The following is a 72,089-nucleotide window of genomic DNA, read 5'->3' as shown; positions in this document are numbered from 1 at the left end:
CGGGAGAGTTTCGGGGTCACCGGTATTGTACCGGGACCACCGGAAGGGTCCCGGGGGTCCACCGGGTGGGGCCACCCATCCCGGAGGGCCCCATGGGCCAAAGTGGGGAGGGGAACCAACCCATAGTGGGCTGGTGCGCCCCCCTAAGCCCACCCCATGCGCCTAGGGTTGGAACCCTAGGGGTGGGGGGGGCGCCCCACCTTGCCTTGGGGGCTACTCCACCCTTGTCCGCCGCCCCCCCAGGAGATCCCATCTCCTAGGGCCGGCGCCCCCCTAGGGGAGCCTATATAAAGGGGGGGAGGGAGGGGGCAGCCACACCTTGAGTCTTGGCACCTCCCTCTCCCCTGCTACACCTCTCTCTCTCGCAGTATACGGCGAAGCCCTCCTGCGGTGACGCCCTGCATCCACCACCACGCCGTCGTGCTGCTGGATCTTCATCAACCTCTCCTTCCCGCTTGCTGGATCAAGAAGGAGGAGACGTCACGCTAACCGTACGTGTGTTGAACACGGAGGTGCCGTTCGTTCGGCGCTAGGATCTCCGGTGATTTGGATCACGTCGAGTACGACTTCCTCATCCCCGTTCTTTGAACGCTTCCGCGCGTGATCTACAAAGGTATGTAGATGCAATCCAATCACTCATTGCTAGATGAACTCATAGATGGATCTTGGTGAAACCATAGGAAATTTTTTGTTTTCTGCAATGTTCCCCAACACGGGAGTCATGCAGACATGGCCGAGACAACTCTCCGGTCAATAACCAACAGCGGGATCTGGATACCCATGTTGGTTCCCACATGCTCCACGATGATCTCATTGGATGAACCACGATGCCAAGAATTCAATCAATCCCGTATACAATTCCCTTTGTCTAGCACTACGATACTTGCCCGAGATTCGATCGTCGGTATCCCCATACCTTGTTCAATCTCGTTACCGGCAAGTCTCTTTACTCGTTCCGTAACACATCATCCCGTGATCAACTCCTTGGTCACATTGTGCACATTATGATGATGTCCTACCGAGTGGGCCCAGAGATACCTCTCCGTTTACACGGAGTGACAAATCCTAGTCTCGATTCGTGCCAACCCAACAGACACTTTCGGAGATACCCGTAGTGCACCTTTATAGCCACCCAGTTACGTTGTGACGTTTGGTACACCCAAAGCACTCCTACGGTATCCGGAAGTTGCACAATCTCATGGTCTAAGGAAATGATACTTGACATTAGAAAAGGTTTAGCATACGAACTACACGATCTTGTGCTAGGCTTAGGATTGGGTCTTGTCCATCACATCATTCTCCTAATGATGTGATCCCGTTATCAACGACATCCAATGTCCATGGTCAGGAAACTGTAACCATCTATTGATCAACGAGCTAGTCAACTAGAGGCTTACTAGGGACATGGTGTTGTCTATGTATCCACACATGTATCTGAGTTTCCTATCAATATAATTCTAGCATGGATAATAAACGATTATCATGAACAATGAAATATAATAATAATAATAACTAATTTATTATTGCCTCTAGGGCATATTTCCAACACTCCGTACATCCACACGATCGAGCAGATGAAGGACGACCTCGATTGGTTGACCAAACACTCAAGAAGGCATGGATGTGCAATATGCCCCTATTATCTCGAGTGCTTTCAAAAGAAAAGAGAATTGAGCTTGACAAGGTTATAAGGATGAAAGGGAGGGCATGCAAATATACATTTGTGCTTTGTTAAATAATTTAATTTAACCTGTTAATACACATTTTTTTACTATCCTCAAGTGAACTCTAGGTTTAGCACAACATGTACTAGAAAAAATGGTTTGTGTGGTAGATCATGGCGGTGAAAGATAAGGAACCCTAGGACAGGGGCTGGTTCTCACATATCGTTGACCAATGACCTAGAAGCAAGATGGAACCTTAATCATACAATAGTACTTGAACAAATATCTGGTGTAAATTCCATTCTAGACCACCATTTGTCACCCCATTGCAATCTTCATCTTCATGCTAGAGCTCGTAGTGCCGGTATAGTAGTATTCATGCAGGTCATCCATGTCTTAATAGATAGATTGCTATAGATACCAATTGAGGCCCAAAAGGACAACTTAAGTTTTTTTTAAAAAGTGTAAGTTGCACTATTTTGCACTCTATTACACCCTACTAGGTATTGGAGCAAACTCTTGCTGCAAGTCACTGTTAGTGAATTCATTAGGAATGTTCATTATGTACAAATTTGTAAATATTCTAAAGCAAATCTGTGGGCCAACCAAAATATGTTTGCCATTTGTCAACATACGAATGAAGCCAAGGATAGCGTCCTTGCATATTATCTCATTTGAAAAATGAGTAAAATCATATCGTTTTGATTAGCCATTTGAATGAGATACCAATTTACAAGAAGGAATTGTGCCATATATATGGTTGGGAAACACAAGGTAAGAGGCAAAACATTTTCTTATGCCCATTAAATTCATAATATGTAGTCTAAAGAGTTATTTACGAAAAGATACATCTTTACTACAAACCCATTCCCCCCTATAATCCTTCTGCATGACTACTTTGGGTCCTACTTACAAGAAAGGAATAAAAACAAGAAAATGATTGCAAGTCATATGCAATACACAAAACTCCAATTTATAGGAAAACCAAAATGTTGATATTTGGATTCATGGTACAAAAATATAGTAGCAATATAGTTGATATCCACTATACCTTTTTCTATGAAGTGTCGTTATTTATCATTTGCACTATCTGCTACATAGCAAAAACAAAGCAAAGTCAACTGTCCACCTACATAGCCCATCTTTAGTTAAGGTCGCATGCACCAACATTCATCAATGAACTCTTATATAGCATTACCCTCAATGTTTGCTCCTATTTTCTCCTTTGTTACTCAACAAGCCGACCGGTGGTCAAAGTAATGTTGCCAGTGGCCTCGATTGTTTGACCAAGGACTCAGGAAGAAAAGTCTGTGTGCAAGAAGCTTCTATTATCTCAAAGTATCCTCCAAAAGAAAAGTAGTTTGAGCTTGAAAATTCTGAAAGGATGAAATGTAAGGCATGCAAATATTCATTTGTGCTCCGCATTACATAATTAAATGTAACATAGTAATATACTTTATTTTTACTATCCTCAAATGTACCTTAGGTTTTGCACAATGTGTATACTAAAAAATGCCTTTTACGGCAGCGCCCATGCCATGCACACAAATACAATGGATCAACCTTAAATACATAACTTCAATCATGGGAGATATTGCGCTACAGAGGGCAGGAGGGGGAGAACGCGGGGACAAATGAGAGGTAGAGAGGGAGAGTAGAGTTGGACAAAGGGGGGTAAACACACACATGAGCTAGGTGAAGGGATAATAATAGCAGAAGGGGGAGGAACCCTATGACCAGGATCATGGTTATTTCTTATATACCAGGGCCCGAGCCGCAACACTAAGATGCGCCCTTATTCATGCAATTGTGATTGAACTAATATCTAGTGTAAATGTCATTTTTAGACCACTTATTTCTCAGCCCATTGCACGTTGATCTTCATGCTATAACTCATAATTGACGGATTGTTTGATACCAATTGATTTAGAAAAGGGCAACTTTAGTTTATAGAAAATGTAAGTTGCACTTTTTCCACTTAACTAGAAATGTGCAAGTAGTGCAAACTTTTATTGCAAATAAATTTTTTCAATTCTAGGCAACCCAAATCAGTGACCAATTTTGAACACGCCGCACATAACCCTAGCTATCCTCTATACCTGTTCTCCGCCTCTGCCACTGGCCCCGACCCCACCTTCCATCTCCGCCTCCCATTCGCCGCCCTGCCAGCCATCTGCCCCTCATTCCCCCCAGCCTGCCTCCTCTCCCATCTCCTCCTCACTTCGCCCCATCTGAGTTCCGTTGCCGACACTTTCCAAGATCCTCTTATCTTCTCCGACATGACCTCCATGTCGCCGAGCTCCACCTCCATTTGTCATCCACCCTCTTTCCCAGCTACTCCAGCCACTCCCACTATCGTTACCGCCCCAAGGTAGGCTGCCACTTTTCATTTCTAGTTTTAATGCCTTTTGTGATGGTGATGAATGGTTGTATGATTGTGACGAACATCAAATATATGAAGTGGTTGTAATTTTTTGCTACTGGTTGCAAATTTACATGTTCGTATGAAATGTGATGTTATAAATGAGAAGAGAGATGAGGGAAAACATAAGAGATAAAGGGAAGAGAAAAGAGATAAAAACAAATATGAGATTGAGAATATTGCAAATTTTCTATGTAAATTTTGTATATTTGAAAACATCATATGCCATTGCTAATTTTGCTATGTCAAGAAACAATGTATGGCATTGCAATTTATTCCTATTGCTATTGTTTATATGTAAAGAGACATGGTATGACATTGCAAAATTTTCTTTATTTCTTTTAGATTGTGTGTTTGTTCTTAGGTAAATAGTGGATAAATACCATCAACGAGGAACCATCAGAAAAATGATTATTTTTTGGGTGCACGTAGGATGTGCACTAAAGCACTAATAAGCTCATAGTTTACCCTTCTTTGTAAAGAAAATTTCACTATGTAAGTCTTTCAATGTGTATGTGTGAATTAAAAAATGACTTGTTTGGCTAAAAACCATTGTGTGTGTGTGTAGCAATGTAAAACCTTTGTGGTGCAGCATGATGACCCACAAGTATAGGGGATTAATCGTAATCCTCTCGATAATCAAATTTGGTCTTCAAATTATGTATCGTGGCTAATGAACCATGTCTCAAGGTTGTCTTTTTTACATACAAAATTTCAAATTTCTTTTAGATTGTGCATTTGTTCTTAGGTAAATAGTGGAGAATCAAGGAGGAACCATCAGAAAAAATAATGATTTTTTGGGTGCACGTAGGAGGTGCACTAAAGCACTAATAAGCTCATAGTTCACCCTTCTTTGTAAAGAAAATTTCACTATGTAAGTCTTTCAATGCGTATGTGTGAATTAGAAAATGAGTTGTTTGGCTAAAAACCATTGTGTGTGTGTGTGTGTGTGTGTTGGAATGTAAAACCTTTGTGCTGCAGCATTGATGACCCACAAGTATAGGGGATTAATCTAGTCCTTTTGATAATCAAATTTGGTCTTAAAATTATGTATCGTGGCTAATGAACCATGTCTCAAGGTTGTATTTTTTACATACAAAAATTTCTTTTAGATTGTGCGTTTGTTCTTAGGTAAATAGTGAAGAAATACCGTCAAGGAGGAACAATCAGAAAAAATAATGATTTTTTGGGTGCACCTAGGAGGTTCACTAAAGCACTAATAAGCTCATAGTTCACCCTTCTTTTGAAAAAATTGCCTCCATTCCATTATTCTTTCCCCTCCTTCTTTGTGGGGGATTTCATTATTATTTCCATCCTACCTATTTGACTTTTTTACAGTTACAGTTGCAGATGAAGAAGACTTAGACAGTCAACATGAGCCGAAAGAAAAGAAGCCTAAGACTACAAGCACCGAAGCCGACGAGGCAATGACCTGCTCATAGGCTAGGCTGCTAGGAATCAACCAAGGCCAAGAGAAAAATTCAAGAAAATCAGTGAGGAAAACCAGAGTGATCAATGGCAGCATTTTCCCCGCTTAAACAATAAAAGAAACACTGCCATTGCAAAGCTATTTCCACCTTGTGTTGTGAACTTAATTATATGGTGGGTTTGCGTGAAACTTGCCACCAAAGGGGACGGTGGTAGCCTGGTAGGAGGTTTTCATCTCATTGTCCGACTCGGAGTATGGGATTGGACCTCTTCGATGTGTTGAGCCTGTTTCCTTTTCCTATTTTCGCTTTTGTGTTTTACTTCGTGAGAACTTAGCCTTGCCGTGGAACAAAATGCTTTTTTGAATTGTTTAATTGGTGCCGAAATATGTTTGAATTTTCTCTTATTTTACTCGTTTCATGAACTATAATCGTCTATACGGCATTACATGGCCCTGGTTCTGACAGATAGGTAGGTTGCAACAACGAAACATCATAAACATTAAGGACCTCAAGCTATCGATCAAAAGCACTCCGCTTGCGCTGGCCATGGCTAATGTGGACCGACCCTGAACGTCAGTGGGTGGGTTTTGCCCTACCCTGCGATGAGTCGGATATGGCGCTATTCAGAGCTTCCACCTCCATCGTGTTGGGTAACGGCCACAAAGCTCTATTCTGGCATGATGACTGGACCGGAAAGGGCCCCCTAAGAATGCTGGCTCCCGGATTATACAAAATTGCCACAAGAAAGCAGAGAATAGTGTCCAAGGAACTGCACGAGGTTAATTGGATCAGATCGGTCGCCCGCCTTCAGTCCCCCATACACCTGCAAGAATTCATCTCGATCGCATCACTGATCTAACAGGTTACACTGTCTACGGACAGGGAGGACTCCATCTCCTGGCGTTGGACTACAAATGGAATCTACTCCCCAGGTTCTCGCCGACGAAGATTTGGGAGGCACATGCAGAACCCAAATGCAAGCTCTTTTCCTGGCTGGTGCTCCATGGCAAGATCCTCACGGCCGACATGCTCGCTATTCGCGGATGGCCGCATGATACTACATGCCCGCTATGTCTGGGAGCACCGGAGACGGCAACTCACCTCTGCAAAGACTGTCCATTTGCGATTGCGGTTTGGTCGCACGTTCAGGCATGAACCGGGGAGGCGTCGACGAACACAATGACACTTCCGCCTCCCATGGGAGTCTCCGACTGGTGGGATCTGCTCATCTCTCCCCTGTCCAGGGACGAAAGACGCCGGCGTAGCGGTCACTTCCTGTACATCATTTGGAATATCTGAAAGGAGCGCAACCGCTGGATATTCATCGGAACCCGCCTCACTCACCTGGAGGTGGCGGCCATCGCGCTCGACGACATAAGAATGTGGGCTTGCGCCATTGGCAGGGCACAAGTGGCGACGGTATTGGGTGATTTGGTTCACTTAGCGTAACACAACAGTCCTTATAGGGGTTTTGTCAGGTTTCTCCGGAAAAACCTGTCATCTTTGTACATGAACCCTATTTTTTGTCTGAAATGAAAAGGCAGTGCTCCTGCCGGTTCCTCGAAAAAAAGCAACTATGTGTGCATTTATAAGGATAAGTATATGTATGTGCATATGAGTCTCTATGTTTGTACTGTGTTTAAGAAAAAAGTAATTCTCTATTTTGTTGGGAACAATATGTGATTATGACATACAACACGCCAGCGCCATCTTGACTGTGGACGCACACTAGCTTTTCTTTCAGGAAGACAAAAGCTCTCTTCTTGGTTTTCCTGGCGACTCAAAAGCGCTGTCTTGATCTTGATTTTCCTTACGACCTGGTGCACGCACGGCGGCAGGCTTCACTCCTGTAGCAGCCTCTCCAGAGGGATGCGGAGGGAAATGTCCAGTGCATTACACTCATCCCTGTCGTCAGAAAACACTGAAATAAATCCAGAATAAATACGAGCATCAGGATTTGAACTCTGATGGATTAGGAATATCACTGTTCATCTAACCATCTTAATGATAGGTTGGTTTGCTGCATTTTGTTCTGAGAGTACAGGTGTGTGTGTGTCTGGTACTTGCCAGGCGGCAGTGAAGAGGCACTGTCAATTCCATTGGGCAGGTTAGCTACTGAAGAAATCGGAGTCGTTAAGCGATGCGGCGATAGAGCGCTCGTCCTCGCCTGCTCCTGGTAGTGCTGGCGAACTGGACATCGACGCGTGCATGCGACAATTGCCTCCAGTGGCAGTGCAGGCTGTACCACCGTAGAAGACAACAATGATATACAGAAACAGCCCCGTCTTCGGGCCGGTAACTCCGACGGTGACTTTCGCATGTTCCATTGGTACATAACCGGCATCAACACGGTACTTAGCCAGTAAAGATGTAACATCATCTAATTTGCATCTGACAGAAAATGCGATGCGTTGAATCTACGTGCGTGCATGGCTGATGTGCGCCTTTTTGTCCCTTTGTTTCCACCTTGATCTTGTCGCTGCAGGTGTTCTTCGCCGAATGGATGGATTTTCTAGACAGCAACCTCACCGACAATGTGTGGCCTTGCCTGTCTGCATACACCGACGACATCCTGAAAAACTTATTCGCTTTGGCACAAGATGGCACACTCAAATTCAAGGTAATTACCTCTGCGACCTCGCCCCTCATCATCAAACAAAAACTGGTGCACCGGCGCTTGTGCTGCTACCGGTGCACCGATCAAAAAATAATAATAATAAGCTACTAGAAATAAAAATAGCACAACAACAGAAAAAGAACCATTCCTTTTGTGCACAAATATTTCATACATTATCCTGCTTTTCAGTTAGTCGGACGACTGATCCTACATAAACTATTTTCTTTGCTTGCATGTGAAAAAAAAAAGACAAAGCCAGAAGGGTCAATTGGCACATCCAACTGGTGCATCCACCCAACACTGCTCGAGGGCTCCATCTACTCAGGGGCTGCTGTCGAAAATGTTGCTCGTCAGTTCATTGCCGCAGAGGTCTGCTCAAAGATTCACGAAGGCATGCTCAACTTTGCTACAGATCACATACCACCAGCAACCACTTTGGCCAGCAAAACGGAAGCTCGGCACAATGAACCGCTGCTACATATGTTCACGCAACTCGAAAGCAAAGCTGAAGCTATGTACACTCATTTCATGTCACGTCTTTCAGCCACAAACAAAAGCTATCTGCCTACATATGAATGGCCAACCCGGCGACTCGCATCACCATCAGCTCCCCTCCGAGGTTGGTCTCCTTAAGTTACTTCATAATCCGTCAGCTCACACCCAACTACTGATGAAACTCCGCTTTTCTCCTGAATTTGTTTCTACAAGTTGGGTATCGGCACCGCATAGAGGACACACAGCAACCAAATCATGCAGCAGCGGTTGCGCAGGCAAAGCGGGATAAACGCCCACGTACCTTAACGTTGCCGCTATCCTCTAACGACCGTCGCTCCGCTAGATACAAACGTCATCCCTCTCCCATCTCCCCTCGCATTAAAATATCCGTAGACCACTGTGGCAGAATACCACACGCGCTAATTCTCTCGACCCCGATGGACGCCAACCGATTCCGTGAGCAGGCGCGGACGAGCGCTCTTGCGAATTATCGAGTCGTTAAGGCCCTTTGCGGAGACAAGCAGGACCTCTAGCTTCATGCATTGAATGAATGGAACCTGGGGTAGGTGCACCCTTTAAAAAAATAAAAAGAAGTAATTGCAAATGTTGTTGAAATCAAGATTTTTTTTTAACAACAAACTTGGTCAAGTGTTACACTCGCATGTTTCTTTACGAAGAAATGACTTACATGGTATTGTTGGCGGAAAAAACAAAATCAACACCACATTAGAGTTAATATTCACTCTATATTGCCCTTGAAAATTGGTTTTCTCGCTCGGATTTTTCACGGGAGTTATTCTTGGTCGAAAGTTTTGTATGAGTGTACCAGTAGGACAAGTTTGTTTGAAAATGTTTCAAATATTTATTTACTTTTTCCTAAATTGCTAACTTTTTTTCTTGAAAACTCTTTTATCAAGTTCATCTACAATCAGGTGTATCAGGGTATTTTCAAATGTTTTACAACATTGTGCAAAGGACACCCAAAAAAGAGAACAATACATCCAAGTCCAGCCATCTTGTAAAGAGGACCCCAACCATATGAGTTAATTACATGGAAGTACCATAATTGGGGCATTACACACATATTGATACCAAGTTTCCTTTTTTTACATGTCAGTACCATATTTGAGGCGGTATGTTACAAAATAGTCTAAGCCGCGTATAACAACATATTGACGGTGTATCCGACCATTAGGGCCCGCCCGTCAGGTGCTGATGTGGCATGTTCTTATGCAGATAAGACCCTCACTTTTTATTTAATCGCGCATCTATCCCCTGTTTGGCCAAAAAGGGTCCTGCAAAAAAAAAAACTCAATAATTATACGCGTTCGCGCGCTCCAAAGGATTCGAACCCGCACATTGCGTTCAAGGCGTATGCGGGCTAATCACTGAGCCACTGCGGCCCTTGCTTTAATTTGCAGGCACATTGTTCTTGTTTTTTTTGAGAATCGGCACATTGTTCTTATACTCGCCAGAAAAAAAATGATAAGATTAAAAGCGCGTGGGCACACGCGACCACGGCGAGTAGCAACCCAAGACGTGGAATTCACAGCGCAACGCCGCTGCCAACATGCTACCATATCGTTTGATTTACATAGCACGTGTATAAAATTTTATACTTTCGGTATTGTCGGTTTTTTGTATATATTTTTTTATGTATCTATTTCATATTTTCTCAGATCTTGGGTATTCTTCGGACCTTACATAGTGTGCATATCGTATATAGAAAAATTACACACACACACACACACACGAAAAAAGTTATAATACGAAAAAGTTCCTCATATATTTAATAAATGTAATGCCGCAGTTGTGGTACTTCTATGCAATTAATTGAAACCATATGCATGCAACAAGAATGCAATTGGATCCTAACGCTAGAGACCTTGCCGGAGATGCGATGGCAACCGGGTGCGGCTATGTCTCGCTACAAACGAGACAGTGTCTGCTCTCGCTTGTCTCGCTACAAACGAGACAGAGTTTGCTCTCGCTTAAGCCACCGGCAATAAATGGGCCGGCCCAGCTCGTGCGAGAAAATGGACTTTTTTTTACCTTTTGTATTCTTTTTATAATTTCTTTTTGTAAACACTTCCAAAAATTCTATACATATATATTACAAAATATACTTTTCATAATGTTTTGAAAAATGTTAATCATGCATTTGAATTATTTTTAATGTGTATATAAAAAATGTTGATCATGTAAACGAAAAATGTATACAAAAAATATACAATGGGCGTGAAAAATGTTGATCATACATTTAAAATATATTAAATAAAAGTATTTGGAAAATGTTGAATGTGTACAGAAAAAATGTTTACCATGTATTAGAAAATGATGAAATCTTTTGATCATGTACATGAAAATATTAATAAATATTTTTAAAATGTTGAAAATTATTTCAAGAATGCTATTCAATCATTTAAAAGTGTTGTGTATTGATAAAATGTTGGCCATGCATTAAAAAAAAGTAAATCTTCTATTTGAAAAATGTTGATAAAGCATTTGAAAAATGTGAAATGTTCATAGAAAAAATGTTGACCGTGTCTTAGAAAAATGTTAATCTTCTAGTTAATTTTTTTTTGGAAATAGTTTAAAGTGTTTATAGAAAAAATGTTGATCATGTGTTCAAAAATATTAATCTTGTATTTCAAAAATGTTACTAAAGTATTTGAAAAATGTTAAAAGATGTGTATACAAAATGTTGACTATTCATTAAAACAATGTTAAATTTGTATTGGAAAAATGTTAAACGTGTATTAGAAAAATGTTGTTGACATATTAAAAAATGTAGAATAAAAAACGAAATAATGAAAGAACACTGAAAAAATAAAACCTGAAAAAGAAACAAAATAAACGAGAAGAAAAAATAAAATCAGTGATGCAAATGTAAAAAGAATTAAAAAAGGAGAAGAAAAAAGAAAAGAAACATCCTGGTGGAAAAAAAACCTGAGTTCATTTCGCCTCAACTACATCCCGCCCTATTACATGATCAGAATCCAGACCCTATCTTGGTGGCTAGCACCATTGAAATCTATGTAAGCTCGCAGCGAGAGTTCCTGCGGGATCACTTAATGCGAGAAATAGCATTCGTTGTTGGAAATATGAGCAAATTACTACGAGATTAAATCCGAATAAATAGGAAATAGATCATGACAGCAATAGCAGAGATTAAACTAATCATGCGAACTAGCATAGTAGATGAACAGATCACATGTAGGGCACATACTAGAAACATGAATTCTACCACGATCTCGAACAGGAAGGATAGAATCACATACGGTGCAGCGGGAGCAGCACCGCCGGCGTTGACGTTGTCGCCCATGTCGTCGAGGATGAGGTTGCCGAGGTCGGGGAAGAAGTCATCGTTCGCGAAGTCGTCGCTGCCAGCAGTCGCGCGAGTGCGCTCCCCAAAAACCTGATCGCCCCTCTCCCGTACAGGATCACGAGAGGCGGGGTTCCGGAGGCCTGCTATCCCTTCTCCCGGTGCACGCCGAAAGGAGGGATGGAGAAGACTTGCTTGGCGGCGCAATGATCTGGAACAGTGGTGAGAAACCATACGAAGCGGCAACGGCTAGAGTAGACGTCTACCTGACTATATAGTGCGGGATGGGTAGGTCGTGGGAGTAAACCCCACGTCCGAGTCATCACGATCCAAAAGAATCGGAAACGGTTCAGTAATTAACCGGTCCGTTAATTATTAATTAATGACTCATTATTTTTTCCCGAGCAGCAAAAATATAGACAACGTGTATAGCTCTGTCCTCGGCTCGGCTCGGCTCAGTCACGCAACCCGCGGCGCGTCGTGACGAGGCGTGGCGAGGCGAGTGATACGTCTCCAACGTATCTATAATTTTTGATTGCTCCATGCTATATTATCTACTGTTTTGGATGTTTATGGGTTTTATTATACACTTTTATATCATTTTTGGGACTAACCTATTAACCCAGAGCCCAGTGCCAGTTTCTGTTTTTACCTTGTTTTAGGGTTTCGAAGAACAGGAAAATCAAACGGAGTCCAAATGACCTGAAACTTCACGGAACCTATTTTTGGATCAGAAGAAGCCCAGAAGACTTGGAGTCTATGTAAGGGAAGCTTCGAGGAGGCCACGAGGTAGGGGGGCGCACCCACCGCCCTGGGCGCGCCCTCCACCCCCGTGAGCCCCTCGTGGCCCCCCTGACGTACTTCTTCCGCCTATATATCTCCATATACCCTAAAAACATCCGTGAGCACAATAGATCGGGAGTTCCGCCGCCACAAGCCTCCGTAGCCACCGAAAACCAATCTAGACCCGTTCCGGCACCCTACTGGAGGGGGCAATCCCTCTCCGGTGGCCATCTTCATCATCCCGGTGCTCTCCATGACGAGGAGGGAGTAGTTCTCCCTCAGGGCTGAGGGTATGTACCAGTAGCTATGTGTTTGATCTCTCTCTCTCTCTCTCGTGTTCTTGATTTGGCACGATCTTGATGTATCGCGAGCTTTGCTATTATAGTTGGATCTTATGTTTCTCCTCCCCCTCTTCTCTCTTGTAATGAATCGAGTTTCCCCTTTGAAGTTCTCTTATCGGATTGAGTCTTTAAAGATTTGAGAACACTTGATGTATGTCTTGCCGTGGATATCTGTGGTGACAATGGGATATCACGTGATTCACTTGATGTATGTTTTGGTGACCAACTTGAGGGTTCCGCCCATGAACCTATGCATAGGGGTTGGCACACGTTTTCGTCGTGATTCTCCGGTAGAACTTTGGGACACTCTTTGAGGTCCTTTGTGTTGGTTGAATAGATGAATCTGAGATTGTGTGATGCATATCGTATAATCATGCCCACGGATACTTGAGGTGACATTGGAGTATCTAGGTGACATTAGGGTTTTGGTTGATTTGTATCTTAAGGTGTTATTCTAGTACGAACTCTAGGGCTGTTTGTGACACTTATAGGAATAGCCCAACGGATTGATTGGAAAGAATAACTTTGAGGTGGTTTCGTACCCTAACATAATCTCTTCGTTCGTTCTCCGCTATTAGTGACTTTGGAGTGACTCTTTGTTGCATGTTGAGGGATAGTTATGTGATCCAATTATGTTATTATTGTTGAGAGGACTTACACTAGTGAAAGTATGAACCCTAGGCCTTATTTCCTATCATTGCAATACTGTTTACGCTCACTTTTATCACTTGCTACCTTGCTGTTTTTATTATTTCAGATTACAAATACCTTTATCTACTATCCATATACCACTTGTATCACCATCTCTTCGCCGAACTAGTGCACCTATACAATTTACCATTGTATTGGGTGTGTTGGGGACACAAGAGACTCTTTGTTATTTGGTTGCAAGGTTGCTTGAGAGAGACCATCTTCATCCTACGCCTCCTACGGATTGATAAACCTTAGGTCATCCACTTGAGGGAAATTTGCTACTGTCCTACAAACCTCTGCACTTGAAGGCCCAACAACGTCTACAAGAAGAAGATTGTGTAGTAGACATCAAGCTCTTTTCTGGCGCCGTTGCTGGGGAGGTGAGTGCTTGAAGGTATATCTTTAGATCTTGCAATCAAGTCTTTTAGTTTCTTGTTTTATCACTAGTTAGTCTATAAAAGAAAACTATCAAAAATGGAATTGAGTTTGTCTCATACGCTTCACCTTTTTAATATATTTCCTGAGTATGATGGAAAGGATAATTGTGCTCAAGTGCTAGAAGAAGAAATCTATAAAATGTTTGGCACTAAATATTTGAATGATGAGCATGATTGCAATGTTGTTAGTATGAATTCCTTGAATATCCATGATGCTAATGATATGCAAAGCCACAAGCTTGGGGAAGCTATGTTTGATGAAGATGATTTTTTTGTCCCCCAAGTTTTGATGAGCAAATTTGTTATGATGAAAGCATGCCTCCTATCTATGATGATTATTGTGATGACACGTATGCTTTAAAGAATAATAATAACAATGAACCTTGTCATCTTGATCTTAATTTTCAATAACATGATAGTTATTTTGTTGAGTTTGCTCCCACTATTATTCATGAGAAGAATTTTGCTTATGTGGAGAGTAGTAAATTTTCTATGCTTGTAGATCATGAAAAGAATGCTTTAGGTGCTGGTTATATTTTTGAATTCATTCATGATGCTACTGAAAATTATTATGAGGGAGAGAATATATGCTTGTAGGAATTGCAATAATATCAAGTTTCCTCTCTATGTGCTTAAAATTTTGAAGTTATGCTTGTTTTACCTTCCTATGCAAGTTGATTCTTGTTCCCATAAGTTGTTTGCTCACAAAATCCCTATGCATAGGAAGTGGGTTAGACTTAAATGTGCTAGTCATATTCTTCATGATGCTCTCTTTATGTTTCAATTCTTATCCTTTATGTGAGCATCGTTGAAATCATCATGCCTAGCTAGGGACGTTAAACGATAGCGCTTGTTGGGAGGCAACCCAATTTTATTTTTATTCCTTGCTTTTTGCTCCTGTTTAGTCTTGTTGATCATGCTGTCAAAAACAGAAACTTTAGCGCTCACGAGAATTGCTGCCATTTTTATTTTGAAAGTGCTATTTAGTTAATTCTTTTTGCACATGATTAATAGATAAATTCCTCAGGTCCAGCAATTTATTTTAGAATTTTTGGGGTTCCAGAAGTATACGTTTGATCCAGATTACTACAGACTGTTCTGTTTTTGACAGATTCTATTTTCGATGTGTTGTTTGCTTATTTTGATGAATCTATGAGTAGTATCGGAGGGTATGAACCATAGATAAGTCGGAATACAGTAGGTTTAACACCAATATAAATTAAGAATTAGTTCATTACAGTAGCTTGAAGTGGTGATTTATTTTCTTATACTAACGGAGCTCACAAGTTTTCTACTTTAAGTTTTGTGTTGTGAAGTTTTCAAGTTTTGGGTAAAGATTCGATGGACTATGGAATAAGGAGTAGCAAGAGCCTAAGCTTGGGGATGCCCAAGGCACCCCAAGGTAATATTCAAGGACAACCAAGAGCCTAAGCTTGGGGATGCCCCGGAAGGCATCCCCTCTTTCGTCTTCGTTCATCGGTAACTTTACTTGGAGCTATATTTTTATTCGCCACATGATATGTGTTTTGCTTGAAGCGTCAATTTATTTTGTTAGGATTTGCTTGCTGTTATTTAGAACAATTTTTTGCATCTTTTATTTCAATAAAATTGGCATTCATAGCCTTTACTAAGCCTATGTTACAAGTATACATGTTGCTGTTTGAAAACAGAAAGTTTACCGTTGTTGCAATAATTCCCTAGAAATTCAGAATGTGATAAAATGTTGAAACCTTTTGCATATTAAGCTCTGATAAATTTACTACAGTGGGAATTTTCTTTCATAATTTTTGGAGCTAGGGAAGTATGGATGTTGCTGCATTCTTTACAGACTGTCCTGTTTAGGCAGATTGCTGTTATGTTTGCATTGTTTGCATATGTTTGCTTCTTTAATGATTCTATTTGAGGATAGGACTATTAAATATGAAGAGGCATTTAGTATGCAATGTTGAATAATAATTTTAGGGATTTGCTACAGTAGAGTATGATAAGGTTTTGGCAATGGTTTATACTAACTTATCTCACGAGTCCTTGTTGAGTTTTGTGTGGATGAAGCTTTTGAGATTTAGGGAGACCGTGATATGAGAGGAATTAAGGAGACACAAAAGCTCAAGCTTGGGGATGCCCAAGGCACCACAAGATAATATTTCAAGAAGTCTCAAGCATCTAAGCTTGGGGATGCCCCGGTTGGCATCTCACCTTTCTTCTTCAACAACTATCGGTTAGTATCGGTTGATCCTAAGTTTTTGCTTCTTCACATGATGTTTGCTATTCTTAGATGTCATTTTCTTTTGCTTTGCTTGCTGTTTGAATAAAATACCAAGATCTTAAATTCTTAAATGTTAGAGAGTCTTCACATAGTTGCATAATTATTCGACTACTCATTGATCTTCACTTATATCTTTCGGAGTAGTTTGTTGTTGCTCTAGTACTTCACTTATATCCTTTTAGAGCATGGTGGTAGTTTTATTTTGAAGAAATAGATGAACTCTCATGCTTCACTTATATTATTTTGAGAGTCTTAATAGCATGGTGATTTACTAAAATCCTAATATGCTAGGTATTCAAGAATAATAAAATTCTCTTATGAGTGTGTTGAATACTATGAGAAGTTTGATACTTGATAATTGTTTTGAGATATGAGGATGGTAATATTAGAGTCATGCTAGTTGAGTAGTTGTGAATTTGACAAATACTTGTGTTGAAGTTTATGATTCCCGTAGCATGCACGTATGGTGAACCGTTATGTGATGAAGTCGAAGCATGATTTATTTATTGAGTGTCTTCCTTATGAGTGGCGGTCGGGGACGAGCGATGGTCTTTTCCTACCAATTTATCCCCCTAGGAGCATGCGCGTAGTACTTTGTTTCGATAATTAATAGATTTTTGCAATAAGTATGTGAGTTCTTTATGACTAATGTTGAGTCCATGGACTATACACACTCTCACCCTTCCACCATTGCTAGCCTCTCTAGTACCGCGCAACTTTCGCCGGTACCATAAACCCATCATATACCTTCCTCAAAACAGCCACCATACCTACCTATCATGGCATTTCCATAGCCATTCCGAGATATATTGCCATGCAACTTTCCACCGTTCCGTTTATTATACACGCTCCATCATTGTCATATTGCTTTGCATCATCATGTAGTTGACATCGTATTTGTGGCAAAGCCACCGTTCATAATTCTTCCATACATGTCACTCATGAGTCATTGCACATCCCGGTACACCGCCAGAGGCATTCATATAGAGTCATATCTTGCTCTAAGTATCGAGTTGTAATTCTTGAGTTGTAAGTAAATAAAAGTGTGATGATCATCATTATTAGAGCATTGTCCCAGTGAGGAAAGGATGATGGAGACTATGATTCCCCCATAAGTCAGGATGAGACTCCGGACGAAAATAAATAAATAAAAGAGGCAAAAGAAGCCCAAAAAAAGAGAAAAGAGGCCGTAAAAAAGAAAAAGAGAAGGCCCAAATAAAAAAATGAGAGAAAAAGAGAGAAGGGGCAATGCTACTATCCTTTTACCACGCTTGTGCTTCAAAGTAGCACCATGATCTTCATGATAGAGAGTCTCCTATGTTGTCACTTTCGTATACAAGTGGGAATCTTTCATTACAGAACTTGGCTTGTATATACCAATGATGGGCTTCCTCAAAATGCCCTAGGTCTTCGTGAGCAAGCGAGTTGGATGCACACCCACTAGTTTCTTTTGTTGAGCTTTCATACATTTATAGCTCTAGTGCATCCATTGCATGGCAATCCCTACTCACTCACATTGATATCTATTGATGGGCATCTCCATAGCCCGTTGATACGCCTAGTTGATGTGAGACTATCTTCTCCTTTTTGTCTTCTCCACAACCACCATTCCATTCCACCTATAGTGCTATGTCCATGGCTCACGCTCATGTATTGCGTGAAGATTGAAAAAGTTTGAGAACATCAAAAGTATGAAACAATTGCTTGGTTTGTCATCGGGGTTGTGCATGATTTAAATATGTTGTGTGGTGAAGATGGAGCATAGCCAGACTATATGATTTTGTAGGGATACCTTTCTTTGGCCATGTTATTTTGAGAAGACATAATTGCTTAGTTAGTATGCTTGAAGTATTATTTTTTTATGTCAATATGAACTTTTGTCTTGAATCTTTCGGATCTGAATATTCATGCCACAATTTAGAAGAATTAAATTGAAATTATGCCAAGTAGCACTCCGCATCAAAAATTCTGTTTTTATCATTTACCTACTCGAGGACGAGCAGGAATTAAGCTTGGGGATGCTGATACGTCTCCAACGTATCTATAATTTTTGATTGCTCCATGCTATATTATCTACTGTTTTGGATGTTTATGGGCTTTATTATACACTTTTATATCATTTTTGGGACTAACCTATTAACCCAGAACCCAGTGCCAGTTTCTGTTTTTACCTTGTTTTAGGGTTTCGAAGAAAAGGAAAATCAAACGGAGTCCAAATGACCTGAAACTTCACGGAACCTATTTTTGGATCAGAAGAAGCCCAGAAGACTTGGAGTCTACGTAAGGGAAGCTTCAAGGAGGCCAGGAGGTAGGGGGCGCACCCACCCCCCTGGGCGCGCCCTCCACCCTCGTGAGCCCCTCATGCCCCCCCTGACGTACTTCTTCCGCCTATATATCTCCATATACCCTTAAAACATCCGTGAGCACAATAGATCGGGAGTTCCGCCGCCAGAAGCCTCTGTAGCCACCGAAAACCAATCTAGACCCGTTCCGGCACCCTACTGGAGGGGGCAATCCCTCTCCGGTGGCCATCTTCATCATCCCGGTGCTCTCCATGACGAGGAGGGAGTAGTTCTCCCTCGGGGCTGAGGGTATGTACCAGTAGCTATGTGTTTGATCTCTCTCTCTCTCTCTCTCGTGTTCTTGATTTGGCATGATCTTGATGTATCGCGAGCTTTTCTATTATAGTTGGATCTTATGTTTCTCCTCCCCCTCTTCTCTCTTGTAATGAATCGAGTTTCCCCTTTGAAGTTCTCTTATCGGATTGAGTCTTTAAAGATTTGAGAACACTTGATGTATGTCTTGCCGTGGATATCTGTGGTGACAATGGGATATCACGTGATTCACTTGATGTATGTTTTGGTGACCAACTTGCGGGTTTCGACCATGAACCTATGCATAGGGGTTGGCACGCGTTTTCATCGTGATTCTCCGGTAGAACTTTGAGGCACTCTTTGAGGTCCTTTGTGTTGGTTGAATAGATGAATCTGAGATTGTGTGATGCATATCGTATAATCATGCCCACGGATACTTGAGGTGACATTGGAGTATCTAGGTGACATTAGGGTTTTGGTTGATTTGTATCTTAAGGTGTTATTCTAGTACGAACTCTAGGGCTGTTTGTGACACTTATAGGAATAGCCCAACGGATTGATTGGAAAGAATAACTTTGAGGTGGTTTCGTACCCTACCATAATCTCTTCGTTCGTTCTCCGCTATTAGTGACTTTGGAGTGACTCTTTGTTGCATGTTGAGGGATAGTTATGTGATCCAATTATGTTATTATTGTTGAGAGGACTTACACTAGTGAAAGTATGAACCCTAGGCCTTATTTCCTATCATTGCAATACTGTTTACGCTCACTTTTATCACTTGCTACCTTGCTGTTTTTATTATTTCAGATTGCAAATACCTTTATCTACTATCCATATACCACTTGTATCACCATCTCTTCGCTGAACTAGTGCACCTATACAATTTACCATTGTATTGGGTGTGTTGGGGACACAAGAGACTCTTTGTTATTTGGTTGCAGGGTTGCTTGAGAGAGACCATCTTCATCCTACGCCTCCTACGGATTGATAAACCTTAGGTCATCCACTTGAGGGAAATTTGCTACTGTCCTACAAACCTCTGCACTTGGAGGCCCAACAACGTCTACAAGAAGAAGGTTGTGTAGTAGACATCAGCAAGCGAGGAGGAGGAGCGCGCGTGTAGGTCTCCTCTTCTCATGCTCATACAAGTGGTAGAAGAGCTCACCATATAAAGAGGTGCAACTCTTTCTCAACTTCCTGGGTGGGAATAAACTTTAGTCTCACTCACTCCATTCACATGTGTGCATGAATGGGCCAAGAGAATTTCAGAATTTTAGTTGGGCTTTGGGCCAAAGGCCTACTAGCAAAATTCCAACAATCCCCCACAAAGTCTCATTGGCACATCTCATTATTTAGTTCCAAAACATTGTTTATATACCGGTGCTTAGTGGAGACTGTGAAGTTGAACTTCCACTTAGAGATTTATGCTACACTAGATCACAACTTGAATAGTGGACTATGCCTTGAATTACAAGTCTTCTGCGAGACTAGTTTCACACAAATTCTTGACCGATACTGGGCTGCCGCAAGGCTTCCCCGCAGGTGGAGCGTATACGTCATACTCTAGGGCCTTTTCATGAATTTATTAGAGAACACCCAATTCTCACAGACTGCGACCTTAACAGTCAAATTCATATAGGTGTGTTCCTCAGAAGATGTTCTGCAGGACAACATCTCTGCTTACCTGAATAAGCCACTTGGAACACATTAAGATAAGTATCAACCTGCCATGCAGATCAGAAGAGTATTGCATCTTCTTGGAGTGGGATAGGTAATATAGGGATACTCTCCTCCCAGCTGACCAACAGCTTGTCTCCCACTTCTACTTCACGGGATCTCCGAACACATAGAGTGGGTTACCACTATGGACAACTCATGCGTGGGTCTCAGACCCATCTCCATCGATGCATTATCTATGACATTACGTGATAGACCCTTTGTGAAGGGATCTGCCAAATTTTTCGACGTTTGGATATAATCCAACGTAATAACTCCGGAGTTCCTCAATTTTCCAACAGATTTCAGTCTCCTCTTCACATGCCTTGAGGACTTCATATTGTCCTTTGAACTGTTTATTTTGACGATCACAGTTTGATTATCACAGTTCATCAGGATAGGGGGTATTGGTTTTTCAACCATAGGTCAGTCCATCAAGAGTTCACAAAGCCACTCTGCTTCAACAGTGGCAGTGTCTAATGCTGTGAGTTCTGCTTCCATAGTTGACCTTGTTAAGATGGTCTGCTTGCAAGACTTCTAGGAAACAGCGCCACCACCAAGTGTGAAAACATAACCAATTGTGGCCTTAATCTCATCAACATCAGATATCCAGTTTGAGTCACTATAACCCTCCAGTACCCTTGGATACCCAGTGTAGTGAATCCCATAGCTCGCGGTGCCTTTCAAATAGCGCATAACTCTCTCAAGCGCATGCCAATGATCATCTCCCGATTTTGACACAAACTGACTCAGCTTGCTCACATTAAAAGAGATGTCAGGCCTCGTGGCACTCGCCAAATACATACGCGAGCCAATAATCTGAGAATACCTCAGTTGATCTCTAGCAATCCGTCGGTTCTTTCGAAGCAACACACTAGCATCATATGGAGTTGGAGAATGCGTGTAGTCGCTATACCCAAAACGACTCAAGACCTTTTCCACATAGTGAGACTGAGGCAGTGTGATCCCACCATTATCATCTCTCAACAGCTTGATGTTTAAGATAACATCATCTAGTCCTAGATCCTTCATCTCAAAACAGCGAGATAAGAAATCCTTAACCTCCTTGATTAAATCAAGTTTGGTTCCAAAGATTAGTATGTCGTCGACATACAGACAAAGAATAACTCCTTCGCCCCCACCATAGCGATAGTACACGCACTTGTCACCATCGTTTACTACAAAGCCGGCAACAGTTAATGTTCTTTCAAACTTCTCATGCCACTCTTTAGGAGCTTGTTTAAGGCCATATAAAGATTTTAATAACTTGCACACCTTTCCTTCCTGACCAGGTACTACAAAACCATCTGGCTGATCCATGTAAATTTCCTCCTTCAACTCTCCATTGAGGAAAGCTGTCTTAACGTCCATTTGATGAACAAGAATACCATGTGAGGCAGCCAGTGATAGTAGCACCCGACTTATGGTCATTCTAGCCATGGGTGAGTAAGTGTCAAAGAAGTCTTCACCTTCTTTCTGGGTATAACCCTTGGCCACAAGCCGTGCCTTGTACTTTTCAATCGTACCATCAGGTCTAAGCTTCTTCTTGAACACCCACTTACATCCTATAGGTATGCACCCATAAGGACGGTCAGTGATCTCCCAGGTACCGTTAGCTAAGATGGAATCCATCTCGCTACGTACAACTTCCTTCCAGTAGTCAGCATCAGGAGATGCATAGGCTTCTGAAATAGTCCTGGGTGTGTCATCCACGAGGTACACAATGAAATCATCACCAAAGGACTTTGCAGTCCTCTGTCTCTTACTCCTCACAGGAGTTCCATTGTCACCCTCAACAGGATTCTCAACGTGTTCCATCGCAATGGTGGGTTCAGGAATTACAATGAATTCCTCACTAGATGGAGTAGGTATCTCCTGATTTGATGAACTCGATATATCCTTCATAGGAAATATGTCCTCAAAGAAAGTTGCATCATTCGACTCCATAATCGTACCAACATGCATGTCGGATACCTCAGATTTTATTATCAAAAAATCTATAGCCGATGCTATGAAAAGCATAGCCCAGAAGAACACAATCCACGGTTTTTGGTCCAAGCTTGCGCTTCTTGGGAATTGGTATATTGACTTTCGCCAAACAACCCCAAGTACTTAGGTAAGAGAGTTTCGATCTTTTCCTTTCCCATTCCTCAAACGGAGTCATGGTCTTATGCTTTGTGGGAACTCGGTTTAGGACATGCCACGCAGTCATTAGCGCCTCCCCCACCATTCCTTGGAAAGACCCGATGTGTCTAACATGGTGTTAACCATATCAGTTAGAGTTTGGTTCTTTCTTTCGGCTACCCCATTTGACCGAGGTGAGTAGGGAGGCGTCCTCTCATGGATTATACCATGTTCCGCATAAAACAGATCAAATTCATTGGAAAAATACTCTCCATCACGATCGGACCTAAGCCGTTTAATTTTTCGATCAAGTTGGTTCCCTGCCTCAGCTTTATAGTTTTTGAAGAAAGTTAAAGCCTCATCTTTTGATTTCAGGAGATACACATAACAATATCTAGTGGAGTCATCAATCAACGTCATGAAGTATCTCTTTCCACCTTTTGTCAACACGCCATTCATCTCACAAAGATCCGAATGTATAAGCTCTAGTGGTGCCAAGTCTCTTGCCTCTGCAGTCTTATGGGACTTGCGATGTTGCTTAGCTTGCACACATACTTGGCACTTAGAGCCTTTGACAGTACAGATTTTCAGAATTAAATTCATATTGGCTAGCCGCGTCATGCAACCAAAGTTAATGTGACAAAGTCGTGAATGCCAAATATCAGACTCATTGTTGTGGCAAACATTATTAATAACTTTAGTGCAAATATCTAACAAAGACAGGCGGAACAAGCCTCCGCTCTCATAGCCTTTTCCAACAAATTGTCCATACTTAGAAATTACAACTTTATTGGATTCGAAAACCAACTTAAAACCATCTCGACATAAACAGGAACCGCTAACGAGATTTTTATTTATGGACGGCACATGATGAACGTTCTTCAGACACACAGTCTTCCCCGAAGTAAACTTTAGATCGACCGTACCAACACCTCAAACGATGGCATGTGACCCGTTCCCCATCAGCACGGGTGAAGTCCCTGTTGCCTGGTAAGAAGAAAACATGGAGGCATCAGCACAAACATGTACATTGGCACCGGTGTCAATTAACCAATCAGGGGATTGGAATACTGAAAGGATGGTAGGTAAAATATCGTACCCTGATTCCTTCATATCAATATCACCGATGACAACATTAGTGGACTTGCCGCTCTTCTCATGTTCGCGCTCCTCAAAGCGGTTAGGACACTTCGGAGCCCAGTGATTAGGATCACCGCAGACATGGCAAAGTCCTTTCCCCTTCTTATGAGAATTCTTCTTGAAGTTGGTAGAATGTGATGGCTTGTTCTTTGTATCAAACTTGCCTTTGCCCTGAGTTTTGTTCTTATTGTTTTTGAACTTGTTGGGCTGGGAGTTCTTCTTCTGTACCATGTGGGCACTAGAACCTCCCTCAGCAACTCGAGCACGTGTGTCCTTTGCTCTCGCCTTCTCTTCAACATCAAGACTACCAATGAGATCCGCAACGGAAAACTCCTATCTCTTGTGTTTCAGGGAAGTAGCAAAATTGTTCCACGAAGGTGGAAGCTTGGCAATGATGCCTCCGGCAACAAATTTGTCCGGCAACACACACTTGAAGGTACTCAAGTTCTTTTGCGAGCGACTGTATCTCATGAGCCTGCTGTACAACAGGGCGCTCATCAGTCATCTTGTAGTCATAGAATTGCTCCATGGCGTACAACTCGCTGCCGGCGTCCGAGGCACCAAACTTGGCCTCGAGCGCAGCTCACATGTCCTTGCCATTGTCAAATGACATATACGAATCCACAATGGAGTCATCAAGAACACTCAGAAGAGCGCCTTTAAGAGGGTATCGATCTTCTCAAAAGCTTCCAGCTGTGCTGGATTAAGATCGCCCTCAGGCTTGCCCTCGGTGGCGTCATAGCAGCCCATGGTCTGGAACCAGTAGACTGCTCTCATGCGTCACCTCTTATATTGCGCCCCCTTAAAGGCAGACGGCTTCAGATGCGCAGCAAAACCACTCGGAGTAAATTGCCTATAATCAGGTTTTTGGATTGTTGGAAATATAAGCAAATTACTACGAGATTTAATCCGAATAAATAGGAAATAGATCATGACAGCAATAGCAGATGAACAGATCACATCTAGGGCACATACTAGAAACATGAATTCTACCACGATCTCGAACAGGAAGGATAGAATCACATACGGTGCAGCGGGAGCAGCACCGCCGGCGTTGACGTTGCCGCCCATGTCGTCGAGGATGAGGTTGCCGAAGTCGGGGAAGAAGTCGTCGCTGCCAGCAGTCGCGCGAGTGCGCTCCCCAAACACCTGATCGCCCCTCTCCCGTATAGGATCACGAGAGGCGGGGTTCTGGAGGCCTGCTGTCCCTTCTCCCGGTGCACGCCAAAAGGAGGGATGGAGAAGACTTGCTTGGCGGCACAATGATCTGGAACGGTAGACGTCTGCCTGACTATATAGTGCGGGCCGGGTAGATCGTGGGAGTAAACCCCACGTCCGAGTCGTCACGATCCAAAAGAATCGGAAACGGTTCAGTAATTAACGCGTCCATTAATTATTAATTAATGACTCATTATTTTTTCCCGAGCAGCAAAAATATAGACAACGTGCATAGCTCTGTCTTCGGCTCGGCTCAATCCCCCAACCCGCGGCGCGGCGCGTCGTGACGAGGCGTGGCGAGGCGAGCGAGAAGGAGGAGCGCGCATGTAGGTCTCCTCTTCTCATGCTCATACAAGTGGTAGAAGAGCTCACCTTATAAAGAGGTGCAACTCTTTCTCAACTTCCAGGGTGGGACTAAACTTTAGCCTCACTCACTCCACTCACATGTGTGCATGAATGGGCCAAGAGAATTTCAGAATTTTAGTTGGGCTTTGGGCCAAAGGCCTACTAGTAAAATTCCAACATTCGTGATGGCACCCAGGGGCGGAGCCAGCCCAGCCCGGGCCGCCTTTGTACACTATAGCAGATGTGTACAGTAAACACTGAGTTTGGGCCTCACGCCCCAGGCCTGGGCCTGGATCCGCCCTGATGGCAACCATCTCAAGCCACATCCATGCCATCGCATGGCAAAGCAAATAGGCCTCCCATCTGGAGGTTGAGGAATGTGATCAGAAGAACATGTCGTGGATGGAACCTGATAGGCCTTGGCACGGCTTACCTCTACCAATCAGCACCTCGGTTAGAGCTCTTTTTGAGGCATCAGTGCAGTTTAATATTGGAAACGGTGCCAACACAAAATTCTGGATTGACCCTTGGCATCAAAGGGAAAGTTTCTCCAGAAGGTTCCCCGGGCTTTTCAACCATTGCACGATCAAAACAATCTCCATCAGATGTGCCCTTGCTGATGGAAAGTGGATGAGACATTTCAAGGGAAACCTAACTCAACAGGCCATCACCCAATTCACGACCCTTGGGAATGACCTGCAGTCGATCCAGCTCACTCAAGCTCATGACGATTCACTTACCTGGCGCTGGACTAGCAATGGTCATTTCTCCTCCAGCTCGGCCTATGCTGCCACTCTCACTGCCAACATTAAACCACCATTTGCGAAGCTCGCCTGGAGCTCGGATGCCCCGCCCAAATGCCAGTTTTTCGTTTGGCTAGCTACGCAAGATCGATGTCTAACGGCGGACAACCTTGCTAAGCGAGGATGGCCCCATAACCCGCAGTGTGTGCTTTGCCTACAAGAACCAGAAACTGCTGCCCCACCTACTTGCTTCTTGTCCTTATGCGAAGGAAGTATGGCACGTGACACTCTGCAAGCTGAATATGAGCTCTAATTGGGCAGCAACCGATGATGATTCCCTTGTAAGCTGGTGGCATCGTACAAATTCTTCCATGGGAAAGGAAAAACCGAAATCTTGGAGATCAATTTTGGCACTGGTATGGTAGAACCTCTGGAAAGAAAGAAATGATAGAACCTTCAGAAATAGTTCTTGCCGCCCCACACAAGTGTTCCAGAAGATTCAACTAGAAGCGAAGGACTGGATAGATGCTGGACGAAAGCGTGCAATGGCTCTTGTAGAGCGACCCCTAGAGCCAGACTGATGTATTTCTGTTGTATCTCTAAACTCATTCCCCCCTTCTCTAATCTTACTTTTGTAACTGTTTATTTCTCCTACTTGCAATGAAAAGCAGTGGCCCTGCCTTTTCGTCAAAAAAAACCACCGGAAGCTGGCTAACCACCAATCCACACGAACAGCACCAATGTTGTTATAATATGAGGGGCCAATTTGTGCAGTTGTGCATCAGTGGATGATTCTATAAAGTCAATGAATCTTTTAATGGAATCTATTCATTTTAGCCAGCTTGGCGCGACAACATATTCTTTTTCTTTTTGAACTGTACATTCTCTACCCGGTCTGTTAGTCATTATTCGAAAATTAGGAAGGATTAGTTGTCCTTGCGTGTCTAACCGATGGCCTAGCTAGAAATATGCACCTAAATATACTCCTTTGTTAAGCTCGCTGGAAGTAGTACACACATGATGCTCAAGGATAGGGAAAATATCAGGTCATAAAAGAGCTTTGGTGCTACCATGATATATGCACAAGTGAGTCACTGGATCTGAGATCTAAGGGTGACAATCATGCTCTTGGAGTTGCGTGTAGATATCAGATCCTTGGAGGGTTTTGCTGCAAGTTGTAGGAGCTCTGCCCTTGACCGTTAGATGTTGGATCTCAGATCCAACGGCTCGCGGGATCTCGTATCACGAGAGAATCTAAGCTCTCGTATTACCTGGTACTCACTCCTCCAGGATAGTCGCCGTGGCTGTTCCCGACAATCAATCAGTCAACATTGTATTCCCAAGCGTGGTCCGGCCTTCTTGCAGCATGTGTTTCCTGCTTGTGTCATGGTGTGTTTCGGTTGTTTGCTTGTCATCATTAGAGCTGATGTGAGAGCATTAACGACGGTTTCCTGCTTCATCGAGCTCAAGCACTGGAAAATCAACCGAGGCCTCGGGAGTTGGAGGGGTAGGGAGTTTGTGAGGACGGGGGAGAGGAGTGGGTGGAAGAAACATGTGATGTTGGGCAGGTGGCGTCCCATCTCCAATAGGTCGAATGCCACTCTAACGGCTCGTCATAATCCGGACTGGATAAGCGAAGGCCGATGAAAAACTTGGGCATTGGAATGGGTGAATAATTCAAATAATGCAAACCGGTGTTAAGGGCAACGTCAAGGCGCCAACGTATTTTGTCTGCACGCGTCCGTTTGAATCGAAACGGACAGAAATCACAGCCAACGAGCCTACGCAAACGAACAACCGTTTTTCGTTCGCCCGTGACCCATTTCCGACCCAATTTAGGCCAGGTTTGCGTCGACGCGAACATTGCGTGAACACACACGACGCCCGCCCTTATCCTCCCACTGGCCTACCCTTCGGTGGCACAACACCCGTTCTTCCCTCCCTCCTCCACACTCGCCACTTGCGGCCACATCGCCATCGCCCTGCCTCCCGCTTGGACACTGCACAGGCCGCCGCCCGCATCGACACACTCCCCCCGCCTTGACGCCCCATCTGATGCCCGCTCTTACCGTCGTTGGTGGTCTCCTTCCTCCGCCGTCATAGCACCTCCCCGGCCATGCTACCGCCTCGATTCCGCCGCCGCCTACCTAGCTCCAAGCCCGCATGCCTCATTCCACGGCAGCCTCCACTTTGACAGTCCTGCTGCCTGTGCGGGGTTCTTCACCGGCCGACTTCTCCACCACATCCGCAAGATGTTAGACGCTTTGCCCGCAAGGTACCATGGATAGTGGAGATGAGTTCTTTTTCAACAACTTTATGTGTTCATCGAACGATGAGGAATTTGTGGTTGTGACTATGGTTGTCAGTGACAGTCCTGCTGCCTGTGCGGGGTTCTTCACCGGCCGACTTCTCCACCACATCCGCAAGATGTTAGACGCTTTGCCCGCAAGGTACCATGGATAGTGGAGATGAGTTCTTTTTCAACAACTTTATGTGTTCATCGAACGATGAGGAATTTGTGGTTGTGACTATGGTTGTCAGTGACCAAATTGCTAGGTAGCGGCGCTCCGGCGTTGAATCGCAATAGAGAGACCGATCATTGCCTACTCTTTACCAATTACTTTCAGTGCACGTCCCACTCTTCAATCCCAGGCTATTCTGGCGGCGATTCCGGATGGCTAGACATCTTTCAACCGTATTTTTATTTGGTTTGTATACTATGATATTTTTGTTTGGTTGTAAACTACTTGATTTATAAACTATGGGCAATGTTTATATTTAATGCAAAAAGTGTGTAAAAATATGGCCCCGCGGACGAAATGCGTTGGCCGGTTGGGTGCACTATAACTAGCAAAATGCGAACAGGGCCGGAAGCCGACTACGGTTGACCCAAATAGACAAAAACGAATCAAATCCATGTCATCTGCGACGACGCGTTGGACTTGCCTAAGGTCTACGTCAGCAGCTACTTCTCCAGTTGAACTTGAATACAGGAGTGACTTATGTCCCTATCACTATAACTATGACTGGAATTTTTATGTCACGTTATTCATATTACTGATCAAATTGATGATTAGGACTCGCTCGTGAACCAAACAACGTGAACACCCATCACTCTTCCGGGCCGCCGTTGTTCTACTCGTCTTCTCTTCTCCGATGCAGCTGTTTTTGGAATAGTGAGAAATTTAAGAAAATAAATGGCAAGTGTGCTAGCAAAACTTACATGCCAAAATAACTAGACATGCATGCAAGTCTATACCAAGGAATAACTAGACACACATGCATGCAGCTGTTTTTTGAATTTCATGCAAACAAAAACACCAACGTGGAGATGATCAGAACACAAGAATTAAGTAACAAGAATGGGAAAAATATACTACCAACATCGAGATGATAAGAACATACTAAGAATTAAGAATGAAAATAACTAGATTATAAATATTAAGCCCCCGGTGAGGATCGAACTCACGACCTTTCCCTTACGAAGGGAACGCACTACCACTATGCTACGGAGGCATTGATGATGAGAATGAAAAATGCGGCTTTAATTCAATTAAGAACACGATCAACGTTGTGCGGCGAGGACTTGTTAGTGGAGTTTGGTTTGTTGGAAGTTGAGGTCAGTAGCAGTACATATACAATTTCAGAATTACGAACTGATCATCTGTGACAAGTACACATGCATCAGCACATCTTTCTATTTAGATATTGTCCACGTGGATCGTAAGCGTTATTTTCCCTACGGCTGTGAGACACGATAGCACGGCAAAATTCATGTGTACTCGGCCTTCTCACCGTCCTCTCAGTTCGGGGTTTTGACTCTAAGTGGTGTGGATGGATCCAGGCCATCCTGTCTACCGGCCACACCTCGGTTCTCCTCAATAATGTCCCTAGGAACTGGATCCTTTGTCGCAACGGCCTACGTCAGGGTGACGCGCTTTCCCCATATCTTTTTATTATCATTGTCGACGTCCTTCAACGCCTCGTTTGCCGTGCTTCCGCGGATGGACGGATCACCCACCCCATTGACCCTTCCCTCCCGTGCCCCGTCCTGCAATACGCCGACGATACCTTTATCCTCTGCCATGCAGACATCCCCTTGGTTACACACCTTAAAAACTTGCTGGACGCCTTTGCCCTTGCTACCGGGCTCGCCATCAACTTTCACAAATTTGGTTTCGTCCCCATGCACTGTAGTGATGGGCTGTCGGCAACCTTGGCGGGCATTCTAGGTTGCCCCATCTCCTCTTTCCCTCAACCCTACTTAGGGCTTCCCCTATCCCCGCTGAAACTCCCCATCTCCGCCTACGACCCCCTCATTCGCTCTTTGGACCGCTACCTCTCCGGATGGCGTGCTTTGCTTCTTTCTTCCAGTGGTCGAATGGTCCTCTGTAATGCCGTGCTTAATAACCTCTCTACTTATTTTATGTGCTCTTACTTGCTTCCCTCTGGTGTGATTGACATGATTGATCGTAGACGTCGTGCCTTTTTTTTGGACCGGCAAGGATACTTGCTCCGGCGCTCGTTGTCTTATTGCTTGGGATAAAGTGTGTGCGGATGTGCAGGAGGGTGGCTTCGGGATTCGCGATCTTCGCCGGCAGAACATGTGTCTGCTCCTCAACTTCGTCCACAAGCTTCACCAACCTGACTGTCCCCCGTGGAAGAGCTGGTTCCTCGGCAACATCAGGGGGGACGTGGGCGACTGTTCCTCGGCTCCTTCCTTCCTCGAGGTCATCATCCGCCAGGGCCTCCCGACGTACAGGTCCATCACTCGCGTGGAGCTCGGGGACGGGCGCGCCACCTCCTTCTGGCATGACCGATGGTGCCCAGGTGGTGCCCTCTGCTTCGAGTACGCGGCGCTCTTCTCCCACTCTACGCGTCCCAACGCCTCCGTGGCGGCGGTCGCCCTCGACGGACTTCATCTCCAGAGACGCCTCTCTTCTGTCGCCGCTGCTCAGCTGGGTGAGATTCAGGCTCTCATCCGTGCCTTGCAGCTCGTGGACTCTCCGGACCGCCGGTTCATGGCATGGGGAGAGGACCTCGAGTTCAGCTCGCGCGCTGCGTTCCGGGTGCTCTCTCCAAACTGAGTGCTCTGCCAGTCCTCCATCGACATCTGGAGCTCCAATCTCCCCCGGAAGATCAAGATCTTTGCTTGCTTGATGGTTCGTGACCGTCTCAGCACGCGAGCAAATCTGTACGCGAAGAGCTGCGCCCCCTCTAGCACATGTGCCTCCTGTTCCGCGGAGGAGTCTACTGTGCATATCTTCACCTCGTGCAGGCGCGCGGTCTCCACCTGGGATCGTCTTGGGTTGGGCCCCTTCCACTCGATTGACGGGGTTCTCTCCTCGCTCCCGGGAGCCTTGACCTCGGCTGCGCCTTGGAAGGACGGGCTCCTTGTGCTGCTTTGGCATATTTGGAAAGCCCGGAACAACGCCACGTTCAACGGCATCGACTGCCATGCCTGCGACATCCTTTCCAGGACGGCGGACGATCTGCTGCTTTGGAGCAGCCGCTACGACGCCCCTGATTGCGAGCTCCTCCTGGAGACCCGCGCTTTTTTCCTTTCGGTCCTGTAACTCGCCCTCCCCCCCTCTTTTTGGTTTTTCTCTTCTTAGCTTGTAGTTTTTTATCTCTTCGATGAAAAACACCGTATGACTGCCGAGTCCTTCGAGTAATATAACAACCGGTGGGGCCCCCTACCCCCCCCCCCCCCCCCCCCCCCGTCATTCTCGAAAAAAAAATTCATGTGTACACGATATAGTGTGACCTATGGAGTAGGGTGCACTTGGGGCCCTTTGACGTTGCGCGTCGGGCTCCTTCCCGTTCGCGTGGTTATCCATCGGCACGGATACATGCGGTGAAGCAACTAATGGAGTTGGCGCCGGTGGTACTCCATTAGGCTCCGATTGGATTGTCGGTTGCCTCCCAAATACACCTGCGTAATCGATACAGACCTCCAGCCGTCGTTTCTATTCCAGACGAAAAACATACTGTGGCCGGTAATTTACACCCGTAAATTAAATTCGGGTGTATAAACTTACACCGAATCCAAGCGGGGTCTAATGGAGTTGGCGCCGGTGGTTCCTCGATGGTGATGAACACGACTTGGCCACTGGTATCGCGTGTTAGACGATTGTCTCTAGTGGGCATCAAATCATATTAGGGTGATGGTTGAGGTGTGCCCCACATCAATGCAGGCGTTAGAATGCTCGATCTTGTTTGTGATGGTAGATTTGGTGTCTTAGCAAACAGCCGATGTGTGGAATTCATCTTGATCAACGATTCCGGTACTGATCGAGGCATTCTAGCTAAACTTCTTCTCCGACAAGTCGGTGACGAGAACAAATAGGACTTCTTTTTTTGGTGATGCTCTTTGAGTATTTTGTCCCGAGTTGTGAGGTGAAAACCCTAGGTTGTACTTGGTAGTCACGGTTTACGCTCCCTAGTTGAAGACATTGCCTAGAGTTTGCTCGGGCTTTCTCTTTTGGTGAAAACCAGTGAAAAAAAATCAATGCGCTATAGCGCCACTAATTCATTGCACGCTATAGCATTTTGAGCAACGCCTCGCAAATCAATGTACAATGTCTCGCAAATTGCACGCAATAGTGCGATATAGCATGCTAATAGCGTATTTTAAGGGCCACGCTATTTTGTCGTAACACGCTACTTTTTTTCATTGGTGAAAACACATGATCTGACCTATGTAGTTGGATCCGGCAACGGCGACATCCATGCACCATTTCTTTGCTGAAGTCATCATTGTTCGGGAAAGAGATGATAGTTGTCAATGTTTTGCTGCATTGGGTTGCCTTATTATCTACGGGTCTCCCTTTTTCATGTAGGTTGTGTGTGTCCTAGCTATGCAGAAGTTAGTTGTATAATTATGATGTTTGCAATATTATGATGTAATGCGACATTATGACTTGATACAAAGCGCCCTTTATTAAAAAGGTTTAACGATACATAAATTACAACTTCAAAACTGCATATATGTGTGAAAAATCAAGAAGAAAGAAGACTTTGTCTCTCATTACATATTCTCAGTGCTACCCACCAATACAAACATTGCTAAACATCTCATCCAGTAATCCAATATATATCATCTTTTTCTCCCGGAGAGAGAGGGAGAGGATCTCGCGGATGTCGTGCTGGACCAAGCCTCCGCCGCGTCTAGGTCGAGGTCTCCCCGCTCGGGGGAGAGCGCGGCGTCTGCAGTGTCCTCGTCGATGAGCCCGGCTAAGGGTCCACGCGGTCGATCCGACGGCCAGTACGCGCCTCTGGATCGGGGCGCCGCGCTCAGGAGAGGGCTCTAGACGCCACCTCGCAGCACCGGAGATGCGCGACGGCCCTAGACGCCACCTCGTTGCATCGGAGATGGGTGATGGCCTGGACGCCGCTACTCTCTGGTGGCGGAGGATTTGGGGGCTCCCGGGCTGAGGAGAAGAAACAGGTGGATGGAGGGAGGTATATGGCCTGAAGAAGAGGATTTGGGGACGCTGGTGCTCCCGCTCGAGGGAAAAGGCTGGGAAGAAGAGCAGAACGCCGGCAGCCCGGTGGATTGGGGATGAGGTGGACTGGATGCGGAGGAGAAAGGGAGGAGGGGAGGGGCGACTCTGCTTAGCGGCTTTATTAAGGGGCAAATGACGTTTGGCCTTGACTAGCAAAGTGAGGAGAAATCTCAGTTTCATGTATTTTATCCAACTATGAGCAAAAGTATGCTATTTAATCAAATAAAAGAAAGATGTGCTATAGGAGCAAAGTGCCAGAAAAAGTGTGGCATTTTCTCAAATTGCTCAAGCTGTCCGTATCTAGACAAATCCAAGACAAGTAATTCGGAACAGAGGGCGTATAACCTAACACAAACAAAATCCACCACACGAACGTTAAGCCCTGAACAAACGATTAAAGCTGCTATAGCTGACTTGCAGTAAACAATATTACAGATCTCTGAATGGTTTCTGGTAGGCTGACCTGAAGCAAAAGCTTTTATACACCTATAATAACATCGCTTGATGGTCACAGTTCAGCTTGATGTATCAGTTCTCTCTATCGAACCTGGCACTGGCTTGATTGAATCCCACGTTGCTGGAACTGGCGCACCGCTTTCTTGTTCCTCCAAATCTAAGCATGATCCATTTTCTCCGCTACATCCTTGCTTGCAGAGAGCTACTTGCTCTATTCTCTTCCCCCAGAGAACATTGTACAGGCCACCAACCATGAGCGCGCCACTTATTACACTGTTAATCAGTAGAAGAAAATATGAAGATATTTTTGGGTGTAGTACTTCTGCCTAACAAGCAAACATTAAGAAACGCACCTTCCAAGGGTGACTGCTTCTCCTATGAGAAGTGACAGAATGATTGTGATAACCAAAATTAGGGGTACCGTCATGGCCAGGAATACTGGGCCGCACCTGCCAATCACCCAGATTTGGAGGTAGTTTGCCAATGCGGTAACAAATAAACCCTACAATGTAAAGTAATTTCACAGGGTCAGGACTTTCTTTTCTACTTGTACGGTAACATTCTTACCGAAAAAGTTTTTTTTTACCAAAAAAGATAACATTCTTCTTACAAACACCATGTATGGTTTTTGGGTCCGGTTTCCCTCATTAACTGGCCCAACTCTTTTCTTCTTAATGCAACGCGGCAGCTCCCCGCCCTCTAAAGAGGTTTCGTAAAAAAATGAAGGATTTGCTATTGCTGAGGGGATTCTTATACTTACACAATAGATGATCGCCACAAGACCTACATCCAGTCCCAACTTCCATCTTGAAAAGTCCCTCTCCATCACTAGAGCCATAAAAAATGATTGAACAGTCGCAAAGACAATCTGAAGGCTCGTGTTAAGCAGCATGGACGGATACTCCTCCAGCAAAGGGCCCTAGAAGCAACATGGAATAAATTAGCATCTGAACATGCATACACACCGTACCTGAATCTGTAACCTGTGCACACAGCAAGATGCATACCTGAAACACTGTCCAAAGCGCAAACATTACAGTCGCAAGAGACTGCAGGAGAATTCCCAATATCCAGCTCCTTGAGGGATGAGTATCAACTCGACTTGGGTGGCGAAAAATAGGATGATGGACTATAGATTTGAGCTCTGGTCCTTGGTATAACGCTAGTACAGTAACACCAGCCGCACAAATCACTATACCAGAAACTTTCACAATCCCATGGAAGCTCTTTAATTGCAAAGACTCCATTCTGCCATAAGAAGAATAACAAATCACTCACTTATCCACAATTTGTTTTATCATAATATTGTAGACAAACCAAGTTGAACCTATTTTCAGTCCCACTATTGTTACTACACCATGTTCATCAAAGCACTCACATCTACACAAAAGTAGGTTTACACTACTAAATAGTAGTAATGGTAAAGATCTGACTTGGTGGTGGTTCATTCACTTCTTAAGTTATTTGAACCACCACAGTCGTCGTCCATTTTCCAGAGGTTGCACATATGGTTGATTTGACTAATGTATATTTCGTAATGATGTTTTTTTATGAAGCATGGGCTATGTGTCACACGTTTAACCAACTGACAAATTTGTAGGAAAAGATAACTTCAGTAGCAGCGCATGAGCATTTAGCTAGCTAGTAATTTTTTTATTAGGTTCAAAGAAGCGCACATAAACAAATGTCACAATGGTACATCAATGTCAATTAGTGCAGAGAAATAAATATGTACACCCAAATAAGTATCAGCACCCTAGTAGGTATCGGGTAACCATACAATGTGACTACATACTCGATAAGGCCAGAGAATTAAGGGATGTTGCTCAAATCTACCATCACACTAATTATCTTGTCCATGTGTCCAACCCTTTTCACGTCAACAAATGATTTTTCATCACATCATAATTCTCACAATTATTCACGCCATCAACCCAATATCCATGATTTCGGCCTACCATCCCGAGGCATCGCGTGGGTCATCTTCTAGTATCAACTATGTATGTTACAAACTTGAATCTTCTTCTCATAATCACACATTTATGCAAAGCTATTCTTCTGTATTCAATGCAAATAGATTATATATAGATATCATACTCATGCAATATATGTGTGGATATCACAACTACAAATTTGCTGAGCTTAGTTTGATGACATATTTAAATTTTAGTTACCACAAGGCAATGTAAAAATGTTCTACCCCTAGGAATGTATTGCAATTATCATTAAAAACACATACCCCAACAGAAGAGCCAAAAAGAAAGTTAACACTGGCAGGAGATTTAGTACTGCAGAAGCAGAAGTTGCTGAAGCATAATTGAGACCAACACATGATATGTTAAGAGAAGCAGACATCCTGGGAAAATGAAAGAAATGAATATTACTAGTATTTTAAAAACAAAAACTCAGTAAAGATAGCTAAGAAATACCAAGGGTCTGTTGTAAGAAAAAAATAGATGGTATGATTCTACAAAATAACTACTTACATCATTCTTAGCTTTGCGCAACACTCCTGCAGAAAGTTAATTAGTTAACCTAATTAAATAGCTATTTTCCCCCACAAAGATGTGCCATAATTTTCGCAGTTAGCTGAACAATTAGAAATATATATTAATCAGATAAAACTGAAATTCGTGGATTGGCATTGACGAAGGCGATGACTATACTACACTCAAACCAGAAGGTCAGAGCAAGAAATTAATGAAAACTAAGTAAATTTGTATTGCAAGGGTACACATGGATGCACATAAAAGAGCTTCAGACATATGTTTGGATAAGAGCAAACAGATTGATACACTATAGGTTAGGTAGATATCTAATAAATCATGTCACCATTTCTCACATGAATACTCTCGCCCCAATAATATACAAAAAGGAGAAAACATAACAGATTGTTGCATGTAATGTTTTTATCTAACAGTGAGATTTGATAGACAAGAAGATCAAGTGTAGAGCAGCACTTCTGCCTTATATGTTGACCTACCCATATAATGCATGCACAAATAGTTTCAGACAGACTTTGTATGAGAGTCGTGGGACCGTTTTCCTGCAAAAATAAATCTCAGTGCAAATTTCCTAGATGACATCCAGATCCACGTAAATAAGCAGGCAAAAATCTGCGTACCTTTCAATTGCAAAAGCAATAGGCAGTAAGAACATGGTACCTATTAAATGCCTGTAGAAAACAAGAACGTATGTGCTTGTACCTTGGTTAAAAGCAACCTTGGTAAGTATCTGCATAACCGCATAGATAAACCTTAAGAGAAATGAAACAGCATAAGGTGCTCTGTTGCCCATGACTCCCGTTTGTTAGAACTTCAAAGATGTATGCTTAAATACTACTACTTGCCCATTGCAACACTTTGTCAAGCATTTGCCATCAGGATACTTAATCAAACCCTCGCTGTCATAAGGTTTGTTCAGATATGACTCATAGGTATCCACTGAAGAAATAATACGTTGTACTTATGCTTTACTATCAACATGCCACACTAGCCTCTCACTTTAAAAAGGTTAAAAAACGGCAGAAAACTCCTTTTTGGTCTTACAAGTTGGTTACATCATACTTCACAACATCAAAACTTTACACTGTAAAAAAACATTAATTGCAACTAATTAGGTATGTCAGTAACAAGGTGCTTGTGTACTTATTAGAATGGATGATGCATCCACACCCAATGCACAACTATGTTGGCTTAAATGAAAAGTCATGTGCACTGACAGTATTATTCATCATAGGTTGTTCATCTTCCTAGAGAAAAATGTCACTCAGTGACTAATGCTCAGTGAGTCATTTGCAATTGTATATTTCTATAGACATTATTCTGTTTGAAGAGGTCTTTTAGTGGTTGCAGGATACAAATGCGTCTTATGACGGGGGAGTGAGTGGCAAAAGTGACACATGATGTGGGAAAGGAAAAGGGTAACAGTAAACAAATGCATCTCTATGAACGGTGGAGAGATTAGTGGCAAAAGTGACGCATGTCGTGGAAAAGAATAAGGCAACAGTTATGGACGACAAGGAGTAAAATCATAAGAGGCTTGCTTCGGTATGGTAAACGTACTAGCGTAGACGTACACAGCAAATCCAAATCCCTCCCTCCTGGCCTGGCTCATTTCATTTTTTATTTTTTTACCCTCAAAAATATGCGTGATGTAGGGTTCGGTCTCCATACCTCTTGATTTTACTTCCACCCGTGGTAACCAACTGGGACAACGCATTTGTTGTGTTGGTTATTTCTTTTAGTCTTATTATTGTGAATTTTTCAGCCTACTTTTCTTTCGGAAAGCACTAGGCCAGCAACCATCGTTGGATGAGAAAGCTTTGGCTGTCTGGATTTGACTTGAGAACGTGGCTTCCCATAGGTAGTTTGCACGTAACAAACGGAATTGATTCTGATTTGTTTCCTAAAGCTGTCCAGCGGAAATTACTTGTCCTTCTAAAATCATGCGAGTATAAATTACATGTCCTTCCCATAGGTGGTCTGTACGCCATACATGCTCCTAAAATCAGGCGCATATTAAATTTGCTTTCACCGTAATGAAAATGTTCTTCATTTAGTTAATCAATTTGCTTCGAATTTAAAATATATTCCGACTTTACCAAAAATTGTTTTGTGTTGGATAAAATTATTTATCCCATCAGATCTCGAACATGGAATTTGCTTTCTTCTGATGCATACCAAATATTATTTTGACACAACACGTGTTTTGAACACAATGAAATCATGTTTCAATCAATTCGAGGATTTGCTTCTGGTGCAACTAAAATATGCTTCAGTTTTTTGTTTGCGAGGAACCAACAAATGTATCCATAAAATTTCAGTTAGAGAATTTGCTTAGATACATGAGTCCAATGTAACAGAATATTCTCGTTTCCAATCACAATAAAAGTTGGGCCCTCTAATTGTACGTTTAGCTTCCACTATGGTTAGAATTTTTTATCTATCTAGATCTAGAAATTTGGGGTTGCTCGTATATTATTCTGCATTGTTCGCTCTTTCTTTGCATCATCTGGCAGAAATTTTCCAACACCAACACAAAAGACCAAAAAATTGATTTTTTTAGCTTGGTCTTTGGTTTGTCAGTTTTTATGCCTAGCCCTAGCTCCAAGGTTGAAAAAGTTCGCGAAATTGAAATTAGTTAATCAATTTGAAAAATTCATGAATTTGATAAAAAAAATAACAATAGATGGCCTGGCGTGTCGCAACTTGCATACGGTGTTGAAAATCGTTCAAACCTGACATGCATTAATACCATGGGCATGCCTCGCTGTTTGCAAAATTTGGGGTCATTTGAAGGACGTCCAAACATAGACCATGTTCAATGAGGGGGTTCGAAAGGCAAGAAGACTGAGCACAATGTTTCCCGATATTCTTAAAATGACCCCAACTTTTTCAAGTAGGTGGGCATTGTTGGGGAACGTTGCAGAAAATAAAAATTTTCCTACTCGTTTCACCAAGATCCATCTAGGAGTTCATCTAGCAACGAGTGATCGGATGCATCTACATACCTTTGTAGATCGCGAGCGGAAGCGTTCAAAGAACGGGGATGATGTAGTCGAACACGACGTGAATCAAATCACCGGAGATCCTAGCACCGAACGGACGGTGCCTCCGCGTTCAACACACGTACGGGACAGGAGACGTCTCCTCCTTCTTGATCCAGCAAGGGGGAAGGAGAGGTTGATGAAGATCCAGCAGCACGACGGCGTGGTGGTGGATGCAGGGCGTGACAGTAGCAGGGCTTCGCCTATACTACGAGAGAGAGACGTAACGGGGAGAGAGGGAGGCGCCAGGGGCTGGTGTGTCAAGTCCCTCCTCTCCCCCACTATATATAGAAGGGCCAAGGGGGGGTGGTGCGCTAGCCTAGGAGATCCAATCTCCTAGGTGCGGCAGCCAAGGGGAGGTTTCCCTCCCCCCCAAGGCACCTAGAGGTGCCTTCCACCATTGGGACTCTTCCCTTTTGTGGAAACCTAGGCGCATGGGCTTTTGGGGCTGGTGCCCTTGGCCCATGCAGGCCAAGGCGCACCCCCAACAGCCCATGTGGCCCCCCGGGACAGGTGGCCCCACCCGGTGGACCCCCGGGACCCCTCAGGTGGTCCCGGTACAATACCGATAACCCCGAAACTTGTCCTGATGGCCGAAACAGCACTTCCTATATATAATTCTTTACCTCCGGACCATTCCGGAACTCCTCGTGACGTCCGGGATCTCATCCGGGACTCCGAACAACATTCGGGTTACTGCATATACATATCTTCACAACCCTAGCGTCACCGAACCTTAAGTGTGTAGACCCTACGGGTTCGGGAGACATGCAGACATGACCGGGACGACTCTCCGGTCAATAACCAACAGCGGGATCTGGATACCCATGTTGGCTCCCACATGCTCCATGATGATCTCATCGGATGAACCACGATGTCGAGGATTTAATCAACCCCGTATACAATTCCCTTTGTCAATCGGTATGTTACTTGCCCGAGAATCGATCGTTGGTATCCCAATACCTTGTTCAGTCTCGTTACCGGCAAGTCACTTTACTCGTACCGTAATGCATGATCCCGTTATCAACCACTTGGTCACCTTGAGCTCATAATGATGATGCATTACCGAGTGGGCCCAGTGATACCTCTCCGTTATATGGAGTGACAAATCCCAGTCTCGATTCGTGTCAACCCAACAGACACTTTCGGAAATACCTGTAGTGCACCTTTATAGTTACCCAGTTACGTTGTGACGTTTGATACACCCAAAGCACTCTTACGGTATCCGGGAGTTACACGATCTCATGGTCAAAGGAAAAAATACTTGACATTGGAAAAGCTCTAGCAAACGAACTACAGATCTTGTGCTATGCTTAGGATTAGGTCTTGTCCATCACATCATTCTCCTAATGATGTGATCCCGTTATCAATGACATCCAATGTCCATAGCCAGGAAACCATGACTATCTGTTGATCAACGAGCTAGTCAACTAGAGGCTTACTAGGGACATATTATGGTCTATGTATTCACACGTGTATTACGATTTCCGGATAATACAGTTATAGCATGAATAAAGACAATTATCATGATCAAAGAAATATAATAATAATACTTTTATTATTGCCTCTAGGGCATATTTCCAACAGTCTCCCACTTGCACTAGAGTCAATAATCTAGTTACATTGTGATGAATCGAACACCCATGGAATTCTGGTGTTGATCATGTTTTGCCCTAGGGAGAGGTTTAGTCAACGGATCTGCTACATTCAGGTCCGTATGTACTTTACAAATCTCTATGTCTCCATCTTGAACATTTTCACGAATGGAGTTGAAGCGACGCTTGATGTGCCTTGTCTTCTTGTGAAACCTGGGCTCCTTGGCAAGTGCAATAGCTCCAGTGTTGTCACAAAAGAGTTTGATTGGCCCCGACGCATTGGGTATGACTCCTAGGTCGGTGATGAACTCCTTCACCCATATTGCTTCATGTGCTGCCTCCGAGGCTGCCATGTACTCCGCTTCACATGTAGATCCCGCCACGACGCTCTGTTTGCAGCTGCACCAGCTCACTGCTCCACCATTCAACATATACACGTATCCGGTTTGTGACTTAGAGTCATCCAGATCTGTGTCGAAGCTAGCGTCGACGTAACCCTTTATGACGAGCTCTTCGTCACCTCCATAAACGAGAAACATTTCCTTAGTCCTTTTCAGGTACTTCAGGATATTCTTGACCGCTGTCCAGTGTTCCTTGCCGGGATTACTTTGGTACCTTCCTACCAAACTTACGGCAAGGTTTACATCAGGTCTGGTACACAGCATGGCATACATAATAGAACCTATGGCTGAGGCATAGGGGATGATGCTCATCTCTTCTATATCTTCTGCCGTGGTCGGGCATTGAGCCGAGCTCAATCTCACACCTTGCAAAACAGGCAAGAACCCTTTCTTGGACTGATCCATTTTGAACTTCTTCAAAATCTTATCAAGGTATGTGCTTTGTGAAAGACCTATGAGGCGTCTTGATCTATCTCTATAGATCTCGATGCCTAATATATAAGCAGCTTCTCCAAGGTCCTTCATTGAAAAACCCTTATTCAAGTAGGCCTTGATGCTGTCCAAGAGTTCTATATCATTTCCCATCAAAAGTATGTCATCTACATATAGTATGAGGAATGCTACAGAGCTCCCACTCACTTTCTTGTAAACGCAGGCTTCTCCATAAGTCTGCGTAAACCCAAACGCTTTGATCATCTCATCAAAGCGAATGTTCCAACTCCGAGATGCTTGCACCAGCCCATAAATCGAGCGTTGGAGCTTGCACACCTTGTTAGCATTCTTAGGATCGACAAAACCTTCTGGCTGCATCATATACAATTCTTCCTTAAGGAAACCATTAAGGAATGCCGTTTTGACGTCCATTTGCCATATTTCATAATCGTAGAATGCGGCAATTGCTAACATGATTCGGATGGACTTTAGCTTCGCTACCGGTGAGAAAGTCTCATCGTAGTCAACCCCTTGAACTTGTCGATAACCCTTAGCGACAAGCCGAGCTTTATAGATGGTCACATTACCATCCGCGTCTGTCTTCTTCTTAAAGATCCATTTATTTTCTATGGCTCGCCGTTCAACGGGCAAGTCAGTCAAAGTCCATACTTCGTTTTCATACATGGATCCTATCTCGGATTTCATGGCTTCTAGCCATTTGTTGGAATCCGGGCCCGCCATCGCTTCTTCATAGTTCGAAGGTTCACCGTTGTCTAACAACATAATTTCCAAGACAGGGTTGCCGTACCACTCTGGTGCGGAACGTGTTCTTGTGGACCTTCGAATTTCAGTAGGAGCTTGATCAGAAGTATCTTGATCATCATGAATAACTTCCTCTCTAGTCGGTGCAGGCACCTCAGGAACATTTTCTTGAGTTGCGCCATTTACCGGTTCAAGAGGCAATACTTCATCAAGTTCTACTTTCCTCCCACTTACTTCTTTCAAGAGAAACTCTTTCTCTAGAAAGGATCCATTCCTGGCAACAAAGATCTTGCCTTCGGATCTGAGGTAGAAGGTATACCCAGCAGTTTCTTTAGGGTATCCTATGAAGACGCATTTTTCCGACTTGGGTTCGAGATTTTCAGGTTGAAGTTTCTTGACATAAGCATCGCATCCCCAAACTTTTAGAAACGACAGCTTAGGTTTCTTCCCAAACCATAATTCATACGGTGTCGTCTCAACGGATTTCGACGGAGCCCTATTTAAAGTGAATGCGGCAGTCTCTAAAGCATAGCCCCAAAAAGATAGCGGTAAATCGGTAAGAGACATCATAGATCGCACCATATCTAATAGAGTGCGATTACGACGTTCGGACACACCGTTACGCTGAGGTGTTCCAGGCGGCGTGAGTTGTGAAACTATTCCACATTTTCTTAAGTGTGTGCCAAATTCATGACTCAAGTATTCTCCTCCACGATCTGATCGTAGAAACTTGATTTTCCTGTCACATTGATTTTCAACCTCACTCTGAAATTCCTTGAACTTTTCAAAGGTTTCAGACTTGTGTTTCATTAAGTAGACATACCCATGTCTACTCAAGTCATCAGTGAGGGTGAGAACATAACGATAGCTACCGCGAGCCTCAACACTCATTGGACCGCACACATCAGTATGTATGATTTCCAATAAGTTGGTTGCTCGCTCCATTGTTCCTGAGAACGGAGTCTTGGTCATTTTTCCCATGAGGCATGGTTCGCACGTATCAAATGATTCATAATCAAGAGACTCTAAAAGTCCATCTGCATGGAGCTTCTTCATGCGTTTGACACCTATGTGACCAAGGCGGCAGTGCCACAAGTATGTGGGACTATCATTATCAACCTTACATCTTTTGGTACTCACACTATGAACATGTGTAGTAATACGCTCGAGATTCATTAAGAATAAACCATTGACTATCGGAGCATGACCATAAAACATATCTCTCATATAAATAGAACAACCTTTATTCTCGGATTTAAATGAGTAGCCATCTCGTATTAAACGAGATCCTGATACAATGTTCATGCTCAAACATGGCACTAAATAACAATTATTGAGGTTTACAACTAATCCCGTAGGTAAATGTAGAGGTAGCGCGCCGACGGCGATCACATCGACCTTGGAACCATTCCCGACGCGCATCGTCACCTCGTCCTTCGCCAGTTTCCGTTTATTCCACAGCTCCTGCTGTGAGTTACAAATATGAGCAACGGCACCGGTATCAAATACCCAGGAGTTACTACGAGTACTGGTAAGGTACACATCAATTACATGTATATCAAATATACCTTTGGTGTTGCCGGCCTTCTTGTCCGCTAAGTATTTGGGGCAGTTCCGCTTCCAGTGACCCTTCCCTTTGCAATAAAAGCACTCTGTCTCAGGCTTGGGTCCATTCTTTGACTTCTTCCCGACAGCTTGCTTGCCGGGCGCAGCAACTTCCTTGCCGTCCTTCTTGAAGTTCTTTTTACCCTTGCCCTTCTTGAACTTAGTGGTTTTATTCATCATCAACACTTGATGTTCCTTCTTGACTTTTACCTCTGCTGATTTCAGCATAGCAAATACTTCAGGAATGGTCTTTACCATCCCCTGCATATTGAAGTTCATCACAAAGCTCTTGTAGCTTGGTGGAAGCGACTGGAGGATTCTGTCAATGACCGCGTCATCCGGGAGATTAACTCCCAGCTGAGTCAAGCGGTTATGTAACCCAGACATAGTGAGTATGTGCTCACTGACAAAACTATTTTCCTCCATCTTACAGCTGAAGAACTTATCGGAGACTTCATATCTCTCGATCCGGGCATGAGCTTGAAAAACCATTTTTAGCTCTTCGAACATCTCATATGCTCCATGTCTCTCAAAACGCTTTTGGAGCCCCGGCTCTAAGCTGTAAAGCATGCCGCACTGAACGAGGGAGTAGTCATCAGTACGTGTCTGCCAAGCGTTCATAGCGTCTTGGTTCTGTGGGACGGGTGGATCACCTAGCGGTGCTTGTAGGACATAATCTTTCTTGGCAGCTATGAGGATGATCCTCAGGTTCCGGACCCAGTCCGTATAGTTGCTGCCATCGTCTTTCAGCTTGGTTTTCTCTAGGAACGCGTTGAAAATTGAATACAACGTTGGCCATTTGATCTACAAGACATATTGTAAAGATTTTAGACTAAGTTCATGATAATTAAGTTCATCTAATCAAATTATTAATGAACTCCCACTCAGATTAGACATCCCTCTAGTCATCTAAGTGTTACACGATCCGAGTCGACTAGGCCGTGTCCGATTAACACGTGAGACGGACTAGTCATCGTCGGTGAACATCTTTATGTTGATCGTATCTTCCATACGACTCGTGTTCGACCTTTCGGTCTCTGTGTTCCGAGGCCATGTCTGTACATGCTAGGCTCGTCAAGTTAACCCTAAGTGTTTTTGCATGTGTAAAACTGTCTTACACCCGTTGTATGTGAACGTAAGGATCTATCACACCCGATTAACACGTGGTGCTTCGAAACGACGAACTGTAGCAACGGTGCACAGTTAGGGGAGAACACTTCTTGAAATTGTTGTAAGGGATCATCTTATTTACTACCGTCGTTCTAAGTAAACAAGATGCAAAACATGATAAACATCACATGCAATCAAATAATAATAGTGACATGATATGGCCAATATCACATGGCTCCTTTGATCTCCATCTTGGGGCTCCATGATCATCCTGTCACCGTCATACTCATCGACATGTAAGTTGTGATTCCTTGTACAATAGCATGAACATCTCATACATCACATATAGATCATTCATCATTCATCATAACTTTGGCCATATCATATCACAAAGCACTTGCTGCAAAAACAAGTTAGACGTCCTCTAATTGTTGTTGCAGGTTTTACGTGGCTGAAGTAGGGTTCTAACAAGAACGTTTTCTTACCTACGTGAAAGCCACAACGTGATTTGTCAACTTCTATTTACCCTTCATAAGGACCCTGTTCATCGAATCAGCTCCAACTAAAGTAGGAGAGACAGACACCCGCCAGCCACCTTATGCAACTTGTGCATGATTGTCGGTGGAACCGGTCTCACGTAAGCATACGTGTAAGGTTGGTCCGGGCCGCTTCATCCCACAATTTCGTTGAAGCAAGATAAGACTAGTAGCGGCAAGAAAGTTGACAACATCAACGCCCACAACAAATTGTGTTCTACTCGTGCAAGAGAACTACGCATACACCTAGCTCATGATGCCACTGTTGGGGAACGTTGCAGAAAACAAAAAATTTCCTACTCGTTTCACCAAGATCCATCTAGGAGTTCATCTAGCAACGAGTGATCGGATGCATCTACATACCTTTGTAGATCGCGAGCGGAAGCGTTCAAAGAACGGGGATGATGTAGTCGAACACGACGTGAATCAAATCACCGGAGATCCTAGCACCGAACGGACGGTGCCTCCGCGTTCAACACACGTACGGGACGGGAGACGTCTCCTCCTTCTTGATCCAGCAAGGGGGAAGGAGAGGTTGATGAAGATCCAGCAGCACGACGGCGTGGTGGTGGATGCAGGGCGTGACAGTAGCAGGGCTTCGCCTATACTACGAGAGGGAGACGTAACGGGGAGAGAGGGAGGCGCCAGGGGCTGGTGTGTCAAGTCCCTCCTCTCCCCCACTATATATAGGAGGGCCAAGGGGGGGGGTGCGCCAGCCTAGGAGATCCAATCTCCTAGGTGCGGCAGCCAAGGGGAGGTTTCCCTCCCCCCCAAGGCACCTAGAGGTGCCTTCCACCATTGGGACTCTTCCCTTTTGTGGAAACCTAGGCGCATGGGCTTTTGGGGCTGGTGCCCTTGGCCCATGCAGGCCAAGGCGCACCCCCAACAGCCCATGTGGCCCCCCGGGACAGGTGGCCCCACCCGGTGGACCCCCGGGACCCCTCCGGTGGTCCCGGTACAATACCGATAACCCCGAAACTTGTCCCGATGGCCGAAACAGCACTTCCTATATATAATTCTTTACCTCCGGACCATTCTGGAACTCCTTGTGACGTCCGGGATCTCATCCGGGACTCCGAACAACATTCGGGTTACTGCATATACATATCTTCACAACCCTAGCGTCACCGAACCTTAAGTGTGTAGACCCTACGGGTTCGGGAGACATGCAGACATGACCGGGACGACTCTCCGGTCAATAACCAACAGCGGGATCTGGATACCCATGTTGTCTGCCACATGCTCCACGATGATCTCATCGGATGAACCACGATGTCGAGGATTTAATCAACCCCGTATACAATTCCCTTTGTCAATCGGTATGTTACTTGCCCGAGACTCGATCGTTGGTATCCCAATACCTTGTTCAGTCTCATTACCGGCAAGTCACTTTACTCGTACCGTAATGCATGATCCCGTGATCAACCACTTGGTCACCTTGAGCTCATAATGATGATGCATTACCGAGTGGGCCCAGTGATACCTCTCCGTTATATGGAGTGACAAATCCCAGTCTCGATCCGTGTCAACCCAACAGACACTTTCGGAAATACCTGTAGTGCACCTTTATAGTTACCCAGTTACGTTGTGACGTTTGATACACCCAAAGCACTCTTACGGTATCCGGGAGTTACACGATCTCATGGTCAAAGGAAAAAATACTTGACATTGGAAAAGCTCTAGCAAACGAACTACAGATCTTGTGCTATGCTTAGGATTAGGTCTTGTCCATCACATCATTCTCCTAATGATGTGATCCCGTTATCAATGACATCCAATGTCCATAGCCAGGAAACCATGACTATCTGTTGATCAACGAGCTAGTCAACTAGAGGCTTACTAGGGACATATTATGGTCTATGTATTCACACGTGTATTACGATTTCCGGATAATACAGTTATAGCATGAATAAAGACAATTATCATGATCAAAGAAATATAATAATAATACTTTTATTATTGCCTCTAGGGCATATTTCCAACAGGCATGACCATGTTAGTTATCCATACCAAGTTTGAATGATTTTTGACACCGTATGCATGTTGCAACACGTCCGCCCATTTGTCGGCCTTTTTTGACTGAGAGAACTCTGGAAAATGCAAAATTTGTCAAGAAACAAAACAACTTGGCATGTTGCCTTGAATTGGTCATACAAGGTCATGAAAAAAAATTAAGATCACTTCAAGGATGTCGGAAACAATGTACTCTCACCTGAACACCCTCCATTGATATCATGGTCTATGTTTGGACATCCTTCAAATCACCCCAACTTTTGTAAGCATATGGGCATGTCCATGGTAGGCATCCATGTCAAGTTTGAAAGATTTTCGACACCCTATGCAAGTTGAGACACGTTCAGCCATTTATCGGTCTTTTTCGACAGAGAAAGCTTTAGAAAATGCAAAAAGATTTGAAAACCAAAACAGCTTGGCATTGTGCCTTGAATTGGTTGCACATGGCCACAGAAAAAAAATGTGCCATTTCAAGGATGTCAAAAGATACGTGCTCTCAATGGAGCCTTCTTGGCTTTAGGCCTACGTGAACACCCTTGGTTGAATATGATCTATTTTTGGACACTTGAAATAACAACAAATCTTGCAAACAGGTGGACATGCCCATGGTAGGCATCCGCGTCAGATTTGAACGATTTTTGACATAATATGCAAGTTGTGACACGTCCGGCCATTTGTCCGTTTATTTTACCAAGAAATCTCCAAAAAATACAAAATTTATCAAAAACGAAAACAAATTGATATGGTGCCTTGAATTGGTCATACAAGACCATGGAAAAAATAGACCATTTCAAGGATGTCAGGAAACAACATGCTCTCAGATGGAGCCTTCTGTGCTAACACCCTCCATTGAACATGGTGTCTTTTTGGACATTCATTAAATGACCTCAACTTATGCCAGGTGGCATGCCCATGGTAGGCATCCATGTCATGTTTGAAAAAAATATTTAAAATCATAATTTAAATAGGTACTTCAAACTATTATTCTATTTTTCTGTTTCCGTGCATGACAGTGAATCGGCCCAGTCATGCGGCCTCCTGTGAATAAAGTATTTAATTTGTGTTTTTTTCTCAAATTAGTGAACTTGTTTTTAAATCAATGAACTTTTTTCAATTTTGCGAGCTTCTTTGTCAAATTTGTGATTTTTTTTTCAAATTGATGAATGTTTTTCCTCCTTGGAGCTGGAGGGTTCGTGTGGCCCTGGACTGATATATCAAAATTGAGGTCCCTGTGTCAAAATCTAAGATGGCCCTATGTTGTTAGAGAAAAACGTCCGACTGGATCAAGTTGTCTTCTACGGCAGGCTGCGTGCATAAAAAGTATTTTGAGGTGTTCTTTTTATTAGCCTTAATATATTTTTAGGCATTTTGATGAAACGGCTAGAAACAACAAAGGTGTTTCCTCACATGCCTCAAGTGAATGAGGCGTTTTGGCATTTTAGAAAATATCTCCACAATGGCAGGAAGCCTACAATTAATAATTTATATACTTATAGAAATTTGAAGTCATAAAGGCTATTGCCCTTCATCTAACCAAAAAATACTTGTACTGTCTAGCTGGTCGCCCATGTTTTTTTACAAGCTTTATTATCGCAGAGGTCGCTAGATCGAGTGCAAATAAAACGAACTATTTCTTGAGGGATTGATGGGTCGATGGATTGGTTTTGAGCACCGGCCTAGTGTGTTCTTATATACTTTGTGCTATTTAAACACCAATGGGCAGTGTACTGGAGTGGCAGACTGTATTCTGGAGGACGAGGTAACGAGCGAACTTGACCTTTTTTTCCAGGATTTTTATGTCTTGCTTTGAATGGCAAGTGGGCCGGCCCAGTTGTTCGTGATAGTAACGGCGTGCTCGTTTGTACACAGACCGCGTACCGAAAATATTAATACGGACGACATACTTTCAGAAAACGACCATCATGCCCTTTATTATGAAGAGGTATGAGGTAATCGCAACTGTTGATGTGTTAGGGGGGTCTACCGAAACGGAAGTGAAATCATAAAATGACAAGCTGTATTAGTGTCTATTGCCATGTAAACGGCACTAAATCTAGAGTAGCTCTTTTTTTCGAAAAGGAGGATTGCCCCCGTATCTACATCGAGTGATGCATACAACCATTTTTATTAGATATTAAGCAGAATACAGGCAAATCAATGCCTGAACCATTACAGGATATGAAAGAAACACCTACGACTAAGTCGACTTTTTCCGCGGCAATGCCTCCAAGAAGGAACAAACGCCCTTGTGCCATCGTCATCATGTCCGACCAAAGATGGCCTAGACAAGGATTTTCATCCTGGTTGCCGAGATCAGTCAATGAAGACCAGTACAACAACAAGTAGTAGATAATGCCCTCGACGAGGCAATGGCGCAAGTTCGTCGCTGCCAAAGACCAGGCACCGTCACTCATGATGTATGGAGTTTACTGTGTTGAGCTAACTTTTTTCGAATCTCCGAATGAGCGAGAGGTTTCTGATGAGTCCACGAGTATGACCACGGGGATTGTCAAGGTCACCAGAGGGGAGGTGTCTGAGACACAGATCGTGCAGAGGCTCCGAGAGTTGTCCCCTGGGGATTTCTAGTGGGACCTTGTCAGTCTCGCTGATAAGATGTTCAGAGTTGAGTTTCCTTCCGTGGAGGATCTGCAGAGGTTGTTGAGTTTCGGGATGTGTAAGGTGCCGGGAACGGATGGCACCCTTGAGTTTCAGGAGTGGAAGCATGTTGAGCCTCAAGGCAAGCCGCTTACTCAGGCGTGATTGCGATTTTCCGGGGCTCCATCCAAGCCGCTGCAGGATGCTCGGGTTGTGGCCAGCATGGGCATTTTAGTGGGGAAGCCTGAGCGTGTGGACATGGAGTTCACCAGAGCTCACGGGATTGCTCGGGTTCTGGTTAGTATTTTGAACATTGAGTATGTGTCGGAAGTGGTTAAGTGGGCTTATCGAGGCAGGATTTATGATCTGGTTATTGAGTTTGAGGATGAGAGCCTTCTGGTTGCACCGACTCATGAGTCTGACGTGGATATGCACGAGGGTGATGGCAACGCGGGAGCACAGGAGCCGACGGTCGAGGACTCTGGAAGACAGCTGTCCGAGGGGCCGGGGTCCGAGACCGCGACGACCGGGGATGGAGCAGCCCCACCCTCCTCGGTGCCTTCGACGACTCTGAGATTTGGGTCTTTCGAGCCCTCTTCTGCACCCCCAAGGCTGTGGAGTGATCGGGTCGAGTCCGAGGAGGCTTTTGAGCTCGAGTTGCCTGCTTTGGGGTTTGAGGGTGCTGTGGATACCATTCCTGGGGATCTTGGGGTTTCATCGATCTCATTCTGGGGGGAGGAGGAGGTGAGTCGGCAGGTGGCCACTCCCTCTTGTGCTCAGTACACGGTACCTCCTCAGGAGGTGACGCAACTTGTCGTGCTTGGCTTGTCGGGTGGAGCCCTGGGGCAGGCGGCCTCGGGTTGCTCTCCTACTGCTGAGGAAGGGGATTCAGGGCAGGTGGCTCACGTGTCCTTTTCTTCGTTGGGAGGGGGTCTGGGGCAGGGGGCCTCGGATACCTCCTCTCCCGTTGCGTCTACATTTCGGTTGGTGGCGGCTCTGCCTTTGGGAGAGGGCTCGGGGCAGGTGGCCTCGAAGCTTTCTCCTCCTACGGCGCCTGTGGGGGTGGCTTCTTCGGTGCTGGGTGGGGAGCGAGGGCAGGCGGCCCTTGTACTGCTTCCACCACCCTTCCTGCTGGCCCCGTCCTGCGGGGCGCGCCAGGAGTCTGAGATCTTGGTGAGTGCCTTCCCACTCTCTGGCGAGGTTGTGGGTGAGCCCGTGCAGATGGATCGGCCAGCTGGTTGGGGTGAGGCAGGAGGCCGGACCCCGACTGCGATCTCTCGGGAGGAGGTCAATGCATTTGGAAGGATTCAGGATCCGATGTCTGAGGGGCGCCGGGTGAGTGGCCGTCTCCAGGCACAGCCGGATGTGGACGACATTCAGCAGCGGTGCGCTATGAGGGCAGCCAAGCTTCGTGATGTGGAGATCACTACTGGTATGTCAGTTAATACTTTCTAATTCCATTCTGCATTTTTCAAATGATGAGATTGTTGAAAATGCAAATCAATTAGGAGTTTCGCTCGGTAGTAATGACAGTGAAATCTCTAATTCTGTTAATGATCTTCTGGATCTAGAGGCTGAGCGGGCCTTAGAGATGATTCGTAATATTGCGGCTGTTAAACCAATGAGTGATTCTGAGGTTGATGCGCTCGGGTCAGGGTGCTCGACAATTTTTGTGTGGATCTGATGCCACCTATTACTGAGGCGGATGTAGAGGATGATTCTACTGAGATAGTTTTGGTTAGCCCCTCTGAGACTGGTTGTGAGGACCAGTTGCAGAGTCAAAGTGTCCCCAAGCGCAATTGGAAACGGAAGGTGTACCCGGCGTCCGCAGTGCGTAGGAGTGCTAGGGTTCGTATGGCAAAAAAATTCCATGATGAACTATGAAAGGAATCTTTTGGAATAGCAGAGGTCTAAAGGACTTGGCTAAAAGAAGGTTTCTTGCTGAGGCGTCTGTCGAGCATCGTTTAGATTTTATCGCTCTATCGGAGATGAGTAGAGATAACTTTGCACCTCAATTTCTAAATACTTTGTCGGGGGGTATAGATTTTGATTGGCATTGCTTGCCGCCGAGAGGGAGATGGGGTGGAATCTTACTCGGCTTAGGTGCGAAGCGCTTGAGGTTCGCAGTGTGGTTATGGGTGACTTTGTAGTCAAGTTTCGGGTGTGGTCGAAGGAATATGGGTTTAATTGGGCTCTGGTTGCGGTATATGGTGCTGCGCAGCCCAAACTCAAGCCCGAGTTCTTGGCTGATCTCGTTCGGATTTGCGGTTCCGAGCAGTTGCCTATCCTGGTGGGGGGTGATTTCAATATAATTAGAAGGCGTGAGGATAAGAACAATGATAATTTTGACGGCAGATGGTCGTTCATGTTCAATACTATCATTGAAAGCTTGGACCTGAGAGAAATTGAGCTCTCGGGTAGAAAATTCACCTGGGCTAACACGCTGCCAAATCCGACGTATGAGAAGTTGGATCGAGTGTTGGCCAGTGTCGATTGGGAACAGAAGTTCCCTTTAGTAACAGTCCAGGCCTTGTCCCGTGGTATTTCTGACCACACACCGTTATTTGTGGACTCTGGTGAGGCCACCCACCTGGGGAACAAAAATGTGTTCTCCTTTGAGATGGCTTGGTTTGAACGAGAAGGCTTCCTTGATCTCGTGGCCAGAGAGTGGGCTAAGGATTCAGGAGGGAAGACTGCGCTTCAGCGCTGGCATAATAAGATTAGGCATTTGAGGAGTTTCCTGCGTGGGTGGGCTAAGCATCTTAGTGGGATTTATAAGGTCGAAAAGGAAAGGATCCTTTCCCTTATTCAGTCCCTGGATGTAAAAACAGGAACCACGATGCTGCCGACCGCGGAGCTTCATGCCAAGCTTGATGCGGAATTGAGGCTGAAAGAACTTCTTAGGGAAGAAGAGATGAAGTGGGCGTTGCGGGCCAAGGTCCGGCGAGTAGTCCAGGGGGACGCGAACACTCAATTCTTTCACATGATCGCTAATGGTAAGCACCGAAAGAAGATGATCTTTCAGCTTGAGCAAGATGAGGGTACAATTGTAGGACAGGAAAACCTAAAATTGTACATTACAGAGTACTATAAGCAGCTGTTTGGCCCTCCAGAAGAGAACTGTGTGTCTCTGGATGAGTCCAGGGTTGAAGATGTTCCTCAACTCACATCGGTGGAGAATGATATTCTTGTGGCTCCTTTCTCTGAGAAAGAGGTGCTGGAGGCCATTTCGCAAATCAAAAATAACAAGGCGCCGGGCCCCGATGGATTTCCATCGGAGTTTTATAAGAAATGATGGCATATCATTAAAGGGGATTTGTTGCCTTTGTGCAATGATCTGTTTGCTGGACAAATTCATCTTTTTCAGCTCAATTTTGGAACGATCACCCTTCTTCCTAAGAAAACAGAGGTTGTGAGAATTGAGCAATTCAGGCCAATCTGTCTCCTTAATGTTAGTTTCAAAATTTTCACCAAGGTCGGGACCAATAGGCTCACACAGATCGCGCATGCTGTTGTGCAGCCTACCCAAACTGCTTTCATGCCGGACAGGAATATCCTTGAGGGGGTAGTGGTCCTTCATGAAATGCTCCATGAAATCCACACGAAAAAGCTAGATGGGGTTGTTTTCAAAGTGGATTTCAAAAAAGCGTACGACAAAGTCAAATGGCCATTCCTTCAACAGGCCTTGCGTATGAAGGGTTTTGATGAGGCTTGGCGACACCAGGTAGAATTCTTTACGCAAAAAGGGAGTGTTGGAATTAAAGTAAATGATTATATAGGGCATTATTTCCAGACACACAAAGGCCTAAGGCAAGGAGATCCGATGTCCCCTATTTTGTTCAACATTGTGGTTGACATGTCGGCAATTCTCATAGGTAGGGCAAAGGAGGCCGGTCAGGTGGATGGCTTGGTGCCCAACCTAGTTGATGGGGGTGTGTCCATTCTGCAGTACGCTGATGATACAATCATCTTTATGGAGCATGACCTGGCAAAAGCGAGAAATATGAAGCCGGTGTTATGCTTATATGAACAATTGACTTGGTTAAAGATTAACTTTCATAAAAGTGAGTTGTTCTGCTTTGGTAGAGCCAAGGAGGAACAAGAGGCTTATAGGCAATTGTTTGGATGTGAATTAGGGGCTTTACCTTTTACTTACCTAGGTATACCCATTCACCATCATAAGCTAACGAACAGAGAGTGGAAATGCATCGAAGATCGGTTTGAAAAGAAACTTAGTTGCTGGAAGGGCAAACTTTTGTCATATGGAGGCCGATTAATTCTTATTAATTCGGTGCTCACGAGTATGCCGATGTTCCTACTTTCTTTCCTTGAGGTTCCAGTTGGGGTTAGGAAAAGGCTGGACTTCTATCGATCAAGATTTTTTTGGCAGAGTGATGAACTTAAGAGAAAGTATAGACTCGCCAAGTGGGATGTTATTTGTCGACCAAAGGACCGAGGGGGTTTGGGTATCAAGAATCTTGAGGTCAAGAACAGATGCCTGCTTAGTAAGTGGCTGTATAAGCTATCAGTTCAGACTGACGCAACTTGGGCGCAGATTCTCCGTAACAAGTATCTGCATTCCAAAACTTTGTCACAGGTGACGGTGAGACCAACTGATTCGTCGTTTTGGAAGGGGCTTATGAGAGTTAAGACAGCCTTCTTTAATAGAACAAAGTTTATTGTCGGTGATGGCAATGATACACGTTTCTGGGAGGATACTTGGCTGGGTGATACTGGTGGGGAACGTAGAAGAATTTTTTTAAAATTTTCTACGCATCACCAAGATCAATCTATGGAGTCATCTAGCAACGAGGGAGAGGGGAGTGCATCTACATACCCTTGTAGATCGCGAGCGGAAGCGTTCAAGAGAACGGGGTTGATGGAGTCGTACTCGTCGTGATCCAAATCACCGATGACCTAGCGCCAAATGGACGGCACCTCCGCGTTCAACACACGTACGGTTGGGAAGACGTCTCCTCCAACTTGATCCAGCAAGGGGGAGGGAGAGGTTGATGGAGATCCAGCAGCACGACGGCGTGGTGGTGGAAGCAACGGCGATCTCGTCAAGGCTTCGCCAAGCTTAGCGAGAGGGAGAGGTGTCACAGGAGGGAGAGGGAGGCGCCAGGGGCTACGGTGCGGCTGCCCTCCCCCCCCACTATATATAGGACCCCTAGGGGGGCGCCGGCCCTAGGAGATGGGATCTCCAAGGGGGGGCGGCCAAGGGGGGTGGCTTGCCCCCAAGCCAAGTGGGGCGCCCCCCACCCCTAGGGTTTCCAACCCTAGGCGCAGGGGGAGGCCCAAGGGGGGCGCACCAGCCCACTAGGGGCTGGTTCCCCTCCCACTTCAGCCCATGGGCCCCTCCGAGATAGGTGGCCCCACCCGGTGGACCCCCGGGACCCTTCCGGTGGTCCCGGTACAATACCGATTACCTCCGAAACTTTCCCGATGGCCGAAACTTGACTTACTATATATAAATCTTCACCTCCGGACCATTCCGGAACTCCTCGTAACGTCCGGGATCTCATCCGGGACTCCGAACAACTTTCGGGTTACCGTATACTAATATCTCAACAACCCTAGCGTCACCGAACCTTAAGTGTGTAGACCCTACGGGTTCGGGAGACACGCAGACATGACCGAGACGACTCTCCGGTTAATAACCAACAGCGGGATCTGGATACCCATTTTGGCTCCCACATGCTCCTCGATGATCTCATCGGATGAACCACGGTGTCGAGGATTCAATCAATCCCGTATACAATTCCCTTTGTCAATCGGAACGTTACTTGCCCGAGACCCGATCGTCGGTATCCCAATACCTTGTTCAATATCGTTACCGGCAAGTCACTTTACTCGTACCGTAATGCATGATCCCGTGATCAACCACTTGGTCACATTGAGCTCATTATGATGATGCATTACCGAGTGGGCCCAGAGATACCTCTCCGTCATACGGAGTGACAAATCCCAGTCTCGATTCGTGCCAACCCAACAGACACTTTCGGAGATACCCGTAGTGCACCTTTATAGTCACCCAGTTACGTTGTGACGTTTTGCACACCCAAAGCACTCCTACGGTATCCGGGAGTTGCACAATCTCATGGTCTAAGGAAATGATACTTGACATTCGGAAAAGCTCTAGCAAACGAACTACACGATCTTTGAGCTATGCTTAGGATTGGGTCTTGTCCATCACATCATTCTCCTAATGATGTGATCCCATTATCAATGACATCTAATGTCCATAGTCAGGAAACCATGACCATCTTTTGATCAACGAGCTAGTCAACTAGAGGCTCACTAGGGACGTGTTGTGGTCTATGTATTCACACATGTATTACGATTTCTGGATAACACAATTATAGCATGAAAAATAGAAAATTATCATGAACAAGGAAATATAATAATAACCATTTTATTATTGCCTCTAGGGCATATTTCCAACAGTCTCCCACTTGCACTAGAGTCAATAATCTAGTTATATTGTGATGAATCGAACACCCATAGAGTTCTGGTGTTGATCATGTTTTGCTCTAGGGAGAGGTTTAGTCAACGGATCTGCCACATTCGGGTCCGTATGTACTTTACAAATATCTATGTCTCCATTTTGAACACTTTCACGAATGGAGTTGAAGCGACGCTTGATATGCCTGGTCTTCCTGTGAAACCTGGGCTCCTTGGCAAGGGCAATAGATCCAGTGTTGTCACAGAAGAGAATCATCGGGCCCGACGCATTGGGAATGACTCCTAGGTTGGTAATGAACTCCTTCACCCAGATTGCTTCTTGTGCTGCCTCCGAGGCTGCCATGTACTCCGCTTCACATGTAGATCCCGCCACAACGCTTTGCTTGCAACTGCACCAACTTACTGCCCCACCATTCAAAATATACACGTATTCGGTTTGTGACTTAGAGTCATCCAGATCTGTGTCAAAGCTAGCATCGACGTAAACCTTTACGACGAGCTCTTCGTCACCTCCATAAACGAGAAACATATCCTTAGTCCTCTTCAGGTACTTTAGGATATTCTTGACCGCTGTCTAGTGTTCCATGCCGGGATTACTTTGGTACCTTCCTACGAAACTTACGTCAAGGTTTACATCAGGTCTGGTACACAGATAGCTTACATGATAGACCCTATGGCCGAGGCATAGGGGACGACACTCATCTTTTCTCTATCTTCTGCCGTGGTCGGGCATTGAGCCGTGCTCAATCTCGTACCTTGCAATACAGGCAAGAACCCCTTCCTTGACTAATCCATATTGAACTTCTTCAATATCTTGTCAAGGTACACACTCTATGAAAGACCAATGAGGCGTCTCGATCTATCTCTATAGATCTTGATGCCTAATATGTAAGCAGCTTCTCCAAGATCCTTCATTGAAAAACACTTGTTCAAGTAGGCCTTTATACTTTCCAAGAATTCTATATCAGTTCCCATCAACAGTATGTCATCCACATACAATATGAGAAATGCTACAGAGCTCCCACTCACTTTCTTGTAAATGCAGGCTTCTCCATAAGTCTGCGTAAACCCAAACGCTTTGATCATCTCATCAAAACGAATGTTCCAACTCCGAGATGCTTGCACCAGCCCATAGATCGAGCGTTGGAGCTTGCACACCTTGTCAGCATTCTTAGGATCGACAAAACCTTCCGGCTGCATCATATACAATTCTTCCTTAAGGAAACCATTAAGGAATGCCGTTTTGACATCCATTTGCCATATCTCATAATCATAGAATGCGGCAATTGCTAACATGATTCGGACGGACTTCAGCTGCGCTATGGGTGAGAAAGTCTCATCGTAGTCAACCCCTTGAACTTGTCGATAACCCTTAGCGACAAGCCGAGCTTTATAGATGGTTACATTACCATCTGTGTCTGTCTTCTTCTTAAAGGTCCATTTATTTTCTATGGCTCGCCGATCATCGGGCAAGTCAGTCAAAGTCCATACTTCGTTTTCATACATGGATCCTATCTCCGATTTCATGGCTTCCAGCCATTTGTCGGAATATGGGCCCGCCATCGCTTCTTCATAGTTCGAAGGTTCACCATTGTCTAACAACATGATTTCCAAGACAGAGTTGCCGTACCACTCTGGTGCGGAACGTGTCCTTGTGGACCTACGAAGTTCAGTAGCAACTTGATCTGAAGTTTCATGATCATCATCATTAACTTCCTCTCTAGTCGGTGCAGGCACCTCAGGAACATTTTCCTAAGTTGCGCCACTTTCCGGTTCAAGAGGTAATACTTCATCAAGTTCTACTTTCCTCCCACTTACTTCTTTCGAGAGAAACTCTTTCTCTAGAAAGGATCCATTCTTGGCAACAAAGATCTTGCCTTCGGATCTGAGGTAGAAGGTATACCCAATAGTTTCTTTAGGGTATCCTATGAAGACGCATTTTTCCGATTTGGGTTCGAGCTTTTCAGGTTGAAGTTTCTTGTCATAAGCATCGCATCCCCAAACTTTTAGAAACGACAGCTTAGGTTTCTTCCCAAACCATAATTCATACGGTGTCGTCTCAACGGATTTCGATGGAGCCCTATTTAAAGTGAATGCGGCAGTCTCTAAAGCATAGCCCCAAAATGACAACGGTAAATCGGTAAGAGACATCGTAGATCGCACCATATCCAATAGAGTGCGATTACGACGTTCGGACACACCATTACGCTGACGTGTTCCAGGTGGCGTGAGTTGTGAAACTATTCCACATTTCCTTAAGTGCGTGCCAAATTCGTGACTCAAGTATTCTCCCCCATGATCTGATCGCAAGAACTTGATTTTCCTATCACGTTTATTCTCAACCTCACTCTGAAATTCCTTGAACTTTTCAAAGGTTTGAGACTTGTGTTTCATTAAGTAGACATACCCATATCTACTCAAGTCATTAGTGAGGATGAGAACATAACGATAGCCACCGCGAGCCTCAACACTCATTGGACCGCACACATCAGTATGTATGATTTCCAATAAGTTGGTTGCTCGCTCCATTATTCCTGAGAACGGAGTCTTGGTCATTTTACCCATGAGGCATGGTTCGCACGTGTCAAATGATTCGTAATCAAGAGACTCCAAAAGTCCATCTGCATGGAGCTTTTTCATGCGTTTGACACCTATGTGACCAAGGCGGCAGTGCCACAAGTATGTGGGACTATCATTATCAACCTTACATCTTTTGGTATTCACACTATGAATATGTGTAACATTACGCTCGAGATTCATTAAGAATAAACCATTCACCAGCAGGGCATGACCATAAAACATATCTCTCATATAAATAGAACAACCATTATTCTCGGATTTAAATGTGTAGCCATCTCTAATTAAACGAGATCCTGATACAATTTTCATGCTTAAAGCTGACACTAAATAAAAATTATTGAGGTTTAAAACTAATCCCGTAGGTAAATGTAGAGGCAGCATGCCGACGGCGATCACATCGACCTTGGAACCATTCCCGACGCGCATCGTCACCTCGTCCTTCGCCAGTCTCCGCTTATTCCGCAGCTCTTGCTTTGAGTTACAAATGTGAGCAACCGCACCGGTATCAAATACCAGGAGCTACTACGAGTACTGGTAAGGTACACATCATGTATGTCACATATACCTTTAGTGTTGCCGGCCTTCTTGTCCGCTAAGTATTTGGGGCAGTTCCGCTTCCAGTGACCACTTCCCTTGCAATAAAAACACTCAGTCTCAGGCTTGGGTCCATTCTTTGACTTCTTCCCGGCAGCTTGCTTACCGGGCGCGGCAACTCCCTTGTCGTCCTTCTTGAAGTTCTTTTTACCCTTGCCTTTCTTGAACTTAGTGGTTTTATTCACCATCAACACTTGATGTTCCTTTTTGATTTCCACCTCCGCTGATTTCAGCATTGAATATACCTCGGGAATGGTCTTTTCCATCCCCTGCATATTGAAGTTCATCACAAAGCTCTTGTAGCTCGGTGGAAGCGACTGAAGGATTCTGTCAATGACCGTGTCATCCAGGAGATTAACTCCCAGCTGAGTCAAGCGGTTATGCAACCCAGACATTTTGAGTATGTGCTCACTGACAGAACTATTTTCCTCCATCTTACAACTGAAGAACTTGTCGGAGACTTCATATCTCTCGACCCGGGCATGAGCTTGGAAAACCATTTTCAGCTCTTCGAACATCTCATATGCTCCGTGTTGCTCAAAACGCTTTTGGAGCCCTGGTTCTAAGCTGTAAAGCATGCCGCACTGAACGAGGGAGTAATCATCAGCACGTGACTGCCAAGCGTTCATAACGTCTTGGTTCTCTGGGATGGGTGCGTCACCTAGCGGTGCTTCTAGGACATAATCTTTCTTGGCAACTATGAGGATGATCCTCAGGTTCCGGACCCAGTCTGTATAGTTGCTGCCATCATCTTTCAGCTTGGTTTTCTCTAGGAACGCGTTGAAGTTGAGGACAACGTGGGCCATTTGATCTACAAGACATATTGTAAAGATTTTAGACTAAGTTCATGATAATTAAGTTCATCTAATCAAATTATTCAATGAACTCCCTCTCAGATAGACATTCCTCTAGTCATCTAAGTGAAACATGATCCGAGTCAACTAGGCCGTGTCCGATCATCACGTGAGACGGACTAGTCAACATCGGTGAACATCTTCATGTTGATCGTATCTTCTATACGACTCATGCTCGACCTTTCGGTCTTCCGTGTTCCGAGGCCATGTCTATACGACTCATTGCGTGTGTAAATCTGGCTTACACCCGTTGTATTCGAACGTTAGAATCTATCACACCCGATCATCACGTGGTGCTTCGAAACAATGAACCTTCACAACGGTGCACAATTAGGGGGAACACTTTCTTGAAATTATTGCGAGGGATCATCTTATTTAAGCTACCGTCGTTCTAAGCAAATAAGATGTAAAATATGATAAACATCACATGCAATCAAATAGTGACATGATATGGCCAATATCATTTGCTCCTTTTGATCTCCATCTTCGGGGCTCCATGATCATCGTTGTCACCGGCATGACACCATGATCTCCATCATCATGTCTTCTTGAAGTTGTCTCGTCATCTATTACTTCTACTACTATGGCTAACGCTTTAGCAATAAAGTAAAGTAATTACATGACGTTTATGTTGACACACAGGTCATAAATAAATTAAGACAACTCCTATGGCTCCTGCGGGTTGTCATTGTTAGAATAAATCCGAAGCCACCGTCAATCTACCGAGGACCAAGCAATCACACGAGCACGACACCGAGATTTGTTAACGAGGTTCACCAATATGGCTACAACCCCGGGGCATGACTATGGGCGCTCCTCCCCATGCCACCGTCACAATACCGCACCCCGGCCGCCCGGGCGCCGGCACACACCGCCGGCTCCCCCGCGTGCTCGTGCTATTATGTTGGCATAAGTTACGTCGTGTGTCTACCCCCGCTATATATGAGAGGCCTAGGATACAAATGTCCTAATAGGACACGACTTCTACCCTGTCTACACACAGTCCAAAACCAAGTCCAACTGTAACCTACCTTGTACAATAATATTCGACACAACTCTAACAGTCATACTCATCGACATGCAAGTCGTGATTCCTATTACAAGAACATGATCAATCTCATACATCACATATATCATTCATCACATCCTTTTGGCCATATCACATCACACGGCACATGCTGCAAAAACAAGTTAGACGTCCTCTAATTGTTGTTGCAAGTTTTTACGTGGCTGCTATAGGTTTCTAGCAAGAACGTTTCTTACCTACGCCAAAACCACAACGTGATATGCCAATTTCTATTTACCCTTCATAAGGACCCTTTTCATCGAATCCGATCCGACTAAAGTGGGAGAGACAGACACCCGCTAGCCACCTTATGCAACTAGTGCATGTCAGTCGGTGGAACCAGTCTCACGTAAGCGTACGTGTAAGGTCGGTCCGGGCCGCTTCATTCCACGATGCCGCCAAATCAAGATAAGACTATTAATGGCAAGTAAATTGACAATATCAACCCCCACAACTGCTTTGTGTTCTACTCGTGCATAGAAACTACGCATAGACCTAGCTCATGATGCCACTGTTGGGGAATGTAGCAGAGTTTTTTTAAAATTTTCTACGCATCACCAAGATCAATCTATGGAGTCATCTAGCAACGAGGGAGAGGGGAGTACATATACATACCCTTGTAGATCGCGAGCGGAAGCGTTCAAGAGAACGGGGTTGATGGAGTCGTACTCGTCGTGATCCAAATCACCGATGACCTAGCGCCGAACGGACGGCACCTCCGCGTTCAACACACTTACGGTTGGGAAGACGTCTCCTACAACTTGATCCAGCAAGGGGGAGGGAGAGGTTGATGGAGATCCAGCAGCACGACGGCGTGGTGGTGGAAGCAACGGCGATCTCGGCAGGGCTTCGCCAAGCTTAGCGAGAGGGAGAGGTGTCACGGGAGGGAGAGGGTGGCGCCAGGGGCTAGGGTGCGGCTTCCCTCCTCCCCCCCACTATATATAGGACCCCTAGGGGGGCGCCGGCCCTAGGAGATGGGATCTCCAAGGGGGGCGGCCAAGGGGGGTGGCTTGCCCCCCAAGCCAAGTGGGGCGCCCACACCCCTAGGGTTTCCAACCCTAGGCGTAGGGGGAGGCCCAAGGGGGGCGCACCAGCCCACTAGGGGCTGGTTCCCCTCCCACTTCAGCCCATGGGGCCCTCCGGGATAGGTGGCCCCACCCGGTGGAACTCCAGGACCCTTCCGGTGGTCCCGGTACAATATCGATTACCTCCGAAACTTTCCCGATGGTCGAAACTTGACTTCCTATATATAAATCTTCATCTCCGGACCATTCCGGAACTCCTCGTGACGTCCGGGATCTCATCCGGGACTCCGAACAACTTTCGGGTTACCGTATACTAATATCTCAACAACCCTAGCGTCACCGAACCTTAAGTGTGTAGACCATACGGGTTCGGGAGACACGCAGACATGACCGAGATGACTCTCCGGTCAATAACCAACAGCGGGATCTGGATACCCATGTTGGCTCCCACATGCTCCTCGATGATCTCATCGGATGAACCATGATGTCGAGGATTCAATCAATCCCGTATAGAATTCCCTTTGTCAATCGGTACGTTACTTGCCCGAGACCCGATCGTCGGTATCCCAATACCTCGTTCAATCTCGTTACCGGCAAGTCACTTTACTCGTACCGTAATGCATGATCCCGTGACCAACCACTTGGTCACATTGAGCTCAGTATGATGATGCATTACCGAGTGGGCCCAGAGATACCTCTCCGTCATACCGAGTGACAAATCCTAGTCTCGATTCGTGCCAACCCAACAGACACTTTCGGAGATACCCGTAGTGCACCTTTATAGTCACCCAGTTACGTTGTGACGTTTGGCACACCCAAAGCACTCCTACGATATCCGGGAGTTGCACAATCTCATGGTCTAAGGAAATGATACTTGACATTCGGAAAAGCTCTAGCAAACGAACTACACGATCTTTGAGCTATACTTAGGATTGGGTCTTGTCCATCACATCATTCTCCTAATGATGTGATCCCGTTATCAATGACATCTAATGTCCATAGTCAGGAAACCATGACTATCTTTTGATCAACGAGCTAGTCAACTAGAGGCTCACTAGGGACGTGTTGTGGTCTATGTATTCACACATGTATTACGATTTCCGGATAACACAATTATAGCATGAACAATAGACAATTATCATGAACAAGGAAATATAATAATAACCATTTTATTATTGCCTCTAGGACATATTTCCAATAGATACACCATTGGCACTACAGTACCCAACCATGTATCGTATTGTCCAGCGACGTGATGCGCTAGTTGCAACGATTATGCAGTCCATTCCCCTTAATATTCAGTTTTGGAGGGTGCTTGATGGTGATAGATGGGAAGCTTGGCTTCATCTGGTGCGTAGGCTGATGGAAGTCCAGCTAGCTAATCAGCCCGATCAGTTGTGTTGGGAACTTACTAGGTCTGGACAATTTACTGTTAAGTCGATGTACATCGATGTTATTAACTCGACTGTCATTCCTAGCTCCAAACATGTTTGGAAAGTAAAAGTTCCTTTGAAAATTAAAGTGTTTATGTGGTTTGTCCATAAACAGGTTATTTTAACAAAGGACAACTTGGTTAAGCGCAATTGGACAGGATCTACTAGGTGTAGTTTCTGTGATCGGGACGAGACCATTAAGCATCTCTTCTTTGAGTGTCCGTTGGCGAGAATTCTGTGGCGCACCGTGCAAATTGCCTTTAACATTACTCCTCCGAGTTTGGTCGGGTCGTTATTTGGAACATGGCTGGATGGGATAGAGTCCGACACACCTAGACATATTCGTGTAGGAGTTTGTGCGTTGTTATGGGCAATTTGGAACTGCAGAAATGATTTGGCTTTTAATAGAAAAACTACTATTCATTTTTTGCAGGTTGTATTCCGTGCTACGGCGCTGATCCGTATGTGGTCCTTACTCACTCCGACGGAGGCCAGGGAGCGTTTGGTTACTGGATCTGTCCAGTGGGAGATGGTAGCGCGGGATATCTTCAACCGGTTTGGATGGCGGTCATGTAATAGGATAGGAAATTAGTTTTCCTATGTTTATTTTGCCAGCCGGTTGTGGCTTTATGGCCTTTTCTTGTTTTGGCATCGAGGCTCTATGTGAGCTCGCCTTTATTTTGTTTCAAGACTCCATGACATTGTTGAACCTATTTTATTTATTTATGTGGCCGTATGCATCGTTCTGATGCAGAGGCCGGGGAATCCCCCCTTTTCTAAAAAAACCTAAATATGTAACTTGTGCACAAAGCAAGATGCATACCTGAAACACTGTCCAAAGAGCAAACATTATAGTCGCAAGAGACTGCAAAAGAACTCCCAATATCCAGCTCCTTGTGGGATGAGTATTAACTTGACTTGCGTGGTGAAAAAGAGGGTGATGGACGATTGAGTTGAGCTCCGGTCCTTGGTATAATGCTAGTAAAGTAACACCAGCTGCACAAAGAACTATACCACAAACTCCCGCAATCCCATGGAAGCTCTTTAATTGCAAAGATTCCACACTACCATATGTAGAACAACAAATAACTCACTGGTCCACATAATTTGATCATAAAAGTTAACATTGTATAAAAAGCTGCTAGTGTATTTTTCAGTCCCACTACTGTTACTATACCCTGTTCATCACAGCACTCATATCTATACAATAGTAGGTTTACACTACGAAATACTTAATTGGTAAAGAGTTGGTGGTGGTGCGTTCACTTCTTAAGTTGTTAGGAATCACCACGGTTGTCATCCATTTTCCCGAGGATATACATATGATTGATTTGACTAATGTATATTTTTAAGTTGATGTTTTAAATTCTATGCGAACTCATGGACCATGTAGCACAATTTAAACAACTGACAATATATCACACAAAATAACTTCCATAGTGACGCACAAGCATTTAGCCAGTAGTTTTTACTAAATTTGAAGAAGCGCTCGTAAACAAATTTCACAATGGTACTCAATTAGTGCGGAGAAATAAAATGGTACACCATAGTAAGTGATGGATGCTGGACAAATTTCACACAAACATAACCAATAGAAACAGATTAGCACTCCCATTACAAATACATATAAATGTCTATAACTATTTTATCAGAAGAAAATTAATGAGATAAAAAGTTACAACTCAAAGGTGTTATCTCCACCCTTTATCATACTTGAAGATGCTATCTTCAACCGTTGCACATTTACTCAGCTAGTGATGTCATCTACTCCCCTCGCAATTGGGCTAGGCCAGGGCCCCTAGCTTGACTAACCTAGCCAAGTAACGAGCCTAGGTGGATATGGGCCTCGCCCCACAGTTTCTCAGTCAAAAAACAAGGTTGGTCAAGCTTGTGCCGGGTTTAGGACTGGACAGGTTTGGTTTGGTAGGGCCCTAGAAGATCTTGCTATAAACAGAACATATAAAACTACATGATCTATTAAAATTATTTCTCTGAACAATTGTAGTTCCCTTTGCAAAAGAAAATAGATTTCTTTCATGTTAGCTAAACATGAAGAGTTATCAACATCGCAATATAAATGCCTTTCGATCTATAATTTAAATAGCTGATTTATATTTCGTCTGTATCTAAACATCTCTAAACTTTAAATCAACTATGCCCGTGAAAAACTTAAACTTATTCATAATTCACATATTTATGCAAGATATATGTATTATTTTGTATTCATTGCAAATAAATATATATATGATGTCATATTCATGCAATTGATGTAAGGATATTACAATACAAATTAAGTAAGCTTAGTTTGATAACATATATAAATTTTGGTTACCACAAGGAAAAGATAAAAATGTTCTAGCATTAGGAAGTAATGCGTTTATCATTAAAACAAATTCCCCAACAGAAGAGCCATAAAGAAAGTTAAAACTGGCAGGAGATTTAGTACTGCTGAAGCATAATTGAGGCCAACACATGATATGTTAAGAGAAGCTGACATCCTGGGAAAATGAAAGAAATGAAGATTATTAGTAAAAGAATATGTATAAATTTTATTAAAAAAAGAATCAATGAAGATAACTAAGAAATACCAAAGGTCTGTTGTAAGATAGAAAATTTATGATATGATTCTACACAATAACTATTTACATAATTCTTGGTTGTGCACAACACTTCTGTTGGAAGTTAATCAATTAACCTAAGTAAATAGCTACTTTCCCTGCAAAGATGAACCACCATTGTCGCAATCAGTTGAATCGGATAAACTAAAATTATCTGTCGGAAAGGCCGGATTGCCATTGATGAAGGTGATGGGTATAGACACTGAAACCGAAATGACCAAGCGATGAATTAATGTAAATAAAATAAATTTATACATTGCAAAGGGTAAGAACCAAAATAATGATAAAATTATGGTATTAGGTATATGTCTAACAACTCCATGTCACCATTTCTCACATGATATTTTCATCCCTATAAAATACAAAAATTATGATAAAAGAATACATTGTTGCAAACAATTTTTGTAATCCAACAGTGGCATTTGATAGAAAGAAAATCAAGTGTACTACAACACATCTTCCTTGTACTTTTACCTACCCATATAATGCATGCACAAATAGCTTCAGACAAACTTTGTGTGAAAGTTGTGGGGCAGTTTTCCTGCAAAAATAAATCTCAGTGCATGCTTCCTAGATGACATTAAGATCTAGCTAACTAAGCAGCCAAAAATATGCGTACCTCTCAATCGCAAAAGCAATGGGCAGTAAGTACATGGTGGCTATTACATGCCTGTAGAAATTAAGGACGGATGTACTTGTACCTTGGTTAAAAGCAGCTTTGGTAAGTATTTGCATAACCCCATAGATAAACCTTAAGAGAAATGAAACAACAAAAGGTGTTGTGTTTCCCATTACTCTCGTCGTTAGAACTTCAAAGACGATTGCCAAGATATGTTGGGTTTCGTCCATGGACCTATCGCATAAAAATAGACGAACAAACATGATAAAAAACTTTTATCCAAGGGATCATATCGTGCGCTCCTTTTCTTGTCTTCATTTCTCATTTTCTGGTGTTTCTTACATGGTGCAGCTTTGATTTCAAGACGCAAACCCATCACGTTCGGTAATGAAGTTTAGCACTACACGGACTAGTACACGTACACACCAGATGGCTACATGTCTTAATCTGAGTAGTGCTAATCCTACTCATGCTAGGACACGGCCAATTCATGGCATGCAAGCCATCACACAAACGGACATGATTGTTACGTGGAAAGTAAACTGACTCAATCTAAACTTTCCTACTTTATTAGTACTATAATACACGTAGGCGTGTTTGGATTACTCCAACAAAATACCAGTACTTGCCCGCATGTCAAATATCCGGCATCAGAAAAAAAAATTGAGGGGGCATCGGGACATTTAATCAAGGCTTTCCAAGTTAAATAAATAGATCTAGTTGGCTTAACGGCTCTTCTCTTGTATATCATAGTCTAGATCAATGATGAATCATACACTAGAAAGCTAGATCTTAATGTCAGTGCATGCTTCCTAGATGACATTAAGATCTAGTTGGCTTAGCGGCTCTTCTTGTAATAACTTGTATCGCTATCTTGAGACGATGATGAGAAATTTGTGTTGGATGATGATGATGATGACGATGATGATGATGAGACGATGTTGTAGCACTTTGATGATGATGATGATGATGATGACGATAACACATTCTTGTCTAATATAGTTTCAATGTATGTGTATGTTGCTACTATATAAAACCTGTATAAATACTTTGTAAATACACAAAAAAAATATAGAAAACTTAGCAGTGGCACGAGGTAAGAGGGTAGCAGCAGTGCCAGGGCAGTGCTATTGCTACACAGAGTTAGCAGTAGCGCGAGGTTCAAACCAGTGTTGCAGCTAGTTAGCAGTAGCACTTGATGGACCCGCGCTACTGGTAACTCTATACTGCCAGAATAGTTGCAGCGTGCCCCTGCACTACTGCTAGGCCATTATCCCGCGCTAGTACTAGGCTTTTTCCTAATAGTGGTAGTAGATGCATTTCCATGACTTGAGGGCAAGGTGCATTTTCAAGGGGGCACGAGTTATTTTTAAATTAGGGGGTACGAGTATAACACCCGTACTAGTTGAGAGTCTGGGTCTGTAGATAGTCGGCCTTGGGCCATGTGGACACAATGTACAAAATGCAGGCATCATTGGCTAAAGTCCCAATGGCGCGCTAGCGGCCCCTAAGTTCTTCTTTCGGTTCCCTGGCGGTGGGGTGGTAGAGGTTGGTTGCGCGATATCAATGATGAAGACCACCGCAGCGAGGGTTGGTCGCTCCCTTGGACCCCGTCTCTGCCCTATCTCTGCCGACAAAGAGTTGCGCCCGACGATCCCGCTCACGCCTGACCTCATCCTCGCACGCCGTCTCTTCATCGTGTGGCCTCATCGCCGACCTCACCCTCTAATGTCGCGTTTGGCAGCTGGAAACACTAGCGTGGCCTCACTCACCCCCTTCTATATCTACGACCATCATTTTATATGCAAGCACCGCACCGGCTGCAGTGCACTTGGCCGATTGAAGCAGTTTGACTTGTTAGATGTGTATAGTTTATTGTGTACATCCTCATTGTATAAGGGGCTTTTCTGCACTTTACCACATCTGTATATGTACTGGCCATTGACCCTTAGTAAAGCTTAGTTGCTCATTTATCCAACGTGGTATCAGATGCTATGTTAGCCTCGCTCTCCCGTACGATGCAACTCCGTGCTCCTCCTACCTAGCCCACCTCGTCTCCGGCCACTCCCGCTCGATTCCAGCCGGTTTTTCCGGCCGCTCTCGACTGCTGCTGCCCCCTCCGCCACCGCCTGCTCCTATCCAGGCCGTCGTGGCTGCACCAGCCCCTGCTGGCGCGCTGCTCCCATCCGGTCGCGCCGCTCCCGTCCGGTCGCGCCGCTCCCGTCTGGCCGCGCCGCCTCTGTCTGGTCGCGCCGCTCCAGCGCGAAGCAGCCGCTCATGTCGCTCCCGTCTGGCCAGCACGAAGCCGCCGCTCCGGGCGCTCCCGTCGCTCCCGATTGGCCGTCGCTCCAGGCGTCGCTCGAGCGTGACCCCCGGTCAATCCCCGGCTGGGCCGCCCCGCTCGCGGGCTCTGCTTCTGCTCGATCGAGCGAGCGCGCTCTCTGCCCGATCCCGATCCCGATCCAGTTTCTGGATCCGTTGACTTCTCAAAAAAATCAGCAGCTGCAGAGTGATGTCCTCTTCAGGCTATGTTGTGGTTCCTCGGTGCTCGGTGATTTTTGATGGCACCAACTATTCTGAGTTTGTGGGCTTCATGCGCATCCATATGCGTGGACTCCTTCTGTGGGGTGTTCTCTCTGGCGAGGTCCCTTGTCCACCATGCCCGGTTGCGCCAGTGGCTCCAATCCCACCAGTGCCGCTGGTCCTTGCTGCTGATGCTTCTTAGGCTGCTCGGGATGCTGCCAAGGCTCGCGGTTGATGCTTATTATCAGCAGGTATCTGCTTATTCCGATGCTCTCTCTGTGTACCGGGATGATCTGTCTGCTTACACTCAGTGATGCAACGATGATGCTCGGGCTGCTGCTGTTCTCACTGCGAGTGTGCTCCCTCAGTTTGCCTTAGAGTTTATGGGACTTGGCACCATTGCAGCAATGTGGTCTTACCTCTGTCAGCGCTATCAGCCCTCTAGTGATGCTCTCTACCTATCTGTGGTGCGCCAGGAGCATGCACTCCAGCAAGGTGATTCTTCTGTTGATGAGTTCTATTCACAGTGCTCTGCCATCTGGCACCAGCTTGACTCTCTTCGGACAGTTGTTTGTGGAACCTGTCGTTGCTGTTAGACTACTCGTTCAGATCTCGAGTTTCAGCGGGTCCATGAGTTCTTATCTCGTCTCCGGTCTGAGTTTGAGCCTAGACGTGCTCACCTGCTTGCTCGTGGTTGTGTTCCTATCTCCGAGATACTTGCTGAGCTTCGTGTTGAGGAGACCCGCCTTCGCTCTGCTGGGTTGCTTCTGATTCCGTCAGTATTGGCCGCCCGGGCTCCTGTGTCGTCTGCTCGCCTCACTGCTCCGCCGCTCCTGCCTACTCCTCCAGGGGGTGAGCCGTCCTCCTTATGCTGAGAAGGGCACGTCGCGCTGTGACACCGTCTGTGGTTATTGCTCCCGGTCAGGTCACCCCGAGTCTGATTGTCGCCAGAAGAAGCGTGACCAGAGGCACTCCTCCTTCTCTAGTGGGACTCCTGTGTCCTTCTCGACCCCGTCACTCACTGACCAGGATATTGTTCGCCTCAAGCGTCTCCTTGCTTCCTCAGGCTCCTCGTCGACTTCTTTCGCTGCTGCTGTGACTGCATCCCCTTCCTCACCATCACCGGCATCTACACAGTCAGGTACATCTTCGTGGGTTCTGGATTCTGGAGCCTCCTTTCAACGTCCTCTGAGTCTTCCGCGTGGTCTTCTCTACGACCTCTTGATTCGCCTGTTAATGTTCTTACTGCCGACGGCACATCTCTTCCTGTTGCTAGTCGTGGTGTTCTTTCCACTCCATCTTTTTCTGTTCCGAGTGTTTCACATGGTCCTCGCCTTACCATGAATCTTTTTTGTGCTGCCCAACTCACTGATTCTGGTTGTCGTGTCATTCTTGATA

At 44.6% G+C, this 72,089-nt stretch overlaps 2 protein-coding genes, 1 non-coding gene and 1 pseudogene across 4 annotated transcripts; 1 reads left to right on the top strand and 3 right to left on the bottom strand.

Annotated features, from left to right (window-relative positions):
* Nucleotides 1–29,797: 29,797 nt before the first annotated feature.
* TRNAT-CGU (transfer RNA threonine (anticodon CGU)) lies at nt 29,798–29,869 on the bottom strand. Its single transcript has one exon. It is a non-coding gene; the product is annotated as a tRNA-Thr (tRNA).
* Nucleotides 29,870–34,250: 4,381 nt separating this feature from the next.
* On the bottom strand, nt 34,251–37,648 carry LOC125534585 (WAT1-related protein At5g64700-like). 2 transcript variants are annotated; one of them, XM_087545447.1, is made up of 7 exons: nt 37,442–37,648; nt 37,301–37,363; nt 36,557–36,673; nt 35,325–35,565; nt 35,078–35,236; nt 34,767–34,819; nt 34,251–34,590 (listed from the first exon to the last, which is right to left on the bottom strand). In XM_087545447.1, the coding sequence occupies exons 1-7, from the start codon at nt 37,612–37,614 to the stop codon at nt 34,377–34,379; spliced, it is 1,020 nt and encodes a 339-aa protein (XP_087401573.1). In that variant the 5' UTR covers nt 37,615–37,648; the 3' UTR covers nt 34,251–34,376. The 2 variants fall into 2 exon arrangements, with proteins under 2 accessions (XP_087401573.1, XP_048553727.2); XM_048697770.2 differs by having other exon boundaries at nt 34,671–34,819; nt 37,442–37,645.
* Nucleotides 37,649–50,671: 13,023 nt separating this feature from the next.
* LOC147987742 (uncharacterized) lies at nt 50,672–52,798 on the top strand (annotated as a pseudogene).
* Nucleotides 52,799–64,758: 11,960 nt separating this feature from the next.
* LOC147987741 (WAT1-related protein At5g64700-like) lies at nt 64,759–68,341 on the bottom strand. Its single transcript, XM_087542491.1, has 5 exons — nt 68,169–68,341; nt 68,028–68,090; nt 67,322–67,429; nt 65,755–65,995; nt 64,759–64,857 (listed from the first exon to the last, which is right to left on the bottom strand). Exons 1-5 carry the CDS (start codon nt 68,339–68,341, stop codon nt 64,759–64,761), a joined length of 684 nt encoding a protein of 227 aa, XP_087398617.1.
* Nucleotides 68,342–72,089: the final 3,748 nt, after the last annotated feature.

This window comes from Triticum urartu, chromosome 2A, assembly GCF_056163025.1.
Source record: "Triticum urartu cultivar PI428250 chromosome 2A, HENAU_Tu73, whole genome shotgun sequence".
In the NCBI taxonomy this organism is placed as follows: domain Eukaryota; kingdom Viridiplantae; phylum Streptophyta; class Magnoliopsida; order Poales; family Poaceae; genus Triticum; species Triticum urartu.
This window is presented reverse-complemented; position numbering and strand designations above follow the sequence as displayed.

Bases quoted from the DNA above. Each gene is read 5' to 3' on its own strand.
- LOC147987741 (XM_087542491.1), bottom strand. From the start codon at position 68,341: ATGGGAAACACAACACCTTTTGTTGTTTCATTTCTCTTAAGGTTTATC. The intron at 68,091-68,168 runs GTACGCATATTT...TTATTTTTGCAG, and splicing joins ATTGCTTTTGCGATTGAGAG to GAAAACTGCCCCACAACTTT. The intron at 64,858-65,754 runs GTATGCATCTTG...GACTTCCATCAG, and splicing joins CTCTTTGGACAGTGTTTCAG to CCTACGCACCAGATGAAGCC.
- LOC125534585 (XM_048697770.2), bottom strand. From the start codon at position 37,614: ATGGGCAACAGAGCACCTTATGCTGTTTCATTTCTCTTAAGGTTTATC. The intron at 37,364-37,441 runs GTACGCAGATTT...TTATTTTTGCAG, and splicing joins ATTGCTTTTGCAATTGAAAG to GAAAACGGTCCCACGACTCT. The intron at 34,591-34,670 runs GTGCGTTTCTTA...ACTGATTAACAG, and splicing joins GAAGCAGTCACCCTTGGAAG to TGTAATAAGTGGCGCGCTCA.